This window comes from Aegilops tauschii, chromosome 4 (assembly GCF_002575655.3).
Source record: "Aegilops tauschii subsp. strangulata cultivar AL8/78 chromosome 4, Aet v6.0, whole genome shotgun sequence".
Lineage (NCBI taxonomy): Eukaryota > Viridiplantae > Streptophyta > Magnoliopsida > Poales > Poaceae > Aegilops > Aegilops tauschii.
Window position 1 is genome coordinate 41,367,566 of NC_053038.3, and position 72,089 is coordinate 41,439,654.

The following is a 72,089-nucleotide window of genomic DNA, read 5'->3' on the forward strand; positions in this document are numbered from 1 at the left end:
AATAAAAATGTCAAGGATAGCCTTTACCATGCTTATTTTGCAAGTATACATGTTGCTGTTTCAAAACAGAAAGTTTACCGTTGTTGCAAAAATTCCCTAGAAAATTCAGAATGTGATAAAACGTTGAAACATTTTGCATAATAAGATCTGATAAATTTAATACAGTGGGAATTTTCTTTCATAATTTTTGGAGCTAGGGAAGTATGAATCTTGCTGCATTCTTTACAGACTGTCCTGTTTAGGCAGATTGCTGTTATGTTTGCATTGTTTGCATATGTTTGCTTGTTTAATGATTCTATTTGAGGATAGGACTATTCAATATGCAGAGGCATTTAGTATGCAATTTTGAATAATAATTTTAGTGATTTGCTACAGTAGAGTATGATAAGGTTTTTGCATTGGTTTATACTAACTTATCTCACGAGTCCTTGTTGAGTTTTGTGTGGTTGAAGCTTTTGAGATTTAGGGAGACCGTGATATGAGAGGAATCAAGGAGACACAAAAGCTCAAGCTTGGGGATGCCCAAGGCATCCCAAGATAATATTTCAAGAAGTCTCAAGCATCTAAGCTTGGGGATGCCCCGGTTGGCATCCCACCTTTCTTCTTCAACAACTATCGGTTAGTATCGGTTGATCCTAAGTTTTTGCTTCTTCACGTGATGTTTGCTATTCTTAGAATGTCATTTTATTTTGTTTTGCTTGTTGTTTGAATAAAATATCAAGATCTGAAATTATTACATGGGAGAGTCTTCACATAGCTAAATAATTATGCAACTACCCATTGATCTTCACTTATATCTTTTTGGAGTAGTTTGTCATTTACTCATGTGCTTCACTTATATCCTATGAGTAAATGGTTGAATTATTTGAATGTCATAAATCTGAAATTATATATGTTTCATATGCCTTTCCCATGGGGAGTAATGCCTTCACATATAAGAAGTAGAGGTGGTAAATTTATTGAAGGTTAGCAAACATTGTATTGGTCACTTGAACAATTCATGAAAGAATATTGAAGGAAGAGAGATTTCACATATAAATACACTATCTTGGACATCTTCTATGATTGTGAGCCCCATTAATTATTTTCAAACCTGAGCAAATTAGTTGAAGTTGGACAAGGAAGACAACATAATGAGTTATGCTTGGATATATTTGTATAGAAGTTATATTGTTATGGATCCTCTAACATGTGGTGCTTGCTATTTAGAACCCTTTGCTAGCCAAAATATCTGTACAAAGCGGGAATACTGCTTGTGCATCCGAATTCCTTGAACCAAGTTTATTCCATGAGTGTCCACCATATCTACCTATATGCGGTATTTACCTGCCGTTCCAAATAAATTTGCATGTGCCAAACTCTAAACCTTCAAATAATAATCTGTTTTGTATGCCCGAATCGCTCATGTAGCGACTAGGCTGTCAGTATCTTCCATGCTAGGTGGGTTATTCTCACGATGAGTGGACTCCGCTCATCATTCACGAGAAAATGGCTGGTAACTGGGATGCCCAGTCCTATGATTAATAGATCAAAAACAAAATCGCAAATAATTTAAACAAAACTCCCCTAGGATTGTTGATAGTTGGACGGCACCCGTTGTTTTGGACAAGCCGTGGAGTGTGATTGTTGGTGGAGGGGGAGTAAAATCTTTACTTTCTGTTTGGGAACCGCCTATAATGTATCTAGTATGGAAGATATTGGGAACTCTTGGTCGTTATATTGACAATGAAAGCATAACTCCCAAAATTATTTTCATCTCTGTTTTAGCTTCGAGCTCTGGCACCTCTGCAAATCCCTGCTTCCCTCTGCGAAGGGCCTATCTTTTACTTTTATGCAAGAGTCAGCAGTATTCCTTCTCATTCCAACCTACTCTTTAGTTGGCAAGCATCATGTGATGGGAAAGATCTAAGCATATATGGCCATTCAAATATATTTGATCATGAATTATTATTGTTGACATTATCCTTGAGGTAAAAGGTTGGGAGGCGAAACATTAAGCCCCTATCTTTCTCTGTGTTCGATGAATGCTATTTGTTCCAAAAATATGCTTTGAGTGGTAGCAATCATGGAAGACTATATGATAGTTGAGTATGTGGGATTTGCTAAATCAAAGCTCTTACATTGACCCTTCCTGAAAATAAGATGAATTGCAATTGTTTGATGACTGAGAACATAGTTTGTTAGTTTTCAAGAAAGTTTATGGTCTATGCTTTAACATGTGAATAGCTTGTTACTTGATCATGAAAAGTTTTATGAGTTGAGCTACTGTTATGACATATAATGATGCTAGAAAAGGTGATTGAAATTATCATTGATCAAACTTGTGCACCTGCTAGCATTCACACTTCATAAATTATTTCTTTTATCATTTACCTACTCGAGGATGAGCAGGAATTAAGCTTGGAGATGCTGATACGTCTCCAACGTATCTACAATTTATGAAGTATTCATGCTATTATATTATCCTTCTAGGATGTTTTATATGCATTTATATGCTATTTTATATGATTTTTGGGACTAACCTATTAACCTAGAGCCCAGTGCCAGTTTCTGTTTTTTTCCTTGTTTTTGAGTTTTACAGAAAAGGAAACCAAACGGAGTCCAATTGACGTGCTAATTTTTGATGATTTTTTCTTGACCAAAAGAAGCCCCCGGAGTAAAAGAGTTGGGCCAGGAGAGTCCCGGGCTGGCCACGAGGGTGGGGGCGCGCCCACCCCCCTGGGCATGGGCCACTGCCTCGTGGACGGCTCGGAGACCCCCCTGACGTGAAACCTACGCCAAAAATTCCTATAAATACAGAAACCTCCAGAAAATAACCTAGATCGGGAGTTCCACCGCCGCAAGCCTCTGTAGCCACCAAAAACCAATCGGGACCCTGTTCCGGCACCCTGCCAGAGGGGGATCCCTCACCGGTGGCCATCTTCATCATCCCGGTGCTCTCAATGACGAGGAGGGAGTAGATCACCCTCGGGGCTGAGGGTATGTACCAGTAGCTATGTGTTTGATCTCTCTCTCTCTCTCTCTCTCGTGTTCTTGAGGTGGTACGATCTTGATGTATCGCGAGCTTTGCTACTATTGTTGGATCTTATGATGTTTCTTCCCCTCTACTCTCTTGTAATGGATTGAGTTTTCCCTTTGAAGTTATCTTATCGGATTGAGTCTTTAAGGATTTGAGAACACTTGATGTATGTTTTGCCGTGCTTATCTGTGGTGACAATGGGATATCACGTGATCCACTTGATGTATGTTTTGGTGATCAACTTGCGGGTTCCGCCCATGAACCTATGCATAGGGGTTGGCACACGTTTTCGTCTTGACTCTCCAGTAGAAACTTTGGGGCACTCTTTGAAGTTCTTTGTGTTGGTTGAATAGATTAATCTGAGATTGTGTGATGCATATCGTATAATCATACCCACGGATACTTGAGGTGACATTGGAGTATCTAGGTGACATTAGGGTTTTGGTTGATACGTGTCTTAAGGTGTTATTCTAGTACGAACTCTTGAATAGATCAATCCAAAAGAATAACTTTGAGGTGGTTTCGTACCCTACCATAATCTCTTCGTTTGTTCTCCGTTATTAGTGTCATTGGAGTGACTCTTTGTTGCATGTTGAGGGATAGTTATATGATCCAATTATGTTATTATTGTTGAGAGAACTTGCACTAGTGAAAGTATGAACCCTAGGCCTTGTTTCCTAGCATTGCAATACCGTTTGTGCTCACTTTTATCATTAGTTACCTTGCTATTTTTATATTTTCAGATTACAAAAACCTATATCTACCATCCATATTACACTTGTACCACCATCTCTTCGCCGAACTAGTGCGCCTATACAATTTACCATTGTATTGGGTGTGTTGGGGACACAAGAGACTCTTTGTTATTTGGTTGCAGGGTTGTTTGAGAGAGACCATCTTCAACCTACACCTCCCACGGAATGATAAACCTTAGGTCATCCACTTGAGGGAAATTTGCTACTGTCCTACAAACCTCTGCACTTGGAGGCCCAACAACGTCTACAAGAAGAAGGTTGTGTAGTAGACATCAAAGCTTATCAGACAATCAGTGCTCTTCATTAGTCATTAGGCACATAGTTGGTGGTTTTTGGTGTCCTATCCAGAAAGTGGTACTAAGTTGTTACCCTAGCCCCAGCTGTGGTGGTTTTGGGTAAATAACTCTATTTGAGTCCAACAATAGTCTTATCTCGGTATGGACTATTTGTTGGAAAAGGATATGATTGTGATGGTTTGTTCCGCCTTTTCCTGGAGAATTTCTGTAATAGAGTCGTCAACCAAATTCATTCTGATGTGAATGAAACTGAGGTTTGGCATTCACGTCTTTGTCACATAAATTTTGGTTGTATGACGCGGCTGGCTAAGATGAATTTAATCCCGAGTTCTAAGTGCCATGCGTGTGTGCAAGCAAAGTAACCTCGTAAGCTTCACAAGCCTGCGAAGGAGAGACACCTGGCACCACTAGAGCTCATACATTCAGATCTCTGTGAGATGAATGGTGTGTTGACTAAAGGTGGAAAGAAATACTTCATGACTCTGATTGATGATTCCACTAGATTTTGTTATGTGTATTTATTAAATACAAAGGATGAGGCTCTACACTACTTTAAAATATATAAGGCTGAAGTTGAGAACCAATTTGAGAAGAAAATAAAACGAGTCCGGTCTGATCGTGGTGGATGATACGTCTCCAACGTATCTATAATTTATGAAGTATTCATGCTGTTATATTATCATTCTTGGATGTTTTACAATAATTTTATAGCAACTTATATAATTTTCTGGGACTAACCTATTGACCCAGTGCCCAGTGCCAGTTGATTTTTTCTGCTTGTTTTTTACATCACAGGAAATCAATATCAAACGGAGTCCCATAAATTGTTTGCCATGTTTTGCCTTCCTATGCCAGTTGATTCTTGCTCCCATAAATTGTTTGCTCACAAAATCCCTATGCATAGGAAGTGGGTTAGGCTTAAATGTGCTTGCCATGTGTTTCATGACGCTCCCATTGTGTTTCAATTCTTTACTTTTATGCGAGCATCATTAAAATCATTATGCCTAGCTAGGGGCGTAAAACGATAGCACTCGTTGGGAGGCAACCCAACTTGTATCTTTTTGCTTTTTTTTCTTCTGTTTTCACTAAAATACCCAATTATGCCTCTGATTATATGTGTTTTTGTGGTTTAGATTAGTGTTTGTGCCAAGCAAAGCCTTTAGGATCATGTTGGGTGATAGTTGATTTGATCTTCCTGAAAAATAGAAACTTTTGCGCTCACGAATAATTTTCATTTTTTACAGAAGCGTGATAAAATCCTGATTCTTTTTGCATAAGATTGATATACAAATTGCACAGGCTTTCCTAATTTTTCAGAATTTTTGGAGTAGTAGAAATATGGTTGGAGTACAGATTACTACAGACTGTTCTGTTTTTGACAGATTCTGTTTTCAATGCATAGTTTGCTTGTTTCCTAGTTTCTATGGCTTATATTGCTCAATATAAATTGTGAAAATGATATGCTACAGTAGGAATTGTGTGGAAATAATTATGAATCTTGTCTTTGACATTACCAAAGTGAAATGGTTTGCTCTTTATCATACTAACCTATCTCACGAAGTTCCGTTAAGTTTTGTGTGATTGAAGTTTTGGGTGAGATATTGATATGAGGAGAATAAGGAGTGACAAGACCCTAAGCTTGGGGATGCCCAAGGCACCCCAAGTTAATATTCAAGGAAGATCCAAGCAACTAAGCTTGGGGATGCCCCGGAATGCATCCCCTCTTTCGTCTCCAACATTGTCGGTAACCTCACTTAGAGCTATATTTTCATTCATCACATGATATGAGTTTTGCTTGGAGTGTCATTTTATTTTGTTAGAATTTGCTTGCTGTTATTTATAATAATGTTTTGCATCTTCCTTTTCAAAAAAAAATCAAGTATAGCCTTTGCCATGCTTATTTTGCAATCTATATGTTGTGTTTCAAAACAGAAAGTTTATCGCTGTTGCAAAAAGTCCTAGAAAAGTCAGAATGTGATAAAATGCTGAAACTTTTTGCGCATAAGCTCTGATAAATTTTCTACACTATGGTAAATTTTCATAATTTTTGGAGTTAAAAAAGTATGGATGCTCTTGCATTCTTTACAGACTGTACTATTTTGGCCGATTGATGTTATGTTTGCATTGTTTGCATATGTTTGCTTGTTTAATGATTCTATTTGAGGATAGGAGTATTAAATATGAAGAGGCATTTAATATGCAATGTTGAATAATAAATTTAGTGATTTGCTACAGTAGAGAATGATAAGGTTTCGCATTGATTTATACTAATGTATCTCACGAGTTCTTGTTGAGTTTTGTGTGGATGAAGTTTTTAAGATTTAGGGAAACCGTGATATAAAAGGAATTAAGGAGACACAACACTCAAGCTTGGGGATGCCCAAGGCATCCCAATGATATTTCAAGAAGTCTCAAGCATCTAAGTGAATCATCACAAATCAAATTTGATCCCCATCAACTTATCTGAAGACAGATATGACATCATGATTAACACCTTGGGATGCAAAAGAGGTTATTTCCCACTCACATGTCTTGGATTGCCACTTGGTCTGGTTAAACCCTCTGTGGAGCAATGCCTTCCTATGGTGCAGAGAATTGCAAAAATGTGGGAAATATGCCCTAGAGGCAATAATAAAGTGGTTATTATTATATTTCCTTAGATAAAGGTTTATTATTCATGCTAGAATTGTATTGATCGATAACTTAAATACATGTGTGGATACATAAACAAATACTATGTCCCTAGTGAGCCCCTACTAGACTAGCTCGTTGATCAAAGATGGTTAAGGTTTCCTAACCATAGACATGAGCTGTCATTTGATAATGGGATCACATCATTGGTAGAATGATGTGATGGACAAGACCCATCCGTTAGCATAGCATATGATCGTTCAGTTTTTGCTACTGCTTTCTTAATGTCAAATACATATTCCTTCGACCATGAGATCATGCAACTCCTGGATACAGGAGGAATACCTTGTGTGCTATCAAACGTCACTTCGTAACTAGGTGATCATAAAGGTGCTCTACAGGTATCTCCGAAGGTGTCTGTTGAGTTGGTGTGAATCGAGATTGGGATTTGTCACTCCATATGATGGAGAGGTATCTTTCGGCCCTCTCAGTAATACAACATCACAAGTAGCTTGCAAGCAAAGTGACTAAGGAGTTAGTTACAAGATGATCTATCAAGGAACGAGTAAAGAGACTTGCCGATAACGAGATTGAACTAGGTATGGAGATACCGACGATCGAATCTCGGGCAAGTAACATACCGACAGACAAAGGGAACTATGTATGTTGTCATAAAGGTTTGACCGATAAGGATCTTCGTAGAATATGTAGGAACCAATATGGGCATCCAGGTCCCGCTATTGGTTATTGACCGGAGAAGCGTCTCGGTCATATCTACATCATACTCGAACCCGTAGGGTCCGCACGCTTAACGTTTGTTGGCGATATAATATAATATGAGTTATGTATGTTGGTGAACGAATGTTGTTCAGAGTCCCAGATGAGATCAGGGACATGACGAGGAGCTCCAGAATGGTCCGGAGGTAAAGATTGATATATCGGATGATAGTACTTGGTCTCCGGAAGGGTTTCGGAAAGCACCAGATAATTATCGGATCGCCGGAAGGGGTTCCGGGAGGCCACGGGAGCATATTGGGCTAAATGGGCCAACGAGGGGGAGCACACTAGCCCACATGGGGCTGGCACGCCCCACCTCATGGCAGCCGGCCCTAGGGAAGGAAGGAAGGAAGAGGGCCAGCCCCCTCTCTCCTTCTCTTCCACATGCTGGGAAAGGAAAGGGGAGGGGGTGCCTCCCCTCCCGCATTCCCCACAAGCGCCAAGAAGGAAAGGGGGCGGCCAGGGCAGGCGCCGGCCCCCTTGGGACGTGCCCTAGGCAGCCTCCCCTCCCCCTCCACCTATGTATATTAGAGGAGGGGAGGGGGCAAAACACACCACGTTTCCAAGCCCTGTGCGGCGCCCCCCTCTCCCTCTAGTTCCTCCTCCGTCCACATCCGTTGTGCTTGGCGAAGCCCTGCAGAAAAGTTTCACCACCACCGTCACCACACCGTCGTGCTGCCGGAACTCATCTACTACTTTGCCCCTCTTGCTGGATCGAGAAGGCGAGGACGTCATCGAACTGAACGTGTGCTGAACGCGGAGATGCCGTGCGTTTGGTGTTTGATCGGTACGGATCGTGAAGGTGTATGACTACATCAACCGCGTTGATACCGCTTAGCGATCTACAAGGGTATGTAGATGTTCTCCCCCTCTCGTAGCTATACATCTCTATAGATAGATCTTGCGTGTGCGTAGAATTTTTTTGTTTTCCATGCAACGTTTCCCAATAGTGTTATCAGAGCCAGGTCTATGCGTAGAAGATATGCACGAGTAGAACACAAAGGAGTTGTGGGCGGTGATGTTCATATTGCTTCCCACCAATGTCTTCTTTTGATTCGACGGTATTGTGGGATGAAGCGGCTCGGACCAACCTTACATGTCCACGCACATGAGACCGGTTCCACTGACTAACATGCAACTTGTTTTGCATAAAGGTGGCTAGCGGGTGTCTATCTCTCCCACTTTAGTTGAATCGGATTTGACTACAACGGTCCTTGCAGAAGGTTAAATAGCAACTAGATAATCACTGTTGTGGTTTTGCGTAGGTAAGAACGGTTCTTGCTAGTTGCCCGTAGTAGCCACGTAAAACTTGCAACAACAAAGTAGAGGACGTCTAACTTGTTTTTGCAGGGCATGTTGTGATGTGATATGGTCTAGATGTGATATGATATATGTTGATGTATGAGATGATCATGTTTTGTAATAAGTTCACGACTTGCATGTCGATGAGTACGACAACCAGCAGGAGCCTTAGGGTTGTCTTTAATTATTGTATGACCTATGTATCAATCACTTAAGCGCCATGTAATTGCTTTACTTTATCGCTATGCATTAGCAATAGTTGTTGAAACAATAGTTGGCGAGACGACTCCGACGCAACGATGGAGATCAAGGTGTCATGCCGGTGACGATGGAGATCATGCCAATGCTTTGGAGATGGAGATCAAACCACAAGATGATGATGGCCATATCATGTCACATATTTTGATTGCATGTGATGTTTATCCTTTATGCATCCTATTTTGCTTAGAGCGATGGTAGCATTATAAGATGATCCCTTCACTTAATTTCAAGATAAAAATGTTCTCCCTGAGTATGCACTGTTGCCAAAGTTCGTCGTTTCAAAGCACCTCGTGATGATCGGGTGTGATAGATTCTACGTTCACATACAACGGGTGTAAGCCAGTTTTGCACATGTAGAATACTTGGGTTAAACTTGACGAGCCTAGCATGTACAGACATGGTCTCGGAACACTAGAGACCGAAAGGTCGAACGTGAGTCATATAGTAGATATGATCAACATGAAGATGTTCACCATTGGAGACTACCCCATCTCACGTGATGATCGGACATGAGTTAGTTGATTTGGATCATGTATCACTTAGACAACTTGAGGGATGTTGATTTAAGTGGGAGTTCATTAGTAATTTGATTAATTGAACTAAAATTTATCATGAACTTAGTCCTAATAGTTTTTGCAAATCTGTGTTGTAGATCAATGGCCTGTGCTACCGTTCCCTTGAATTTTAATGCATTCCTAGAGAAAGCTAAGTTGAAAGATGATGATAGCAACTACACGGACTGAGTCCGTAACTTGAGGATTATCCTCATTGCTACACAGAAAATTATGTTCTTGATGCACCGCTAGGTGAGAAACCTGCTGCAGGAGCTGATGCAGATGTTATGAACGTCTGGCAGGCTCGATCTGATGACTACTCGATAGTTCAGTGTGCCATGCTTTACGGCTTGGAACTGGGACTTCAAAAGCGTTTTGAACGCCATGGAGCATATGAGATGTTCCAAGAATTGAAGTTAATATTTCAAGTAAATGCCTGGGTTGAGAGATATGAAGTCTCCAACAAGTTCTTTAGCTGTAAGATGGAGGAGAACAGTTCTGTCAGTGAACACATACTCAGAATGTCTGGGTACCACAACCACTTGACTCAGTTGGGAATTGATCTTCCAGCTGAGAGTGTTATTGATAGAGTTCTTCAGTCACTGCCACCAAGCTATAAAGGCTTCGTGATTTACTATAATATGCAAGCTCCAACAGCATCGACAGTCAGCTAATAACATACCCCCGTCTATAGGTCTGCTTGTCGTGCTTTCCCCCACGCGCATTTCCATCGTGACGACAAAGTCCACCTAGGTGACGTCTCGCCGCTGGGTCCACCAACGCCGCCAACCATGTTTCACGGTCTCCATTGGTTTCAAATCATGTTAGCTATTCTGTTGATCATATACAAGTATAAAACAAATAATTTTCTAGTGTACAATGTAAAAGGTACATGTTGGCATCACTGTGATGGCTTGTGAGATCCGTTATTTTTGTTAATGGATGTCTAAAAAGGCATCACATGTGTAAACTTGAGGATAAATCATTTTTCTCTGAAGAAAAAGGTTAAGCTTGAATCTACTTAGTGAAGAGATCTAAACATGTGTGGACATTTAAGAAAGTGCCTGTAATGCTTAAACCTTTTAAGTAACAAAGCGCCATTTTATTATTATTTTTAAGTAAGTGTGATTAATAATTTCACAGACGATAGAAGTAGAGAAACGATGTCTAGCCTGATGACATGATTCGGGGTGAGAGAAATAATGTCTAGCCTGATGACATGATTCAGGGTGAGCTTCTTCCGTGTTCCACTTCTTGCACTTGTTGGTGAGTTTCCTTGTTATAGCTATGATAAATATGACGAATTGTTTTTTTAGACCCCAAATCTCTTCCCTGGTTTTGTTGTTCATATAATATGATATTGAAATTTGGAGCAGGTGCTTGCGCATTGGTATGTCGGGGAAGGAATGGAGCAGAGGGAGTCCTCGAAGACGAGGGAGAATCTCAGCGTGAAGGAAAGGACTACGAGGGGGTGTGAGTCGAGGGTGAAGACGGCGAGAAGATCATAGTTTACACTAACTTTATTCTATGTTTACTTGATTTGACTGTATTGTCACCTCTAGAAGACATTTGGAACTAGTTATAAATTTGAAACCACGTACTAGCATGAAATAAAGTACTTCCCAAAACATCTAACATTATGGGACGGAGGGAATAAAATAGAGGAAAACAAGTACTACGAAAAACATATAAAGATGTTGGCACACGGTCGGCGTGGAACCCATCCGTTATCCATAACGACACACCGAGCAGGAAGAGTAGGCATGCATCCACCGGTTGGCCGCCCACACCATCATCAGAAGTTTGACTTATATGCACCAAAAACAGTCGACCCGATCGGTGGCCATCAAGCCCCCAGCCACCTCGGTGGATAAGGCGATCAAGTGGGCCACGTGAGCCCAACACAGATCTGGATCAAATGATCGTGCCGTTCAGCAGCACTACCTTTTTTTTTACTACAATAAAAAATTGCCCGGCCCTTTCCGCAAGCTGGGAGCCTCCTAGTGCTCGGCGCGTGGTAGCTGCTGCCTGCTGACGGCTTCCACCGTTGCGCCGGCGGCGCCCATTTGGCAGCGGTGGATTTGACGACGAGCGAGGCAGGAGTGGTTAGCCCGGCCCCGCTGACCCAATTAGTACGCTGGGGTTAGCTGAACCGCAGACCCAACCAGTAGCATCAGTAGTGCTTCGCGGCGCGTCAGCCCGTCCATTTGCGGAAGCAAAAGCGCAGATGAACGACCCAGACTCGACGACTCGTTGTCTCGTAGTAGGTGTCAGGAGGGCTGGTGACCGGTGAGCGGTGATTGCGCCGATGGCGAAGCGCATCGCGCGTCGCATCGTCGCTCTGCCGCAATGGAATAGGAATAATGCAAGTTCCTTTCCTTTCTTTTTCTGGAAGAGAAGAGAGGAGAGGAGCACCGAGCACGTAACGCAAAAGTGGCAGTACGCGTGTGTGTGGCGTACGTGCGACCCAGGAGAGAGCAAAACCTGAAGCAAAGCACACGGGTGCACGCACGCTAGCCTTGCTCGATTTCGAACTCGCTTAAATCTCGCGTTGTTTTTCACGGCAGGAAGTTGGTTAAGTTACGTTATTACGGTTCTCAGAAAAAAGTTACGTTATTACGGGCGAGCGCCCGACACCAACAGAAACGGAAGCCGTCAAAGGTGATTTTGATTTTTAAAAAGGCCACAACGGTACAAAAAATAAAAAGAAAACGATAAAAAAACCCGAAACGGCTCCGCGTCTCCGCCCCCAAAGCCCGGGTGCGCGGCTACCGAACCGAACCGCCCGATGGCACTTCAGCCGTAAATACCACCTTCTTTCCACCCCACACACGCACGCGCTGGCCGGCACGGGCGTGAAAAGGCCGTGGCCGTGGGGGGCCAGAAATTCCGAGACACGGAAAGGGGGACGAGAAAACCAAACGGAGACAGAGTTCGATAATTAGTAACCCGTTCGTTCGTTGGATCGAGCGACTGATTGATTCCCGTTATTAATCCGGTCTCTGTCTCTGTTGCCGTTCCCCTCCCCTCTCGTCTCGACAGTACTGCTGCCGCAACAACAACTAGGAAAGTAGTAGCCTTCACGACTAAATCCACCACTCACACCTCCCCCCACCCGCGTCGTCTCCTCCTTCCTGCTCCCTCGCCCTCTTCGGACGGAGCCCCGGGGTAGGGTAGGGCCTCCACCAAACCCTAATCATTCGGGGGCGGTGGCTCCCCCGCCCGCCCGCCCGCCCGCCGGCCGGCCTCGATCTGATTGATTGCTCCCGGTGGTTGCGCCCGCGCCCGCGCGGAGGCGCCGTGGTCAGGACCGGCGGAGGCTGCGCGCGGCGTGACGCGGAAGGAGGAGGAGGAACAGCAGGAGAAGGACGAGGAGGCGTTGATTCCGTGCGGGGCAGGGATGAGGTGGAGGCTGGCGGAGACGGGGAGGCGGCGGCGGTGAATGGGAGCGGCGGGACGCTGCGGGGCCCAGCTTACTACATGGATGCGAGCGGCCGCCGCGGGAGGGTGCTTTGGCTCGTCAGGCTCCAGGTGAGCTGCTGCCTCGATCCGGCTGGGGCGCCCGGGGCCAGCCCCCGGGTTTCGTGGATTTGGGGCGAAATGGTCCAGATATTCACTTTGCCTTGGAGGGATTTCGTATGAATTAATTCGCATTCTGGGTTTCTCGTGGCGATGTGGTAGATTTGGCCTGCCTTCTCTGGTGTAGGGTTTTACTGTTCCGCCGGGGAAGAAAGGGAATGTTTCTCCCGGAGAGCTATTTTTGGGCATCTGGGTCGCTGTTAAACCAGTGAAAGCAGATGAATCAAAACTTGCCGTTTTGGGGTGGATTCCTTGCTGTTTGCCTATTCAATTTGCTGATACAGTTCTTACCGGATGTGGTCCAGTACCATTACCAGGAGCTGCTGCATTTATATTGCTACACATAACTAATTCTTTCCTTTTTGCTTGTGCTGCAGATTGTGTTGATTCTAGTCTGCTCTGGAGGAGCTAGTGCAAATTCCGACGACGGCAAAGCATCATTGTTGCTGGAAGGCGCCGATGCTGGAGACAAGGATGTTTACCTTAGCCATTCCTGCATCCATGACGAAATACTACATCAGCGGCGCCGAGCTGGTCGGAAGGAGTATTCTGTTATGCCACAAGTCTACCATGTGCCTCGAGAGAAAGTGGAGCGCGTAAGAGGCAGGCAATTGTTGGGGGTGTCCTCTTGGCGTGCTCCACGGAGTAATGTCAAGAAGCCAATACGGATATACCTCAACTATGACGCTGTTGGGCACTCACCCGACCGGGATTGTAAAAATGTCGGTGACATTGTGAAGGTAGGTCTGGCGGAAGCTTATGATCGCGCCAGGAGCTGCTTTAATATCCTGGTTGTAATGCTCAGTTTGCTGTTTGGTTTTGCTAGCTCGGTGAACCGCCTGTACCATCAGCACCAGGAACACCTATCTGTTCTCCTCATGGAGACCCACCATTGGTGGGAGATTGCTGGTACAATTGCACCTTCGAGGATATAGCTGGGGAGGACAAGAAGCAACGGCTTCGAAAGGTGCAGTTCTTGTGCTTTTGGTGGTTCTGTCTGTCACGTGTCACTTCGATCTGAAATGTGTCATAGCTTAAAAAGAAGAGGATACGCTGTTGTCATGTTATTCTGTGTGCTAAATGCTGAGTTGGATTACTGGCAGGCACTGGGACAAACAGTAGAGTGGTTCAGAAAAGCTTTAGCTGTTGAACCAGTCAAGGGGAACCTGCGGCTCAGTGGGTACTCTGCTTGTGGCCAGGATGGAGGCGTACAGCTTCCCCATGCGTATATTGAAGGTAATTTGCCGTTATAATTAGGTCATCTTGTAGCCTTTTTGATCTGGTTCTCCATTGATTTCCCCCTGAATTGCAGATGGTGTTGCTAATGCTGATTTAGTACTCCTAGTAACAACTAGACCAACAACAGGCAACACCCTTGCATGGGCTGTAGCCTGTGAACGGGACCAATGGGGTCGTGCAATTGCAGGTTTGTAAACCCACTCACATTCGCATACAAATATTAGCAGGCGGGAGAGGTTGTAATGCTATTCTGAATTAACATATGCATGTTCTGAATTTAGGACATGTTAATGTGGCCCCTCGTCACTTGACGGCTGAAGCAGAAACATTACTTTCTGCTACTTTGATTCATGAGGTCATGCATGTTCTAGGCTTTGATCCTCATGCCTTCACACATTTTCGTGACGAAAGGAAAAGAAGGCGTGATCAGGTAATTGACGATGTCTTTCCTCTTATTGGTGTAGTATATTTCCATCTGCTGCTGTGGATCCCAGTGTTAAGTGCTGATGATTGCTTTGTTGTATTTGGGTTAGATGTAACAGTCAAAACTGCTTTTGCCTTTTATCTTTAAAGGGCTTATGACCGAAGCGCTCAACAATCCAGTGGGCACTACAGTTGTTAGGCAGCCTTACATGTTAGTTACCAACTTACCATATCAGCCTAGTATTATGACTTAGGTTTAAGCTGAGAAGTTACGAATAATCTCCAAGTTTACAAGTACTAATAAGTCAAGAGGTATTTGCACAACTTCTGGGGCTTATCTATTAAGAAATGAGCCTGTTGGAATGTTTGGCATATGTGCTGTAAACCCAGCTTATGAGATTATTATTATTAATCGCAATCCATTATAAGAAAAGCCAGAAAGGCCTGTACTCATATTATTAATTGCAATGATTAAGAAAAGGCAGAAAGGCCTGTACGCATATTGAGAAACAACCAATTGGCAAACCTCAGCACTTGTGGTTAAATAGTCCACTATGCAATGGAATATTTGTTGATGCTTTCAAATCTCTCCCAGCAGCCATTTGATATCCGTGCTAAAGCCTTTTTATGTGTAATGAGCATTAACTGGCTTGGTAGCTGATGCGTGCACGCCTTGCTAAGGAGTATACCCAAGTGGCTTGATATTCATTACATATGATTCATATAGAATGATAGACCATAATTTTCTTCCATGCCTTGGTGCAATAGGCAGCGCATCACTTCTCACTCAAGTAGTTGTTGGAAACGAACCTATACAAGAATGTCCCATAAGTGAGGACCATGATTGGGAGAACTGTGTATGTTCCATACAACAACAACAAAGCCTTAAGCCCCAAACAAGTTGGGGTAGGCTAGAGCTGAAACCCAAAAGATCTCGCAACAAACTCATGGTTCTGGCACATGGATAGCAAGCTTCCACGCATCCCTGTCCATGGCAAGTTCTTTGGTGATACTCCAACCCTTCAGATCTCTATTTACGGACTCCTCCCATGTCAAGTTCGGTCTACCCTGACCTCTCTTGACATTATCAACACGCTTTAGCCGTTGCTGTGCACCAGAGCTTCTGGAGGCCCCTGAATATGCCCAAACCATCTCAAACGATGTTGGACAAGCTTCCCTTCAATCGGTGCTACCCCAACTCTATCTCGTATATGTGGCCACACATCCATCTCAACATGCGCATCTTCGCCACACCTAACTGTTGAACATGTCGCCATTTAGTCGGCAAACACTTAGCGCCATACAACATTGCAGGTCGAATCGCCGTCCTATAGAACCTGCCTTTTAGCTTTTGTGGCACTCTTGTCACAGAGAACGCCAGAAGCTTGGTGGCAATCATCCATCCGGTCAATGGTTCACATCTTTACCGATATCCCCATCCTTCTGCAGCATCGACCCCAAATATCGAAAGGTGTCCTTCTGAGGCACCACCTACCCATCAAGGCTAACCTCCTCGTGCCTAGTAGTACTGAAACCGCACCTGATGTTACTCGGTTTTGGTTCTACTAAGTCTAAAATCTTTCTATTCCAAGGTTTGTCTCCATAGCTCTAACTTCCTATCAACCCCTGTCCGACTATCATCGATTAGCACCACATCATCCGCGAGCATACACCATGGGATATCTCCTTGTATATCCCTTGTGACCTCATCCATCACCAAAGCAAAAAGATAAGGGCTCAAAGCTAACCCTGGTGCAGTCCTATTTTAATTGGGAAGTCATTAGTGTCACCATCACTTGTTCGAACACTTGTCACAACATTATCGTACATGTCCTTGATGAGGGTAATGTACTTTGCTAGGACTTTGTGTTTTTCCAAGGCCCACCACATGATATTCTGCGGTATCTTATCGTACGCCTTCTCCAAGTCAATGAACACCATATGCAGGTCCTTTTGCTCCCTGTATCTCTCCATAAGTTGTACCAAGAAAATGGCTTCCATGGTCGACCTCCCAGGCATGAAACCAAACTGATTTTTGGTCATGCTTGTCATTCTTCTTAAGCAGTGTTCAATGACTCTCTCCCATAGCTTCATTCTATGGCTCATCAGCTTAATTCCATGGTAATTAGTACAACTTTGCACATCCCCCTTGTTCTTAAAGAGTGATACTAATATACTCCGTCTCCATTCTTCTGGCATCTTGTTTGCCTGAAAAATGTGGTCGAAAAGCTTAGTTAGCCATACTATCGTTATGTCTCCGAGGCTTCTCCACACCTCAATGGGGATACAATCAGGGTCCATCGCCTTGCCTCTTTTCATCCTTCTTAAAGCCTCCTTGACCTCAGACTCCTCGATTCGCCGCACAAAACACATGCTGGTACTCATCAAAGGAGTCATCCAGTTCAATGCTAGAATTCTCATTCTCCCCATTGAACCCGCCATCTATGCTTTATCTCCGCATCCTTCACCAGGAGCTGGTTTGCTCTGTCCTTGATGCATTTGACTTGGTTGACATCCCTTCTCTTCCTCTCTTCGATCTTGGCCATCTTATAGATGTCCCTTTTGCCTTCCTTCGTGTCTAAACCGTTGGTAGAGGTCCTCATACGCCCGGCCCCTTGCTTCACTCATAGCTCGCTTTGCGGCCTTCTTTGGCACCTTGTACTTCTCTATGTTGTCTACATTCTTATCTAGGTAAAGGCGTTTGAAACAATCCTTCTTCTTAATAGCCTTCTGGACATCATCGTTCCACCGCTAGGTATCTCTAGCTTCGCTTCTACTTCCCCTGGATACTCCAAACTCCTCTGAGGCCGCCTTACGGATGCAAGTCGCCATCTTCATCCACATATTGTTTGCATCACCTCCTTCCTCCCAAGGGCCCTTCTTAATGACCCTCTCCTTGAATGCCCGAGCTACCTCCCCCTTGAGCTTCCACCACTTTGTTCTAGCGACTTTGGCACGCTTATCCCGCTGGACACGAATCCGAAAGCGGAAGTCAACCACCACAAGCTTATGCTAAGGGACAACACTCTTTCCAGTATTATCTTACAATCTAGGCAAGCATGCTTGTCTTCTCTTCTCGAGAGGATGAAATCTGGCTAGAGTGTTGACCACTACTAAAAGTCACTAGATGTGATTCTCTCTTTTTCAAGAGGGTGTTAGCTATGATCATGTCGTAGGCTAGAGCAAAGCTTAAGACATCTTCTCCTTCTTGATTCTTGATGCCATATCCGAAGCCCCTATGCACCCCTTAAAAACCAGTGTTAGATGTACCCACGTGGCCATTGAGGTCTCCTCCTATGAAGAGCTTCTTGCCAATAGGTACACTCCTAACCATGTCCTCCCGGCCTTCCCAGAACTCCCTCTTGGTGTTCTCATTGGGGCCTACTTGCGGGGCATACGCATTGACTAAGTCCCCAACTACCACCTTGACCAGGATAACCCGGTCCCCACGCCTCTTGACGTCTACCGCTCCATACTTGAGGCTCTTGTTGATCAAGATGCCTACCCCATTTCTGTTTGCAGTCATCCCCATGTACACTTGAAGCCGGTATCCTCCACCTCGTTCGCCTTTTGTCCCCTCCATTTGGTTTCTTGGACACAAAGGATATCAACACCTCTCTTCACCGCTGTATTAACTAGCTCCCGAAGCTTACCTCTGTCAGGGACCCTACGTTCCAGCTACCTAAGCGGATCCTCCTAGGCTCGTCTAGCTTCCTTACCCTTCGTACTCGTCGAGTCAAATGCGAAGACCCTTGCTTATTTTTCACTACATCCGAGCGTCGATGTAGCGCGCCACTAAGGATGCGACGACTCGATCCTTGCTCACTTGCCACCGTATCCAGATCAAGATACGGCGGGCCACCAGGGGGTGACGGCCCGATCCCCATTTGATACCACACCCGGGTTCCGATATGGCGCGTCGCTGAGAGGGTTACGCCCCAATGATTTTCTTTTGGGTTTCATCTCCATAAGAGTGGCTGAGTTTTGACGTTGGCTCGCCAAGTCTATTACATCCCTCCTCCTTTACCTGGGCTACATGCTATGTTGAGACAACATAGGCGGAGTTAATCGTGTATGTTCTATGCAAGTGAATTTCTGGATTCTTAAAGAGACAATCTCAAGTCTTAACTCTATTCTCTATTTCTCTTCCTTATTTATAAAGGTTGGAGTTGGTGGTGAGTTCACATGTGGGATCAACAATCTTCACCAATAAAAAAATGCACCCTTACCCACATGTGGGACTAGCAACCTTCCAAGAGACATAAATAAACAAATGTACTTTTACTCACATGCGGGACCTAAAACTAATAAACAAGTACGCTACTATTTTCATGTGAGACCAACACTTGCAGAATGCACAAATAACAAATGCAAAAATGTGACTCCAACTCAAAATTATGCTCTTGTTTTCAGTTTCTCTTTCCAACCAAGCTCTTCCAATCCTATATCTGAGAATGAGTGAACAAATTGTAATTCCAAAGTGATGGTAGACACTGCCCTTCTACCCGATAATGACCTTGTGCAGTCAACTTACTAATGCCTATTCTCATATGTTTCAACATTCAAAATTTTATGTCTTGCAAAGAACCTACCCTGACCGCTTAAGATTCTCCAATGCCTGCAGCATGATCTTTTGATATATTTTCACTATTTTAAATCATGAATCACGTGCAAAGGCCGCAGGACACCAACGTATTTTTACGACTTCCTAAGCCAGTGACCTAACTCCTTGTATTTTATAGTTTTACAGTAGCAACACACGGGCATTGTGCTAGTAATATCTCTTATAAACATTTGAGTTGGTGGTGTTCACCTTCAAAGATTACCTCTTAGGTCGGCAAGAAATTTGTTACCGCAGTTATCATATATTCTATGTAGTGGACAGGTGTATCACGACCTTTGATTAGCTGGTCCGGTTGACGTATGTTTTGAGATATCTCTTTATTTGCACAAAGCTGGGGACTATGATGACACATGCGTTTAAACAACTCAAGCAATAAAAAGAACTTACATAACAATGCATGAGCATTTAACTTCAGTAGCAACACACAGGTATTTAGCTAGTTAGAATGAATTATCTTATCAGCCTGTGGGCCCATGATCCACACCCCACAGGATGATCAAGGGTGTGCACAACTGGACTTTGACATGTCCTGTCCAGCAGGCCCTTGTTGGCACTAACCCTTCGCCCTCTCCCTCTAACCTCTTTTTCTTGGCTGATTGCATTATAGCTTCAAAGGAAATGAATTATCCTCCAAAAGAAATCCAGTTTCTGCTGTCGTTCTCTTCACAAAATACCTTCTGGTGATTTGTTGCTAAGAGAATGCAAAACTCACTTGGATTTCGGCCAACCAACAGCCTGATTTCCGCGTGTGTAGCTCATGATGAATTTGCGCCTTGTGACCAGAGTAAACCGGGACCATGTTCTTGTAATCTTTGAGCCCTTCAGCACTAGGTTCTTTTTTTGAATGATTTAAAGATTCCTCACCACGCCTGCCATGTGGTCTTCAGCACTAGGTTCGAGTCCATTGGTTTGGCACAAGGACAGGCCATTGTTTGGTGCTCATCTTTTCGGTCTTCCGCTCTTGTGCACTGATGTTCAGAGATTCACAAAATCTCTCTCTCCTGTTAGGTAAAGGATTTAGTTGAGGCTTTATGTTGGAAATTATTGTCCCTTTCGCTAAAAAAATCCTCCTGTGCAGTCATATCGTTCAGTTGTTTGTGGGAAAAAAAAGGTTTTCTGCAAAGGAGCATACTTGGGGTACCTCTTAGAGTCTAAGGGAGAAGAGCTTTAGAAAGAATACACATCACCACATATATTCAGTTTCTCCAGTGCAAAACTTTTATTTCCATTGATTAGTAGTATAGCCTGAAAAACTATGTGGAAGTACTTTTGCCATATCTCTTTTTGATGATAGCTTATGCCCCTTGCCTAGTTTGCATTGCACACTGATCTCGATCTGTTAGGAGCTAGGGTTCTGCCGGTTCTAGGGCGGAGATTGTAGGGGAAAGATGGAGGAAGACGAGGTCGAGGGCGCAGCGGCCGGTGGCTGGGCACCGTCCTTGCGTGGTGGAGAAGAGGCGGCGGCGGCGCAAGAGGTGGCTACGGTTAGGTCTCCCGGCTCCCTAAGGGAAGCCGAGCAAATACTGATTGCTTCTTGCTTGATTAGATTGATACATCTCCTCTCCTTATATAGAGAGGTTTACTTGACTCCTAAGCAAACGACCCTAATACCGATAAGATAATTGGGCTACCCTAATAACGATAAGATAACTTGGGCCACAGCCCACCTAATATGCCAGTCATAACACGATCTCTCTCTTTTCAGGTTACTGTTCAGGCTTTGGACGAAAAGCTTGGAAGAATGGTTACCCGTGTTGTCCTTCCCCGAGTTGTAATGCACTCTAGGCATCATTATGGAGTAAGTAGTAACTGAAGATTTGTGAGCTATGTTGAATCTTTTGGATTGTTCATGTGATTGCCACTGTCAATCGCTTCTCCATTTTTATATGGCACTTACATAAAGAAAGCTGCTTTGTACTAATTGATACATTTCTTCATCGTGTTAGGCGTTTTCCCAGAACTTCAGTGGGCTGGAATTGGAAGATGGCGGAGGCAGGGGTACCTCAGGTACTGCCATAACATAAATCTCTACAGTTTGATGTTTGTATTTTCTGACATTTATGTATTATATGAGTTGAGAATACCCCCAGTTGTGTAGATTTCCTCCCTTCACTAACATTTGACACTCTTAACAGGTTCACATTGGGAGAAAAGACTCTTAATGAATGAGATCATGACTGGGTCGGTGGATACAAGATCAGTGGTTTCAAAGATGACACTAGCATTATTGGAGGACAGTGGATGGTATCAAGCTAATTATAGCATGGCTGAGCATTTAGACTGGGGTCGAAATCAGGGAACAGAGTTTGCGATCTCTCCCTGCAATTCATGGAAAGGGGCATACCGCTGCAACACAACTCAACTATCAGGATGCACATACAATAGGGAGGCAGAAGGTTACTGTCCTATAGTTAGCTATAGTGGGGACTTGCCCAAGTGGGCTCAATATTTCCCTCAAGCCAATAAAGGTGAGATAAATGGTCCTTTTTTCTGACATTATACGGGCTCAAATGACATCGAGAACTCTTAATGTGGATTTAAGTTTTCTGTTTAATCGCTGTTAGTTCTTACACCTCCTCTTAGTTGAGGGGTGGCACACAATTTTTTCTGTACTAAATGCAGAACTTTGGTTGGGTGCAATTAGTATATAGCTGTTGGTATGTTAGGACTTGGGAGTACCCCATCAATCCACTCTATCCTCTCTGAAAGTGTGCAAAGCTTTGCCTTCTGCTGCTGTTTCGCAATAATCTCCCATTGCAGAGTAAGTTGAATCACCTAATCCAAGAGGTGATCCTGATAAGCTATTGAGGGGATCAGTTTTAGAACTATCTCTGAGGTTAAAAAATCAATTATTCTTTCTGGAAGTCTCTTTTTTCATGTTCTATTCAATCTTAGGGTCTGTTATGCATTTTGGTTTCAGAAAGCACTTCATTTTCTTTGGCTGCTGTCGTGCTGTAACAGAGACATATTACTCGCACACCAGAAAATGAGTACGGATCACCTAGTAATTAGATTACGTCACAACACACAACAACAGAAGGACCCTCCATCCTTTTTTATCTTCTTTCCTTCTTAATCCTTCGATACTTGTATGTCAGCATGTTATGTTTTGAGTTTCTCATACACAATTTCACCTCTGTAGGTGGACAGTCATCATTAGCTGATTACTGCACATATTTTGTTGCTTATTCCGATGGCTCATGCACTGACGTAAATAGTGCACGAGCACCTGACAGAATGTTAGGTGAAGTACGAGGAAGTAACTCGAGGTGAGACTGCTGAAGATAATTTGGATGCATGCTCATTATAAAACACCCCGTTTCACAATTCTTACCGTTTTCTGAAAATTCGCCAACGTACAGGTGTATGGCTTCAACACTAGTGCGAACTGGGTTTGTCCGTGGATCTATGACCCAGGGAAATGGCTGTTATCAGCATCGCTGCACAAATAACTCCTTAGAGGTGACTATTGTTCCATTTATTAATTATTATATCACTTTGCACTAAGTTAAACTTTGCTTGGACCCTGTCTTTTTCCAAATATTCTCGTACAGTGTTATATTTTTATTCCAGGTGTGGTGTCCCTGTTATTTGTAATGTTCATCATAATAATTGCCAAAATATAATCTATGGCTATAGGAACTTATGTTCAGTTCTTCACTCCTAAAATTCTAGATGGCAGTGACAGTAAGTTCAGTCTACTTCACGACAGTTCATGTGCACCAATGGTAATCTTGTGTGCAGATTTTAAAATGTCGAATATGGTTATGGATTTAATCGACAACTCTTGTCACCATTGCATTTGTATGGAGATTGAGTGCCACGTGATTATGCTATTTTTGCTACCTACAATGCAGTCATTCAACTAGCTTTCTCAATTTTTTTGGTGATTATCTTCCATGTTTTGTGTTTTTTAACTGCATCATCATACTGTTTCCAATACTGGCCTCATCACATTTGATCAAGCAATGAATTATAAACCATGTTCCTAGTGTCAATTTTTAAATGCTGTCGAACAATGATAGGTTGCTGTTGACGGCGTCTGGAAGTCATGTCCAGAATCTGGTGGCCCAGTTCAGTTCCCAGGCTTCAATGGTGGGTTTTGTTGTCTATGGTGTATTAAATCAAGCTCCGTTCTTTAGTTCTCACTTCTTACTCAAGTTAATTTTGTGCTGAAGGGGACTTGATTTGCCCGGCATATCATGAATTATGCAACACTGTACCAGTCCAAATAAGTGGCCAGTGCCCCAAGTCGTGCAGTTTCAATGGGGATTGCATTGCTGGAACCTGCCACTGCTTCCCTGGGTTTCATGACCATGACTGCAGTAGAAGTGAGTATACAGCTGCACAGCCCTGGATTTGTCTTTTTTTTTCAGTTATCAACTTTTTCAGCACAAAATTCTTTAATTTTGTATCCTTGAAATGATGATGAATAACCTGGAGGTTCAAGTGAAACATTCTTGTTGTCCATTAACAGTTTTGGTCCCAAACGTGCCATGCAACTTTTGTCGTGTTCTGTTTCATGTGAATTGTCAATCAGGATGAGGCAAATAGCCAACATGTACAATCTGCAATTATTGGTTATACGAAGAATGTGCAGTCCTTGATTTCATGAGAAATTGGCATGATCGCCATCCTGATATATTGAAGTGCTCATTCTGTTTACTAACTAGTGTTGGTTTGGGTCAACAGGATCTTGCCCAGACAAGTGCAGTGGTCATGGTATATGCAAAGCTAATGGGATCTGTGAATGCGAAAGTGGCTGGACTGGAATTGACTGCTCAACAGGTAAAAGCTTAATAACTAAAAGTCTCTATAGATGCACACATCTATTACTGCGGGCTGTATTCATGAGGTTTAGGCCATGGTGAAGGCCTGAGGAATTTTGCATGCCAACTTCCATATATTGGAAATTTTTTGCATTGTGGGACGAAAGACATGGTTTGTGATATCTGTAAAGTTTACAATTTTAGAACGATCAAACATCGAAAACTCACAATGCGTTGATTAGCTTGGGCCCCTTATTTGCTCTGCTCTTAGTTGAACAAGCAATAGTAATGTCTTGTTTCCATTGTATGCAGCGGTTTGTGATGAGCAGTGTAGTTTGCATGGAGGGGTTTGTGACAATGGTAAATGTGAGTTTCGATGTTCAGATTATGCGGGCTACACTTGTCAAAAGGGTTCGACAATACTGCCCAGCCTGTCAATGTGTCATGATGTACTGGTTCGGGATTCTGATGGGCAGCATTGTGCACCAAGTGAACTCAGCATACTACAGCAACTCGAAGCAGTAGTTCTTGTGCCAAATTACAATAGATTGATGCCAAGTGGGCGGACCTTCCTTAACTTCTTCAACAATGCCAATTGTGCAGCAGCGGCGAAGCGGCTGGCTTGCTGGGTACTGCTCCCTCTGACCATTTCTCAAATGTTTATGTCATTAACTTCCTTCTGATATTTCAAATTATGTAGCCCCAGTTGCTTACCCATGAGATTATATTTTGCCATTAAGTGCTGCGTTAGAAGAACATATTGAGTACAGCTTGCATTAAGTGGGTGAATAATGGCACTTAGATTATCTTCCTATTTTTGGAATGTTTAACTTCAGCTGCATACTTACAAGAAGTTTAGTCTAGAGCTTCTAAAAACAAGCATAATAGATTAAGTTGCACAACTTACCTCAAATAGACCAATAAATGCCACTTTGAAGAAGCATATATACTTAAAGTAGTGGTGATGTTTAAGCTAATAGACAATTTTATTGGCCATGCGGCAATGCCCTCCTTGTATATGTGGCCTTATAGTTTTGTGCTGTTAAGAGGGAAAACTGTCTTCTCATCTCATTCTTATTACTCCATTGATCAGATCTCAATTCAAAGGTGCGACGAGGATGGGGACAACAGGCTTCGGGTATGCTACTCCGCTTGCGAGTTGTACAATACGGCATGTGGGGCGGGTCTTGATTGCTCGGACCAGACCCTTTTTAGCAAGAGGGAGGAAGAAGAGAAGGGCGTTCCATGCACAGGATACGGCGAGAAGAAGTCTTCCTGGATATGACAACTTCCTGGGGAGCGCTTCTTCCCCTTATTACTCTGGCTGAAGCTCAGAGGTGTAAAGTATAAGCCGCATTGCCCTATCCATATTCATTTTCGTTTTTAGCCAATGCTTTCCAATTGTAGGATACGGAAAGTAGAGGTCCATTTCGCCTGGGCACCCGAAGATGGGTGCCTGGTGTCAGTATCTGGGTCTTCTCTTTGTTTAGAAGGTTAGTCTGACTGGAGGAGGCATGGAGTGGGAAGCTGGGTGGTGGGTGGTAGGTTCCTTTTTCTTCTTCGTCAGAGAATAGTGGAGGGAAGAATGTAAATGTTAATGTGTGTTGTAATCCATGACTACATTCTTAACAGAGCATTTCAATGAGAGAAGAAGACCCTGTGCTTTGCCTTGCATGATCAATGTTAATCTGATGCTCATATCCACACACATTCATGACATACCTGCCTTTTCTTGTCGAACCTAAATTCGTCAAAAGAGTGAATGCTAGTGAGCTAATGATAAAATGTTACCAACACGACATCTCATCGTTGAATAATTTTCGTGAGTGACACTTCTATCAGATTTCGCCGTTTTGCATCATAGTTCATGTGCACCGTTAGGGCCTGGCGGCTCAACTTGGATTCTTCCATTTTACAGTACTGTTCATCATGAGCTCATCTCTGCGGTACAGATCAACTTTGCATACTAAAAATGAAACATAGCACATAATGATTGAAGAGATGACATGCTTATGTTTTTATTGACATTATTATTCCCTTCTGTTTCTAGACAACATATCAGCATTTGCACTAGTGTACAGTATCCTGGAACCAGCAAAGCTAATTTAGTGGCTTCATTTGACATGCAAGCAGCTAATTCAACCGTGTTGGTGCTCAAAGTACGGCTGTTCCAAAGGCGACATCATTGTTTCTGGCCGTGTTCTTTGTCGAGGGCATACCGGCAGTAACATCTCCTTCGATACCACATTCATTCTTGCCCCTTATGATCTTGAAGTATCCGTCCTACAATGCATTGCCATTTTTTTTTATTAATTCAGCCCAATACTATGTTAACAACATTCACTGGTATACTTTAATAATGCGAGGAATTTGTCGCAAACTTACATCACCCCAGCCTCTGTTCCACTGATTTGCAAGAAGCTGAAAAGCAGAACACAAAGAAAACATATCAGGACTTGATCATTGGTTAACAAATAGTGTGATATGGGGAATCAACAAGATACCCAGTAATCCTCGCCAGCATCACTGGTTCCCCAACCGATCAACTTGACGGCGTGACCTCCCATCACGCCACCTGTGATGTGCTTGTACACTCCTGACTTGTAGTGTGCGAAGTCCTTCACAATTTGGCAGTACTAAATCAGCAACCCGAGAAATAAGAAACATTATTGCATGTTTCATTTCTCACTAGAGTGCCTACGTTAGTTGTTTCTAAGGTTTTGCTAATAATTTAGAGCAGTAACTGCAACCCATGGTCCGCCACGACTTCTGCTAAATAGCATTTTTTAGAACCTTGGGTTAAAACTCAGAAATAGGAAAAATACTAAAAGTTTACCTCATAAACGGTGAAAGCAACTTCTACAGGGCCATTTTTGTAGACCTCTGCCATGATATCATGGGGATTGGAATGTACTCTGTACGCGTTAACACTGAAATGCTTATTTTCCTTCCACACTTGGTTCTCCACCTTGCATTTCCTTTGACATTTTGGTGTAGGATAAGCTGGCTCGCATCCAGGATGCTGGCAACCAGTCTGATCGAAGTATGGATCGCACTGCCAAAGAGTGGTTTTTCTTTTCCGGGTAAGTGGTATGCCAAGCAGAATTTTATACAGCAAACAGGGGAAAGCGCTACTTAAGTAAATATACATTAATATGAAACAGGAGAAAACCCAAAATGATGAAGCTAACAAAGCAGCCGCCAAGGATGGACATGATCTAACTTTCGGCCATTGTAGGCCAGGAAAGAGAAGCCATATATGTGCATCGGATCAATTTTCATGAAGAACAATGGAAATTTCGACAATGGTTCATGTATTTTATGTTTCGTGGTAAGCTGCATTGCTGCAAGAATTTTCCTAAGCTTTAAACAAAGACACTTGTATTTTTTTTTCTCAAAGCAACTTGGGATGAATTTATATAATCAGTAAAACTGTAGAATACAATATGCTCGTACTAACTACTACTCCCTCCGTCCACTATTATAAGATGTTTTGGATATTTCAATATGGACTACATACAGACTGAAATGAGTGAAAAAACACACTAAAGCATGTCTACATACATCATCTTATAATAGTGCACAGAGGAAGTAACTCCCTTATGGCCTTATGTTTTGATTCAAATATACACTGTTAGAATTTCGCACCACATAGCATCTATGCACTAATTCAACTGTAAGATTTACAGAAGAATTTCAGTATATCTCGCATTAACAACTGCCGAGACGTTGAGTTTACATTGCAATGTTTGACATATTCCACACACCAACCATTTTATTAGATAACAGAAACTTATCGCTCTTGGAGGATCGGAACATTCAAGTGGTACAAAGTGGAAAAGTATCATATATACCTCCTCAGTGACGACGCCACTGCGACGGAAGTAGCGCCATGCGCTGATAGGATATCCTCCATTACAACCGCTACCACATAGAAAACCACAGCAAGCCAGTAGGTCATTGACCGAAAGTGTGACGCTCTGCAAGGAGTACAAACAGCAACTTGGTTATGTAAGGATAAGGACCAAACGTGCCTGTTTGAAAGTAGTTTGAGAGCAGATACATCGTTCATATGCACTCACCATGTTGAGATGAATACAGAAACGATCCTGGAGAGCTTCCACGGCAGCAAAGGCCCAACAGGCACCACAGTGACCCTGCCATTGTTAACCAATACATACATAATACCTTGAGCACCTTGCATGATTCAGTAAGCATTCATGGAGCTAACAATTTAAGGTAGTGTGAATATTCTTACTTGATCTGCTCATGAGATTCCGCGTTTTTCCAGTGTATTGGAAAGGTGGAGAGGAAATGGAGTGAGTCAAAGTAATCAAAAGGATGCAGGTAACCAATTTCTGGATGAAACTTGAAAGTGGGTCAACATTGGGTTATCTTGTTGAACTTACCAAGTATGTTCCCAATTGTGCTGCAACTGGACCATTGAGTTCTAGCGTCAAACTCCTTGGGGAGACCCACTGATTCTGGATGGGTTTTGATCGGAACACCAGCGAGCAAACCCGGAGGCGTTGGCTTCACTCCCAGGATATGCTTGAATTGCTCAATCTGCATGGAAGAGGGTGATTTTCAGGTCAGAATACAAGGAAGAAAAAAAAATGTTGCCTTGGTGACAACAACAGGAGGGCATTGCTGTTTAGTTTTACAGTGTAGTTTGCGAAGTAGGGGTTGTGTCCAGCCGTCCACCCGGCATTGGGATGCTTGTTGACCGTCTGAATGATGTCTTTCTGCGACAGTACAATACAACACCATATCATGAAGAGTAATACAAACAATAGATTTAGAGATGGTGTCAATTTGAGTGGGACTAAAAGTCACCTGGATGATTCCTAGGGAATGCTCTGCCTTGGCTGCTCCGACTAGCTGCATGGACATAGAGATGTCAAGCAAATATGTACTACTACCTCCTATCCAAATTAATTGTCGCAGCTCTAGTACAACTTTAGTATAATTTGGATAGGAGGGAGTATGTGATTTGGCTAACTGCGTAACATCGTGATCCTATCCATTCGATGTTACTTGCTAGGATCAGGTTTTTGTTCTTACGCGCACACACAAAAACAGAATTTTGTTTCAGAGCTACTCTATTCTACTTTCAGTTTCAGTGTTGGCATAAGCTTATCAGGGAAAGGCGTGGCCTAAGCTGGCTCGCCATCGAGCTCCACCAGCACGGCGCGGGAGGCCCCTCCGCTGCGGGTCCTCCCGGCGAGGACGGTCGGGGCCCATTAAGCTTGCGATCCTCAAAGTTTCCCTAAACGGAAAACCGTACCCTGCTAAATTGCTAATCTCCGCAAGTTTGGTAACGAACCAGACCGGATCTGTGAGAGTTGACTCGAGCGGCGACGGGATCGATCGGGGGAGAAGAAGCGAACCTGCGGGGCAGCAGCGACGGCGGAGAGGACGACGGCGGCGAGCAGCGCAAGGGAGACGCCCGCGCCCCCCATCTTCCTTCTTCCTCGACGGGGAAGCAAAGCAAAGCAGGAGTAGCTGGCTAGCTGCTGCTGTCAGGAGAGTCGCTTTGATTCTCCTCTTCGCCCACGCAGCCTTTTTTATTGGACGGAGATGACGCGCGCGGTCCCTTTCCGTTCCTGGCCAATCTCGCTGCGTGGCGTGCGGCGTCAGCATCCGGCAACGGCGCGGGTGCTGCCACGCCAGAATCAACGGCTTGCTGTTTAAAACGTAGTACTAGTATATATCAGCTTTATTCTCTCTCTCTCTCTATTTTGCGAGAGTATATCATCAGCTTTATCTGCGTTGCTGTTGCTTCGGGGTCTCTTTGGTTGAAAATGATTTACAGGAGAGTTTTAGAGGATTCTAATTCTTATGATTTTTTCCCTGTGCGTGTTCTTTGGTTTGTAGGGTCATGTTTTTCTTCTTAAGACTCGTTTCATTTGTTCATACTAGATTTCAAAGGAAAATTCCCACACTCCAACCTTGAAGAATTTCATGTTTTCCCTGTGCACAATCATGCAGTGATGTGAAAGCAGCTCGGGCACCCAAACCCTCCTCAAATACCCAGGCGGCCCACTCGGTCACTGACTGGTCACGAAATTTCAACCCAGTCGAGCACCTCAAACGGACCCCAAACGCCCGGGCTGACTGGCACCTCTCATATCGAACCTAAATATGGGGCGGATAAGAGGGCGTTCGGGCGGGCCGGGCACGTCCATCACGTCGGACCCGGCCCACACTGGCCCACTCGACCCCACATATATTCCTTCCCATCCACTCGCCGGACCAAACCCTATCCACTTCACTCCACTCCCCTTTGCCCCCCTCCGCCACCCAAGCTCATCTCCAGCGCCGTTCGACCGTCTCCGGCACGACGGGCAGCGGATCCGAGTCCTTCACCTCTAGATCCGTCGACCCCGAGCTCATCCCACGCGGCCCAGAGGAGCAAGATGGCCATCCGGCTTGCGCTCCGCCGCTCCCGGGAGGAGGCCCGTGCACGGCAGCGCTCGGACTCCTTCCGTTGGAAATCCATTGCGTCCGCCCAAATGATGCATGGATCCGGCGCTAGGGCAGCCGTCGCTGCCTCGCCGGAGGCGGTGCGATATGTATGGCGTCTGAACGCGAAGGCGGACGCGCAACCCCTCCGTTGGCGCCGAGCATCGGGACGCATCATAGGCCTCGTTCGACGAGAACATGGCATGGCGTGCCCTCGTGCAAGGCAGAGTGAATAGTATAAAACTACCACAATTCGCGTTAGGGTTCCAAAAAACTACCAAATTTTTGTTCGTGACTAATAACTACCAGAATCGATGTCGGCTGTTTCAAAAAACCCAAATCAACCGCTGCTAAGAAACTAAGCCGGTTTATGACAGGTCGGGCCCGCACCTAAACAAGCCGTCCGTTTGACTGTTTGTGTTGACCGTTAACTGATATGTGGGGCCCACATGTCAGTGTCCCTTCAAAAAAATTCGCATGTAAATTTTTTCTTGAACCCCTTGGTTCTTTTACATATTTAAAAATATGCCCTTATTTTTACAGAATAACCCCTATAAACATTTTTTAAAAAGCAATCGAGTCCCTCAATCATTTTGAAAAAGCAATTTGGGCCAGAAAATCCCGTCGGCCATGCCGCCGCCGCGCGCCTCCTTGGCCATGTCGCCGCCGCGTGCCAAGTCAACGCCGGAGACCTGCGGGACCGGCCAGATCAGGCACAGGCCGCGCCGCCTGAGACCAGCGGGGCCGGCGCTCCACCGTCGTGCGGGAGGCCATGCTCCGGCAAGAGCCGCGCCGCCACGTGCCATGGAGGGGCGCACTGCCCACCTCCGATGCCCGCCTCCGCAGAGAGGCCGGCGACCTCCGCTGCCCGTCTCCGCGGCGAGGCCGGCTACCTCCGCTGCCCGCCTTCGCGGCGAGGCCGGCCACACCGCCACCACCTGCCGGCGCCGCCATGGATCGATCCCGTCGCCCATGTGGAGGCCCGCCTCCGCACTGAGGCCGGCCACACCGCCACCACCTCGAGGCTACGTCGCCATGGACCGGCGCATCGAGTTGCTCCCTGCGCCGCCCGTTCCAGCAACCTGGCCGGCGCTGTTCCTCAGGGTGGGCGCGGCCTCACCTCAGGGACCTGATTGCTTTAAGTACAAGGGGATTTAAGAGTTGTTTGTAAATGAGACACTGACATGTGGGCCCCACATGTCAGTTAACGGTCAAACAAACAGTCAAACAGACGGCTTGTTTAGGTGCGGGCCCGACCTCTTATAAAGCGGCTTAGTTTCTTAGCAATGGACGATTTGGGTTTTTTGAAACAACCGACGACGATTCTGATAATTATCAGTCACAAACAAAAATTTGATAGTTTTTTAGAACCCTAACGCGAATTGTGGTAGTTTTATGCTATTCACTCTGCAAGGCAGCGTAGCGTGCGACATCGTCATCCGGCAACGGCGCGGGTGCTGCCACGCCACAATCAACGGCTTGCTGATTAAAACGTAGTAGTATATCAGCTTTATTCTCTCTCTTTATTTTGCGGGAGTATATATCAGCTTTATTTGCGTTGCCGTTGCTTCGGGGCCTCTTTGGTTCAAATGGTTGGCAGGAGAGTTTTAGAGGATTCTACTAGTTCTTATGATTTTGTTTCCCTACGCGTGTTCTTTGATTTGTAGGGTCACGTTTTTTTTTCTTAAGACTTGTTTCATCTGTTCATACTAGATTTCAAAGGAAATTTCCCACGCGTCAACCTTCCGTGAAGAATCTCATGTTTTTCTTGTGCCAATCATGTAGTGACGTGACTCTCCATTCCCGTGTTTTTTTACTATCACGCTTTTAAAATCTTACAAATAGGCCCTCGATGTTTCTGTTTGAGGGAATCCTTTTGCAATTTTGTACATTTGCTCTGTTGCGTGAAACACAAAACCATCCCATGCATTTCTTTCGGGGGATTTGTCAGAAGCCACCGACATGACATGACTAGCGTATATTTGCTCTGTTTAGTGAAACACAACACCATTCTATGGATTTCCTTCGGGGCATTTATTAGAAGGCATCGACATGACATGACTAGCCGAACACAATTAACTTATTAAAACTGGACATTCTGCGAGACTTCTCATGCATCTACCCTCGGGCCATGCTCCCTCTGATTGGGTTTATTGGGCCAACAATCCACAAAATGCAAGAAATACATGCCCGATTTAATTCTTAATAAATGTATGATGTCGCTCAACCAGGGTTAGTTTATAGGCCATTTTGAGCAATATTTTTCTTCTTCTCCCGGCTTTGTGCAAACAACTTGCCTTCTCATGCTCTCTCTGTCTCTCACGCAAATGCATGCACCAAACCTTACTCACAGTGAAGGCAACAATGTTTAGCACAAACACTTGAATGTGGATAATACCCCGCAAAGGCACACAAGATCAACATCTTCCATTAATCCAATCAAGGAACCGACTACCCAAAAACCAAATAAATGGCGGAGAGTATGCGGAAAACCCTCCACACACACACCCAGACATGGAGTTGAAAAGAAGAAGGTACATCCTCAATTTCGTATTGACCTAATTCCAGAACGACACAATGCAATTTTAGAGGGCAATAAAGTTAGCCACCTTGCAAAAATCTTCATGTAACAAAAGACCAAAAATATGTTGCTACCATGTTGTATTTCTTTCCACTCGCACCAAGATTGCACTAGGGGGGGGGGGGGGGTCGTAGAGGTGTTCAATTTTCATGAGTTGGAGGTGGATTTGAGGAGAAAACGAAAACATGAGGAAAACAAAGAGATAACTAAGTGATGCCGAGGCAACATCCTCTTGTAATAGTAAACCATACTACATAGTCAACGCAACTTCTTACAGTCCAATTAAAACCAAAGGTGGTATGACAATGAGGGATTCCAAGAAAAATCTTCTCCATAAGAGGTGGTCTTGATACTCTTTCGAGTCTTCTACACATGAGACAGTCTTGATACTCCAATGGAATCTTCACTACCAAGGTGGCCTCGTTCTCCACAAGGAGCCATCTCCACGATGGAGGCATCCCATTATGGGAGGTAGATGAGCTAAGCTCTATCAATGACTTTCATTCTTTGTTAACCCTAGAGAGGAGGTGGGGTGGAGTATATATAGTATCCCATAAAAGGGTAAGTGGGGGAAGAGAAAGATACTTGCACTACAAAAAAATACACTTCCGTGATGATACGTGTTTGTCACAGTAGGTCGCATTTTCTGTCATGCATGTACATCCATGATGATTTTATGACAGAGTCAAGATAGTCATACCTGTGCTGTCGTAGAAGTGTTCCATGACATTACCAAAATTATCATCACGGAAGTGTCCACTTCCATGACGATAAATCCCGCGTCACAGAAGTGCTTTCGTCAAGGGTGACCGATACGTGGCATCCACCGTAACAGAACGCCGTTAAGCTATCGGGTCGGGTTTTGGATCCGATAACCCATTAACAGCCCCGACCAATGGGGATTTTCCACGTGTAAAATCATCATTGGCTGAAGGAAACACGTGTCGGCTCATCGTTGGGACAGATGTCATCCACTCATTGGACAGAAGGCGCCTATAATACGTCGACACGTGGCACGGCCCAACAGAGGCCCATTCCTGTGAAAAGGCCGGCCCGTTTGACTTGGTCAAAAGGTGGCGGGCCGGCCCATGTAAAGCCTGTTAACGGCCTGTTCGCATATAGCCCATTTACAGCCCGCTAACCCAAGGCCCGTTACGCCCTATCCGAATTAGGCCCAGTAGCGTCATCTGGGCCACCCAATATGATTCCAGCCCGTTTTCACTTCTGGCCCATGTATGGCCCATGACGTCTTTCGGCCCATATGAGGCCCTATGTAACTCTTGGCCTATTAACGGCCCGTGGTGAAACTGGCCCGTAATGAACAGTGTATCACTTTACACCCATTAACGGCCCGTGGTGAAACTGGCCCGTAATGAACAGTGTATCACTTTATACCCATTAACGGCCCGTTATTCCGTTGGGCCGTTTCCAGCCCATGTTATCTTTCGGCCTTCTCAGAGCCCATTTATTCTTGGGCTCATTTCCAGCATTCGTTTACTTACGGCCCGTTACTGTCATTTTCTGCTTGTGGGCCAAATTCAGCCCGTGGTTACAGTCGGCCCGTTTGTGGTCCGTTAATACGTTGGGCCATTTTCATAGCGTCATCAAATACGGCCTATTAACGATGGTCCGTTATGGTCGGCCCATGAACGGACGATTCCAACTCTAGCCCGTTTACGGCCATAATGCGGCCTGTTATTGGCCCATGTTTGGCCAATCGATCATACTGCCCGTATAAGGCCCATTGATGATACAGCCCGTAGAAGGCCCATTGTTTCTACGGCCCGTAGAAGGCCCACTGTTTCTATGGCCCGTAGAAGGCCCACTGTTTTTACGGCCCGTAGGAGGCCCAGTGTCACTACAGTAAATATTAGCCCATGGTTATTGTGGCCTAGTTTTAAAAAATAGGTTATTGCAGCCACTAGCAAACCGCGGAAAAAGAATTGCAATGACTACAAGCAAACAAATAAACAAGACAACAAGGAAATAAATAAGCAAGCAACTTACGCTAGGCTATCACGGCTACCACACATATTACATCCACTGGGCATCAAAGTTCGCCACCAGTGCAAATAAACGCGCCGACAAAAGAATATACAAAACTGAGAGCACTTCAGAAGGCACTAGGCCTGGCCATGTCGGGCCCCCAAACAGCTGAAGAAGCTGAGTAGACCTCAGTTGTGTCAACGATAGATGCATCAACACTAGATTTAAGGCATGATGATGCGCACGGCAGTCCTCTGACATCTTCATTGCATCTTTGACTTCAAGTCGGAGCTGAGCTGAAGCAAGCCTTTCCGCTTTAAGTTGAGACTGAAGAAGTCGAACTGATTGAGGCAGTGACTGCACATAGGTTGTCTCACACCTGCTGGTGAGTAGCTTCAACTCACTGTCTTCATCAAGACAGGACCTTAGGGTCATCTCGCTGTCCTCAAGATGGTTTGGCTCACTATCTTCCCTAAAGTTCTGCCTGGCGTAAGAGATACGAGTCTGAAAGAGAAACAAGGAGACACGTAACAGGTTTCACAATTATATAAGCAAATAAATGGATCTGTTCTGCATAAGGAACATGTTTTTACAACTACAATTTGAAACTGGTAGTTGTTGCAAACATCCAATCAGATGTAAACAGCAAAGCAAACAACAGTGGAGGAAATGATGCCTATCCAAATCTATACTAGAACAAAGTTTGAAGGCTTGAGAAGGATGAACTTACATTACATGTTAACACGGACTGGACAAAGCCCTTCTCCATGTTGATGGAAGGATAATTCAATAAATTCCCCAAAGAAAATTCTTTATAAGCGTTGCCATTATTCTACATTTTGCAAAGAGTAAATATAGATCAAATAATATTGGAAGAAACAAAGGATAATGAAGCTCAGGTGCAGACTGATGATACATAATCAAATAGCAATTAATTAAGTACAGCGTTACAAGGCAAAAGGGAGAGAGGTACTGACAAGAGCAATGCAGAGCCCATTATTGTTTTGAGATCGTATGATCCTTTGAGCAAGGAGATTCATCTGAAATTAGTTTTCATACAAGAGAGAAGGTAAGGCACAAGCAGAAATTTAGGAGTTCAAATTTTGAATTGATATCATAGAAAGTACCTGACGCTGGTGTAACGCCCACGATGCGGCTATATCTCCCACGTGTCGAGACACGACTTAGAGGCATAACCGCATAGTGGTTTAGTCGCAAGAAGGGTCATCTTCACACAATCCCATGTAATGAACAAGAATGGGATAAAGAGTTGGCTTACAATCGCCACTTCACACAATACATAAACATCATCATACATCATCCAAAATACAATCATAAAGACCGACTACGGTCAAAATCCAGATGAAAATAAGACAACCCCAAATGCTAGATCCCCGATCGTCCCAACTGGGCTCCACTACTGATCATCAGGAAAAGACACATAGTAACGACCACGTTCCTCGTCGAACTCCCACTTGAGATCGACGCCATCATCTGCACTGGCATCGTCGGCACCTGCAACTGTTTAGGTAGAATCTGTGAGTCACGGGGACTCAGCAATATCACACCCGCGAGATCAAGACTATTTAAGCTTGTAGGGGAGAATGGTGAAATAAGGCGAAGCTGCAGCGGCAAAAGCATATATGGTGGCTAGCTTGCGCAAATGAGAGCGAGAAGAGAAGCAACGGAACGGACGTCATCTAGCAATGATCAAGAAGTGATCCTGAACACCTACTTACGTCATTCATAACACAGACCGTGTTCACTTCCCGGACTCCGCCGAGAAGAGACCATCACGGCTACACACGCAGTTGATGTGTTTTAATTGGGTCAAGTGACAAGTTATCTACAACCGGACATTAACAAATTCCCATCTGCCTCATAACCGCGGGCACGGCTTTCGAAAGATAATACCCTGCAGGGGTGTCCCAACTTAGCCCATCATAAGCTCTCACGGTCAACGAAGGATAAACCTTCTCCCGGAAAGACCCGATCAGTCTCGGAATCCCGGTTTACAAGACATCTCGACAATGGTAAAACAAGACCAGCAAAGCCACCCGAATGTGCCGACAAATCCCGATAGGAGCTGCACATTTCTCGTTCTCAGGGCACACCGGATGAGACATCCTACGAGTAAAACCAGACCTCGAGTTTCCAGGAGGGGGCCCCGCAGTCTGCTCAGTTCGGACCAACACTCGAAGGAGCACTGGCCGGGGGGGGGGGGTTAAAATAAGATGACCCTCGGGCTCGCGAAAACCCGGGGGAAAAAGGTTTAGGTAGCAAATGGTAAAACCAAGGTTGGGCCTTGCTGGAGGAGTTTTATTCAAGGCGAACTGTCAAGGGGGTCCCATAAATCACCCGACCGTGTAAGGAACGCAAACTCAAGGAACATAATCCCGGTATAACAGTAACTAGGGCGGCAAGAGTGGAACAAAACACCAGGCATAAGGCCGAGCCTTCCACCCTTTACCAAATATATATAGATGCATTAATTAAATAAGAGGTATTGTGATATCCCAACATATCCATGTTCCGACATGGAACAAACTTCAACTTCACCTGCAACTAGCAACGCTATAAGAGGGGCTGAGCAAAAGCGGTAACATAGCCAAACAACGGTTTGCTAGGAAAGGATGGTTAGGGCTGACATGGCTAAAATGGGAGACATGATATAGCAAGTGATAGGTAGCGAGCATGGCAATAGAGCGAACAACTAGCATAGCAAAGATAGAAGTGATTTCGAGGGGTGGTCATCTTGCCTGCAAGATTCTCAGAGTTGTCGAAAGCTTGATCCTCGTAAGCGTACTCGACAGGTTCCTCGTTCACGAACTCGTATCCCGGCTCTACCCAAGACAAGAACACAAACAAACGGAACCACAATCAAGAACGAGAAATGCGCAAGCAACATGATGCAAAACATGTATGATATGCAAGATATGATATGCGATGCATATGCGTGCTCCGGAAGGAAAATGATGAACATGGCAGTAACTTAGCAAACCAAGCATTCCACTGGAAAGATGAGATGATTTAGGTCGAAATCGATATAAAGATCACCGGAATCGGATGCACGGTTTGCAAATGGCAAGCAAAACAAGAATGACACTAATCTGCGATAAACAGCAAGATAGCACTTAAAATGCAACAAGTAACAATGCTACAGCACCCCAACATAGCAACAAAGCACATGGCAGTAATCTACAGGAGATGCTTGACAAAAGATGAACACTGAGCTACGGCTAGTTCTCAACATATCAAGCTCAAACAAGCATGGAAAAAGTGCAAAAGATTACAGGTTCACAGACTTGGTGAAAAACTGGACATGGCAGAAATCAGCATCAGGTAGCAATGTTTAGAGCACGAAATCAACATGCTACAGGTACTTCACATAGCAAAACAAGGCATGGTAGTGTTCTACTAAATGCACGTGACAAAAGTGCCTTATTGACCATAAGCCAAAAAGGACCAGAAGATATGATGGCAAGCATGTAAACATAGCAAGTTTCGTTATCAGGTTTCAGACTTAGCAGAAAACAGAGCATGGCAGAAATATTAATATGTAGGCCTCTTTGTGAGCTTGATGCACTCACTACAGAGAAATGCACTACAAACGAAGCATACCTACAGCAATATGGCATGTTTATGAAGCTAACCATGGCAAGAACAATTGCATAGCATGAATGGATCAACTACAATAAGCTTGACAAAAATGAATATCATGTTAAGAATCTGCCAGAAATATTTTATAGCAAAAGTAGAGCAAGATTGAGTCATGCTATGGCACTCCATAATTGCAAACAATTGCAGGAATGGATCAATTACAACTATATCTACAAAACATCCTTAATGAACATCTCCAAAATATGTATGGATCTCTCTGTAGCATCAAGTTTACATGGCAACAAAATTATAGCAGACAAAGACTTGGAGAAAACACTAAGTCCCTGAAATCAGAAATATTACGGGGCCTACTTTGCATGCTTGTGCTAGACACCACAGAGATCACAAAAATACATGGACTACACCACTGGAAAGATGGAATGGCATACTTCAAAACACATGTAGAGCTCATGCTCAAAAGATGCACATAATAAATGATACAAAAATGACAAATCTCCAAGTTCTGCTAAGAACCAGAGATTAACAGCAACTAGCCCTCTTCCAATGAAGATTTGGGCATCAAGATGACCTCTAATGAACATGGTGCAATTGAACAAAATGAAGAGCATCACGAGATGAACAATTTGACATATTACACGTGCGAATCGGAGCTACATGCAAGGAGTTATGGCATCGGGAACAGAGGAACATGCTGAAGAATTTTCAGGACTTGGAGAAAAAAAGGGGGGCGAGAAAGTCAACGGGCACGTACTGGATCGATCGGATCTGGATCTCGAGCTCGAGCTCGGGCAGCTCGCCGGCGGGAGGAAGAGGAGCGACGGGGAGGCGGCCGGAGGAGGGGAGGCGCGTCCGCCGGCGGGCACGGGCGGCGGGGCCGCGGGTGGCCGGAGGAGGAGCGCCGGCGGCGCCTCGGGAGGCGCGTCGGGCGGCGGCGGAGATGGCGGGGCCGGCCGGCGGCGATGGCGGCGGCGGCGGGGCCGGCCGGCGGTGGCGCGGGCGGGCGGCGCGCTGGGCGCGGAGGCGGCGGCGAACGGGCCGGCGGGCCCGCGGCGGGCTTCGTGGGCCGGCGCGGTGGAGAGGGCGGCGGCGGGCGGACGTTGTCCGGCCGGAGCGGGCGCGTCCGGCGCGGCGCGGAGGGAGAGGGTTAGGGTTCGTCTGCAGTTTCTTTTTCGGGATGCCCACTTATAAATAGGTAGAGGGAGCTAGGAGACTCCAAATGAGGTGCGGTTTTCGCCCACACGATCGTGATCGAACGACCTAGAGCATGGAAGAGAGTTTGGTGGGTTTTGGGCTGGTTTTGGAGGGGTTTTTTGCTGGACACTCAAATGGACTTTGCGGATGCCCGGTTAACCGTTGGAGTACCAAACGACCTCCGAATGGAACGAAACTTGACCGGTAGTCTCCGGGTGGTATAAGAAGACCACTTGACAAGCCTCGCTCCATTCCGAGAAAGTTTGACACACGCACACGAAAGAAAACTAGAGGGGTGCACCGGAGGAGATAGGAGCGCCGGATTGGAAAACAGACAACGGGGAAAATGCTCGGATGCATGAGACGAACACGTATGCAAATGCAATGCGCATGATGACATGACATGAAAATGGATGACATGACAAAATACAAAACGAAAGACAAAACCCGAAAACGGAGGGAAAAACATAACACATAGCCGGAAATGGCAAGAGTCGGAGTTACAAATATGGCAAGTTACATGCGGGGTGTTACAGCTGGGCTCCCAGCAGTTCTAATAGGGGTTTGGCCACTGGAGTAGGGGTAAAGTGTGGTACAGTTGGGCCTATGTTTTCTGTGGCTGCTGATCTCTCTGTTTTGACAGGTATCACTACCTTTTCCAAATACCTAGTTTGTACTCCTTGAGGATCTGCACTCACCCTCTTCCTTTTGGACCTCTATTACGAAAGAACAACATTTGACTGAAAAAACATAGTGTGACGACACATGGAATAGGTACAGAAAATGGATAGGTATGGCATATACTCATATATGATGCTTAAACTAAGCAGATGGTGTAACAAAGTAGAAGTAACGCAAGAGGTCAGATGCAAAATATGTGCGACCAATACAACTTTGCAAAGTTAGAGCAAGCACCTTGATGGGTGAATAAGATAGGCCATCCTCCACCATGCCAAGTTTGTTAGCCAGTGGATCGTTCCGCAATATTCCTCTTGTGCGCCCATTCTCATATTCATTTTGATAATGTTCAATATCTGACATGCATGAAAACATAAAAACAAGTGAGATTTTCTTTGTAATGCAGAAGTGATTCTAATCCAATACTGCCTCCCTGTAAACCCCTTTGTGCTATCTCTGCAATTCTTTTAAAAGATGCCATGCATGCTGTAATTTGTTGTGTGCATTAATATAATGTGGCCTACTACTCAAAATATGAGAGCTCCAGAAGTGATGACACTTCGCAGATGATAGCTTCAACATATAGTAAAGAAGAACAAGTTGACCTGACCTGACAGATTCAAAATATACTAAGGGACAACAACTTGACCTGACCAGTCGACCGCAAGAGAAGAGTATCATCTTAAAGAAGAGCAGAAGATCAAGAAGATTGAAGATATTACAAGTCTTTCAATACAATGTCGGTTGGCCACCCATGATGAACCAGAGCGCACAGAGAAATACTATTCTTTCCGGTCTCTCCATATGTGTCTCACATGCATTTCGAAACTAAAGTAGGAACATTTAGCTAACCAATTAAACATCTCTCAGTTTTACTAATATAAGCAATAATATCAGATATGAATTTGTACAACTAAGCTTGTTTAGCTCGATGGGTGGAGCAGTACTATTACGACACGAACCACGTAGGCTGATTGTGGTCATCATAAAATGGGGAAAACATAAGCATGATGAGCACAATGTTGACCGTGGCAGTGGGATGGCAGTCTGAAGCTGCAAACCACGCAAAGGGTAGTTAGCAACCGATGTTTGCTTTAAAATAACAACTAAGATTTGGTATGGACAAGAAAGTACGGTCAACAAGTGACAAAGAAATGCAATTATGCTGTCTCTCTATATGTCGCGACATGCATTTGGAAACTCAAGTGGGACCTTTAGCTAACCAATTAAATGTGTCGGTTAACTAATATCAGTATCATATCACAATCATATTTGAACAACTAAGCTTTCGAATTCTGAGTGTTGTGTTGTTTAGCTTGAAGGGTGGAGTAATGCTAGTACGACAGAAAGCACCTACGTAGATCATAGTAGAGTAGATAAAAGGGGAAACCCTAAGCATCAAGAGAAAAATCAGGAAAGTGGAACTAGCTGGACCAGTGGGTGGCGCACATGCTTTTCGAAACGAATATAGGAACATTAGGTGACCAATTAAACGTTCACTGTTTTAGTGATATGAGCATCATATCAGATTCGTATTTCAACACGTAAGCTTTGGGTTGAGGTCTTGAGGAGCAGTGCTAGCACGACACGAAGCACCTACGATGATGGTAGTGAATATAAAGGGGGGAAACCATAAGCTTTACGAGTATAGTGCCCGTGCCATGGCGGATCTGAAGGTGCAAACCGGGCAAAGCTACTTCGCAACCAATGTTTGCTTTCAACTAGCCACTACGATTTGGTACGGACAAGAAAAGTACAGTAAACAAATTACGATCTATTTTCCGGGTGAGATCAATAACTTAAGCACATATGGAAGAGTACCACCTCTCTTGCAATGCCGTGTAGGCCTATGCTGATACGTTGAGGGTGCTGCGGGTGCGATGGCTGTCGGCGGCGGGGAAGAAGACTTTAGACGGCAGACGGCCGGGTCGGGGGATATATCCTGTTGCCGTGGACGAGGCGGTCGTAGGAGCGACAACGTCAAGGTGGACGACGGCGCCGATGAAGCGAGAGGAGGCGATGAAAGGATCCTGGTCCAGCGCCATGGATGAGAGACGTCCATCTCTTGCAGTGGACGACGGAGTAGGGGTAGCGGCTCCGGCAAGGTGGAGGATGGGGTGGCGGACGGAGGAGGCTGGCCGCAGTGCGGAGGTTGTCGTGCCGCCGACGGTGTATGAATGGGGAAATGGAGGGGAGGGGGATCTCAAACTTTGGGACGCGCTTCTCTGAAATGGGGGAAAGTTACGAACTTATCCCCCGTTTAAAATTTCGGACATCGCGTCGGTTGGGGATAGGACGGTAATCTCGCATCTCCCAAATATTTGCCGGTAACTATTTCGGGCGAGGAGAGGGTGTTTTGCCGCCCACGGTGTATGAACGGGGCTGACAGGTAGGGCGGTTGTGTCACGTCTGATGGAAGTTACACATCTGCCCCTATTTAAAATATTAGCCTACATTGATTTCGGACGAGGAGAGTTTGTTTTGCCGCCCACCGTGTATGAATGAGGAAATGGAGGAAGAGACACATGTCTTTCGGACGAGCTTGAATCAAATGTGTTTTGCCACCCACGTTTGGCGCCCGCCGTGTCTAAATGGGCTCAGAGGCCGTCGTGTCACGTCTGATTGAAGTTACTAGTCTACCCCTATCGACAGCAGTGTAAATCCGGTCGATAAGGATGTCAAGTGTCAGGGGTAGACAGTAATTTCCATCTCGCAAACACTTGCTTCGGGCAGCCCACAAATTATAGTGGGTGTTTAGCCGCTTCGTTCAAAACTTGGGAGAATTAGCATTCACGTTTGCCCTGGGACCTGGCAAACTAAATTCAAATCCAATTTGTATTCGATTACGAATATCCACAGATATATACGTTTTGTTATTTATTTCTTCAAAACCACAACAAAGATTTATTCCACCTTTATATATGATTATGATTTAGAAATGCCGTGATCTTCGAATTCAGTAGGTTGGATACACTCCGAGTCAAACAGTTATTTCATCCAATACAATATGCTCACACAAAAAACAGTTCACCTATGTCAATCATACAAGTACTGAGGATTACCTCGCCTAAAAAATTCGGATCATTACAACACATGGACAACATAGGGGGTCTTGCAACATAATCCATTCAGAGACATGACACAACATGCAAGTACAATAATCTAATGACAATTTCAACTGGTATCTAAAGAAGAACCGGGATTACCTTGGGCTTCAGATAGCAGAAACAGCAGGACCTCCTCCGTCTTCAAATGCAACATTCTTACTTCCTCCAATTCTTGGGTTGCTTGCATAATGCGTGCCGCTAATTCCGTAATTTCCAGCCTCAAGATAAAGGTTACCTCATTCATGGCAGCCACACCATCTCTTTCTGCCTCTAGTAGAGCCTCAAGCACTATAATATCTGTGCTCAGACTGCTCTCCGGCGGTGTTGCCTCTGAACTGCTACCATCTGGTAACATGGATGGCGCACTGCTTCCACAAATAGATTCTGGGGTTGTACATTATGTCCTAGTGTGAACGGCAGCCTGGAAGGTTTCCGCTGGACATCAGTAAGAGATAGTTATCGTATGATCCAGGCAGTAAGCTTACATGGTAAACGACAGACGAATTATTGCCGAGCATGGCAAACTATATTTAAATGGTTCGAAGCAGCATCAGCCGAAAAGAAATTAAAACGGTAAGATGAAACTAGGGATGTAAGTGGCAAAACGACATCCGCCAGTCCCATCTAGTTAGTTTTTGCTACCTCCCTAGTTCATTTCCTCAAAAAACAAAAACTCTTTTGAACTATCATACCACTAGTGGACTTTAATCGGGATTAAACGGGACCCAGTTGACATCCCTAGTTGAAAGGGAGTGTACAACCGCTATATTTGAGTTGCCAAGGCATCTAAGCAGTTGAAATAATCTGAGAAAGCACTTAACAGTGTGGCCTCATATAAACTACGAAGACAGTCTTGTGATGAAGTTGAGAGGAAAAGTTAAGGACTCAAATGAAATAGGCATGCATTTCTTTACGACAGTACAACAGGCACTGCTGACATATTGGCCAAATTAGGTATAGCGTAACAACAAATAAGCATTCGAATCAAGCAATACAGCAAAGCAGACAACTGAACTATTTGTAATTCGGTAGGATTACACGTTGAGGGCACAAGCCAAGAAAGCAGCCCACTCGCATTACATTGCACATGTACTAAAACACACTGGCTTACCATATGTTGCTGTGAAGCCTAGCTGCTGTTGCAATGTTCTTTCAAGATATCGTCAGCATCCCGTGGTTGCAAATCTAGTTGTTGTAGTTTATTCTGCACCATCTATTTAGGTAAAATTAATTTTAATCGCATGCACTGGTCCGAATTGATCATCAATGGTTCATCTAAACTAATGAAAGAAGGGTGTGTGCATACACGACAATATATCTGCTTCCCTCTATTTTTATGCTTGTTCGAGGTGCCAGCCCCAAAAGAACAAATATTTTGCTTGATGGGGTTGGCAGCTCCATAATTAATAGAAGCATCAAATTAGTCATGCAACTTGGGAACATCAAGAACACACAAACAAGTAATGAACAGAGGCTCGGAGCAGTGATGTAATAGCTAGCATCAGAAAATGTAGGGTAAAATGAACAAAAAGCAGCGGAACCACATGCTAGTTTGCTGATGTGTAATTAAGCATAGGGAACATTAAGCAGTCTGATGGAACCAACAGGTGGCATCAGAACAAAACTAAAGCATATTAACTATATGTGCACTAGTATGTAATTTAGCACATGTAACATGTTCACTGCCAGAAGTATAGCCCTACAGGTGCAAGCAGAATAACGCGTCTCATGAAAAACTGAATGATGACCTGAAGAAATTCAAAGGTGCGGTGCTTATGCTAGGAAAGTGAACGTAGGCGCCGGCCGTTGGATAATAGTACCTGATTCTCGGCGGCGTATGGGTATCGTTGTCATACTTGATAGCTAAGGATCGTCGATGGTGCTCGTGTTGCGGTTGAGTTTGGGCCGGCTGTCGCCATCGCTGAAGCGGCTCCGGTGCTACGGTTGCGGCGCCTGTCGACATACAAGAAAGCTCATCTGTGGTAAGTGAACAGTTGCACGATAAAGAGAAAAACCGAAGGAGTACAAATCGAAATAACCTGATGAGGCTGCGGCGTCGGTAAAGCAGGGCCGGTGGAGTTGAATATGGCGTCCGTGGAGCGGGTCCGGTGCAGTGGACGAAGGCTTCGGCGGGCGCGTTGTACAGTGCTTTCGGTGAGACGGATCTGTTGCGGCGGACGAGGGCTTGTATGAAGGGCCAGCGAAGGTTTGGACGAGGGAGTCAGTGAAGGGCCTACGCTGTGGTGGATGAGGGCGCCGGTTAAGCAGATCCGGTGCGGTGGACCATGATGGCGGTCAAGGAGATCTGGAGCGGTGGACAAGCCAGTCGCTGAAGCGGCTCCGGTGAAGTGGTGAGTTGGCAGTTGGGGGTTCCAAGGTGCGGAAGGTAGATCCGGCGGGGTGTGAGGTCCACCGCTGCGGCGGAGGACTAGATTCGGCAGCTTGCCGTGGTTGGGGGGTCGGGGAGGGGAAGGGGAGGGGCTCTGGGGAAGAATGTTGGGGGCAAAGAGGGGAAAACAATGGAGTTACCAAAGCAGCCCTTTTCCGTTCATGTGGCAGGGGTAAAACAGGAATATCGCAGGGCTAAACTTTCGGGCGCGTGATAGTTCGATGTGAGCGGGAAGTTTGAAAGCTTTTGGCGCCTAAAATTATAAGTATTCTGCTCTCGTACGGCCGACTATGATATCATGGCCGACAATTTGTTTGTTTTGCACGCAAAAAAAATGTAGAAGTTTTGAAAATCAATGTCTCCAACTCGAAACTTAGATTGTCCATTCAATTCAAATATGGATCATTGAGCTACTACAAGCAAATACCATCATACGGTCCAATTCAAATGAAATTCCAAATGTGTTTATCCTAAATATGATGACAAAAGCAAAAATGTGTATGTGTATGAATAAAGTGGATGATTATAAAGTTTGAACATGCTCGTATGTGTATATCTCTAGGTTTGATATATGAATTTGAAATCATGAAACCCCGGCTTAAAAAATGTACCTCCGTTTAAATGAATTACAAAAGCTAATGATGGAGTCGAATTCCAAAATTCCAATCTTAGGTTTGTAATTCTGGTACATCAAGGTATATCACGCATGTTCAAAAGTATCGTTATCTCATAATACAAACTATGAAACAAATTGATCAACCATGAGTGCACAATATCTCAATTACGCTAAAGTCCCTCAAATATAGACACCTCACTCTTTATCTGAAGTCAACCCCCCCACCACCACCACACACACATACACACATAGAGAAGTCGTTCTCTCCCCCAAACACCAACACACGAGCACATTAACACCCCTCTCTCTTGTAAAGTCCGGACCCCAACATAGGTCTCTATCACTTTGTCTCTCGGGCATGCACACATCTCTTCCCTCACTCTCTAGGTCTCCCGCTATCTCTCTTACCCAAGCACACGCACTATGTAGAGTGTATATTTCCCATACACACAAAACGTCGCCCCCAAACGTCTATCTCCCTAGTTATGTGGTTCTCGCGCACTCACCTCACACACCACCCCCACTGCAAACAAGCACACTTTGTCTCCTTGTGCACCACTCTCCTCTTTCTATCTCTCCCACATGCGGACCCGCCCCAGCTCCTTCCCTGTATACATATATGTCGTGACTCTTTGCATAGCTCCCTAATGTATAATCGTTCTCGATTTTGCACATTGTTCTCTACACCATCTATTCTAGATCTCTCATGAAGTCCCTATCACACACACGATGACTCGCTTCCCTTGTCTCCGTTCATAGGCCAATTTCGGACAACATCAACATTGTCTCCCTATCTATACGGCATTTATGGACACAAACGACCCCTCTCGCCCCCTCTCTTCCTCTCTCTCTCTCCGTCGCTAGCTCTCTCTTTCTCTCGCTCTCACACCCCTCTCCCACACACACACTCGATGTCTCTTCCAAATAGTCTGCCCCCCCCCCCCCGCCCGCACCCGTGCTATCTCGCTACTACACATGTCACACCATTCCCCCTTCCCTTATACTAGGTTTACATCATCAGTGGTCTCTCTACTCCACATACACTCTCTCCCTCTCACACACAAACGCGTGCACAAACACACACAGACACGCACAAACACCCATTTATCTGGATCCTCATCTCTCCTCATGTCCGCATGTGTATCTCACACACTCACTCTCTAATTATGTATATGTGTCTCCACGTTACACAACACAAAGCCCCATGTACATGCCTCTCTCTATCCTCCACACACATAGACACAAAGAATCTGTTATCATTGCCTCAGTCTCTAACATATCACACACGCACACTGTCTCTCTCTCTCTCGCAAACACGCTCAACAAGGGTTTCCCCGTGAATAACTTACCGTCTATTCATCAACAGTCGTGGCAGTACGGCAAACACGAGACGTGAAAAAGAATAAATCTACACGTGCTTAGACCACCTAGTATGACTACTAGGACTAGAGCAAGCCAAAAAGCGCGCCGCCGTCACCCCCTTCTTGTCGGCGATGGGAAAATCTTTGTTTTACACAGTCGAGAAGTCATTGTGCTAAGGCCCCACATGCCGAGGCGTTGAATAGAATGTAGATGCTAGTTTACGGAAGCAAGTATCGATAATACGTTTGTATCTCCATACTTATATTTCTTCTCTTATAAAAAACCGAGTTGGTGATGATGGTACGTGTGCCATCTTGCAATATAGACCGTCCGATCTATATCTGACGGATGGAAATTAAACTAAAAGATACCCGCACCCCTCTCCACATTTGCAGACAAGGCCTTCCCTCGTTCATCCTTATCTCCAACAAACCTCATTGTTGAGCAATTAAGAAAGGAAGCCTCTGGAACAAACTGGCCTGGTGGCCGCTGCCGGCGTCGTCAATCCCCATGCCTCCGCTCAGTCCGACCACCAACCACCACCACACCCCACTCCTCTTCACCTTATCTCATATTTCTTGAGATATCATTAGTTTTTACACATGGGATTACTCCCACAAGGGTCAATCACAACAAGTGTTTAATAAAAAAATGCATCTTGATGTTCCGTGCAATGCACGGATCTTGCTAGTACTCCTACACAAGACTAAGTTGGTGATGCTGGTGTGTCTGCCATTCATCGTTTCTGACCATTAGATCTACATCTAACGATTGTGAGGTAAGTTGTTGCCTTTTCTCACCAACATCCCACTTGTCTACCAATTTGCAGAAAAACCCATAATTAGTATCTTAAAACCAACCACATCCCTCCCCGACCTCACCAAAACAGCCCACGGAATATATTCTAATTGAAACATAATATATCTCTAGTGACATATGTATATCAAAATTAGAGTGTTTTGTACCAAGTTTGTGAATACGTATTATTCTAATTATGATTCGTTGCAACGGACATGAACATTGCTAGTATTTCCAACCATGCATGTTTTTCCTAGTATTCCATAGTTTCGAGTTTTCCATCAAGATATTAGTTACTCATGGTTGATATTTACTTTCAATCATGTACACATATGCACTATGTAACTAGCCTTGCTTATTGGCTTCCAAAGCTTAACTTTCACTCCTACTACAATATGTAGAGTATTTAACAAAAAACTACCACTTTCAACCAGCCCTAGGAAGAATCTATTGTACAAAAAATAGCAAAAACATACCCAAAATTTCTTAATCCGCACCAAAAAGTACCTAGTACTCCTACCGATTAGGTTCGTTTAAACCCATTTATGACAGGGTTGGCCCACACGTCCGTGCTGACGAGGCAGCTTAAACCAACACATTTTGTTTGACCGTTGACACGAGGGACCCACATTTGACCTTCTATCCTGTTATTCCCCCTCAAATCATTATTTTTCCTGAACATTACTTCAAACAGTACTGATGCGTGTTCGTCGGTGGCGCGGTGATGGGCGATTTGGCCGCCGCTCCGCCGGACGGGCCGGACGCCGCGCTGGCCTCCGCACGGGTTGGCAGGCTGGCCCGAGCGTGACTCACGAGCGAGCAAGCCGCCGCGCTGCCGTGCCAATCTAGCTAGCAAACCTCGCAGACAAGCAGCTGGACGGAGCTATCTTGGCAAGCTAGCGGTCGCGAGCGCCGGACGAAGCTGGCATCCGGGCTGCCGCAACATGGGCTCCGCACCGCCGGCGGTTTGACCTCGCCTTCTGCCGGCGGCGGTAGCTGCGTCCCATGGCCGAGGATGACTAGGTGGACGGGCCGGAGGTAGGAGGTCACTCGAGGATTTTTGTTGGTAAGAGCATGTACAATGGTTGATAAGGTAGTCTTATCTTAAGTCTGCCACATATGCAAGTGGTAGTAGTTTCTTGGCATTTTAGTGGTTTCTTGCATTATTAGAGCAAGTACAATAGAGCTGAGTCAGCGGGCTATAAGAAATAAACTAGTATATTTCTGCTTAGTTGGAGGAAAGAGAAGAGGAGAGAGAAGGTAAGCGGGCTCTTCGTGAAGAGCCAGCTCTAGCACGTGCTCCTGGGCACTTTGTGAGAATGAGAAGTGGGCCACATAATAAAAAAGTAGTACACTCTTTTGATCTATTATTGTACATGTTGGCTATAAGATGGGCTGTACATGACATGGCACTGGCTTATAGCCAGCAGCTGGCTATACTATTAACCATGCTCTTAGGGGTTTCTTGTAAGGAACAATGTACGTACTACTAGCGACAAAAGGCGATTCTAGGTTGCGTTGTACTCCAACGAGTACTACTAGTGGTCGTGGGAGTGTATACCTCGTTTTGTGGGTTCGATCCCGGCCGAACGCACGGCGGCCTTTTAAAAAAAAATAGTGCTACTACACTTCGCTGCGAGCCAATATTTTACACGGGTAGTTTGAGTTTTGAAGTCAAACGGACGTGCGGCCCCACAATCTGGGTGCACTGGACAGCCTAGCCACGTGAATGGGTTTTCCTTCCCAGCATCCCGTGGCTCGCGTGCTCGCCCTAGCCGCACCTCGCTTGCAGCTTCCAGCTAGTAGCATATTTAAACTAGCGCCTCCCAATTAAGACCGAGGAGCCGGAAAAGCCTGGCGGGGCATTGGGAACTGTGCAATATGGCTCTGTACGTAAAGTGCTCTACTACTACTCTGTAGCTTGTGGCGTTGCACGCATGGACTTCACTCCATTATCGGCTCTACTATAAAAGAAATTCCTCTTGACGTGTTTTTTTGAAACGGAGGCAAAAGCTTTGCTTCATCTCATTCATAAAGAAGGAACTACTAACAAAGTTCGACGAGATCCATTACACCTCCACAAATGGAAGCGAAAAGCCTAGTCTCGCTGTATCAAATAACTCAAATGTTCTGCCCCCGCAGTAACCGTCGCTGATAAACAGGCTGCTAGTGTGTGCGTGAGAGGAGCGGCTGAGTAGGCCAGCTACGTGAGAGGAGCGGCTGAATAGAGCACCGAGAGTACCCACTAGGCCACTACGCAGGTGTACTTCCCCTGCATTGATAGTACAACGATGGTTCTAGAGAACAATAGTACCCTCCACTTCCAACTGTAGCTCCTTGGCCTTGAGATTTAAGAGTTCAAAACTGGTGCACTATACTAGACTAGACTAGAAGTACAGTACATCGCACTACTAGTTGAGAAAAGTAGTACTAGTACTGCTACAGTACGAGTACGTACTCCTCCGTCACATAATGTAAGACGTTTTTTGACACTAGTTGGCGTGTACAAAAAATGGCAAAAACATACCCAAAATTTCTTAATCCACGCCAAAAACTACTACCTAGTGCCAAAAATTTCTTACTAGTGCTATTATTTACAGTATAATGCAATCCCATAACGTTCCATAATGCTAGTACTAGTAGTAAATAATAGCCTCACCCCTTCGCTGAGGAACGATCTACAGTTGGAAGGGACGAGGCCCTGCGGTTACTACGCTCTTATCTCCTCCTCGCCAGTTCCCCTCCCCCTGAAGAGAAGGCAGTTCGTCGCTGCTCCCATGGATTCGCCAGGCGGTTCTCCTCCTCGTCGGGGCTGGGAGACCTTGGACGACGATCCTCTGGGAGAAATCACACGCCGCTCCGACGTCCTCACTGCCGCAAGACTCAGTGCTTCCTGCACCAACTTTTTCAAGACGCTGCTTAAACAGGCTTGGGAAAAGGCCATGCTTGTTGGTCTTCCATGCGTCCTCGAGGAGAAGGTTCTTCTATGGGACAATCCTTCGAACAGTCCACCGCTCCCTGGCCATGGTTGCACGTTGACTCCGCTAGAGTTGCCGACGTTGAGAGGTAGTCGGATTTTGTCCGATGAGCAGGTCAGTAATGGAGTTTGATCATGTAGTACTTAGTTATTCCATTTCCATCCCATAATTTCTCCGCTGCCCACCATCTTATATATAGGTCTGGGTTGGTGCCAACGAAGATTGGCTTGCATACCTCCGGCCGGATACCACCATCATTTTGCACAACATCCACAGTAGTGCGGCCGTTCCGGTAGACCCCTTCTCCACCATTGGGATCGGCCTTCCGGACTGGCTGGGCTTGAATACGTATGATGATGCCTACATGAGATTGAAGAAGATAGCAATTGCGGACCCGCCGACAAAGCGACGCGGCTACGACGATTACTATCTCATCGCGGTGTTCGACATAAGGATTGCCATCAATGCAAGATGCAGTAACGGTAGAGGCTGGCGCATGTTGGCGGCGGCAGATTTGTACCCCTACACGTTCGAAGACGCCGTGCGCCATCTAGGCCGCATCTTCGCGGTGACAAGCCAGGGGACTTGTTTCATCTTGTTGCCATCCTACGGTATGGGAGATTACAAACGGAATGCACAAACCATCATTTGCATCCCTAATGGTACTCCATTATTTTGCAGGGACCAGTCATCCCCCGATCAAAATAAGATCGCCGATCCTGGATGTGCATTTGCATCCGCGATTCGGTCTAACCTGGAACCTTGTAGCTGACTTTGGCATATCGGGATCAACTATCTTAGCAGTCGTTACCCATGGTACCACTGATGTGCAACATGGTCACACAATCTACCACGATCGGACCGTCACCATCTACCCAGGTATTCCATTTTTTAACCCTCTCGCCTTCTCTTTCATTGTTGTACTAGTAGTATACTTTGTAGTACTAGTAGGAGTACTTTTTACCTTGGAGGATGCATATAGCTAGCTAGGCCCTTGAAGACTTGAACCCACTAGCTGCCACCATTTTTGTTTTTCCATGTCTTACTATCTCATCCATGTAGCCAAGAGTGGCTATATATGATAAGCCGGTTATTTTACTTCCTCTATACCGGAGTAGTACTATTTGCTGCACAGTATTACTGACCGCCATATTTGAGCACAACATTATTATGCATGGACCTTGATTATGTACGTCACCATGTGTCCAGATCTGGGATGCCGCGTGTACCAGATGAACGGCGCCGAGTTCGACCCCCGTGATGCTACGTGGGTGCCGAGGAACACTCTTGGAGAGTACTCGTTTTTCATCGGGGACAGCTACCCCATTATGAAGCGGATGCCACCTTCCGTGCACGACACGGAAGGCCTGCCGTTCATGAAGCATGGTTGTGTCTTCAGTGCGCACCGCCGGATGAACGACATGCTGGGACACACTATCCCTGATTTATGCCGCTTGAGCTTGGATAAGTCTCCATCGTGTGGAACCGGACTAGAAAGCTGCGACAATGATTCCCGTTGCCCACCGCTATGGATCGTGCCATCCATGAAGAACACCTGGGACTGGAACCTAGAGGAGGACATGTAGCCCATCTATAACGTGTAAGTGGAGTACGGTAATTGTGAACGGTAGCGCTGTGAATATATGTAGACTAGTCGTGCACAAATTTATCACATGAATTGGAGATGAACTTGTGTGGCATACTGGCATTTGTCCTTTAGAATTTATTACTAGTAAATGTGTTATGTGTACGTGCAACTTGTGTGGTTGTTGCACGGGCTCCAACACGCTCTTTGAGAAAAAAAGGTGGCACAGCTTTGGATATACGTGACGTGGCGGCATCATACAGTAGCATCGTTCGCTATAGTTGTAGTACACTCCTACTAGGACGACAACTCCTATAAACCTTGCACTTGGCTCTTTGCCTCTTCGGGAGGTTCAACAGTTCGTACTCGTGTGAACCTTGCACTTGGCTCTTCGCCTCTTCGGAAGGTTCAACAATGATGATACTACAGTACAATATGCTTCTGGCAATCTGACACCGATTGAACTGCTGCACATCCACCACGAGGGCGAGGGCGAGGGCGAGGGAGAGGGAGAGGGAGAGGGAGAGGGAGAGGGAGAGGGAGAGGGAGAGGGAGAGGGCGCTGTAGTCAAAACCCTCTCCTCGTCCCGCGAACCACCGCGCGCGTGGGCGAGGGAGAGGCGTAGTAAGCAAGCTTCTCCTCGTTCGGCGAGTTGACGGGACACATCAAAGCAGTACTAGTAGTAGTAGTCCATACTGCGTCCTTTCCGATTAATATGGCTTAATTTGAAACGAGAAAAATACACTGGCGGTCAACGTATGTAACAATACGCTCTTTACGGTCACTATATATAGTTTTGTGGCGATTATACGATCACTAGCTCATCGTAGATCACCGTATTGCACCCTACTGACCGGCCACATAGTCGACGTGGCACTTTGTTGACTGGTTAAATTGTCACCTGGTTTCTGGGTCCCACTTGTCAGTTGGCAGAGCAAAGAAATCAGTTAAACAAAACTTTACGCAGGCGCGACACGAGTCCAACCCTTGCGCGCGAACCACCCTGGCTGTGTATGTGAGTGCATGCACGTGTCCTCCCTCGGTCTTCCAACAAAGAGTGTACATCGGCTATAAAACAAAGAGTGTAGTACATGATGTACATCTACACTTCCAATGCATTTAGCCTTTAATCTAAATCAATATTGATTGACTAATGCACCAACTTGTGCTGTAGGTATAGGCTACATGTCTATCCTTAATTACAGCATGCAACGGCCTTCATTTAATCTTCTTATCTCAATGGTTTCATGCACACATAAGTCTGCTACTTTTGGGCGTTAATTATGCCCTGGTCAATGTGTAAATCTCTAAATGTACACTCTTTCACGGACTTAGGGAGTAGGTTGAGCACTTGAGCGTGAGCGTGTGTGTTGCGTCGTGTGCTGTGTGCCGCATGGGTGCGTGAGTGTTGCGTGCGTCCATGTGTACGTGTGAGTGTTGCATGTTGCATGCATGCATGCATGGGGCTTACTCCCTCCCATTAACATGTTCATATTTCAAGCTTCCTTTGTTCCCTTCATATGGTGATACTCCCTCTGTTTCCAAATAGTACGGAGTAAAAGCCTCCCTCTGTTCCCAAATACGGAGTATTTGTCTTTCTACAGATTTCAACAAGTGAAGTACGGAGCAAAATGAGTGAAGTGAGCGTAGAGGCATAGGGATACTGTAGAAAGGAAGTCCTCACGATCCATTATTCCCCATCTCGGTCAGAGAGAACTATTCAACTAGTCTTCGCAGTGAAGTGACAATACACGCTGCAGCAGATGGGACACGTAATTAATAAGCTGAACCAGCGTGTTGGTGTTACTAAATCAGCCTTACCCAGTACTGCCATCATGTTTGCCAGTAGAGCACGCTTCCGCAAATACGCCTACGCACCTCTGTCCTCCATTAACTGACATATCGGCCCTGTTGTGGTAGACCCACATGTCATCGGTGTAACTATTTACACTCCGAAGGACGATATATCCTGGTAGTAGTACTAGTAGAATTGAGATTGAATGCACTTTCTTCCCCGTCTTCCACTCTTCTTCCTCCTCTCTTCTTCTTCCTCCTCTCTTTTTCTTCCTCCTCTCTTCCCCATTGTCGGCCGCACACCATTTACCCCCGCTCACTGCTCGCCCGCCTGCGCCATCTTCCTTGGTAGCTCGCGCGTACCATATCCCCCCGCTCACTGCTCGGCCACACGAGGAGAAGCTTCTTCGCTCGCCCGCCCGAATCCACTTCCCCGCTGGCTCGCAGGCACCGAAAACCCCAATGGCAGAACCGACTGACACGCAGAGGCGCGATTGGAATTCCCTCCCCGATGTTCTCTTGGAGCAGATCTGTAGTCGTATGGACCTACTCAGCACCGTCCGTCTGGCCGCATGCTCGGTGTCTTTGTACCATCTACTCGTGTGCAACCGGCCGGCTCTTTTCAAGACACCCTGCTTGCTGATGCCTGATCCTCGCAGGTGGCCCAGACACCGACTTGACGATCCTACGGAGGTTGCCGTGGTGCCCCTCGACATGCTACCACTACCCGTCCACCTGTCCTTCATGCGCGGCCACTACTGGGCGGGCATGAAGGCCAACTGGATCGTCCTCATCCACCACACCGGTAGTCCGTGGCGTCTCGTGGATATCTACACCCAGCGAGAGATCACCCTTCCATTGTTGGATACCGCCGCCATTGAGCCTCGCGGCCCGCCGGACACTCCTGCCTACTACGCACGAGACGCGTCAAGCTTTTGGCTCGACCTCTGTTTGCAGAAAGTTGTAATCTGCGAAGTGCCCACACCATCAGAAGACTACATGGATTACAAGCTCATTGCCTTGTTCAACATGGGATTATTCTATCTGGAATCCGGTCGCCATACATGGTTATGGCTCATCATCAATCCTGTTGAGGCAACATTTCTGTCTGATGCTATAGTGCACGATGGCATCGTTTACGCGGTCGACGCACATATTGGCTGCCTATACTGGTGGAATCTATCGTCGTGTAATTGTTCTATCTCATCTCATCTTTACCTTATGAATACGACTGCCTGTTCATTTGTTACAAATTTAGAATGCATAGCATGTCTATAACCACATCATTGCTATATGTTCCTCTCATTTCCTAGATTTTTATGACCACACATGTTATTGTTAGAGTTGATATGAGAACAATTGGCATCTAATGATTGTTAGAATACATATTATGAGCATAACATCATGATTGCTATATGTTACTCTCGTTTACAAGATTTTTATAACAACGCATGTTATTGCTTAGAGTTGATATGAGAACAGTAGTAGTAAGTGCTATGGTAGAATATGAGTAGGCGCTGTCATAGCTGTTTTCCTCTCATTGTTACATGATGTTTGAACCATGACATATTGCTAGAATATGAAAGCCATTGGCTTATTTTTTTAACTTGGGGTATGATTATGACCACGGCATTGCAATTCTCTGTCTATGATATGTGTCACTGTTATAATAATCTTAATTCCACACATACTCTGAACATGATTGTTTATTTTTGTCCTTTTGGTCTCCAATTTGAATTGTTGCAGTAGACGCAAATGCGCTGGCCTTTTATGATTCCAGGACCTGGAATCATACCAGCCGATGGGTGGTGGTTTATCGCTCGTTCAGCTGACGGCGGTCATTTGATGCTCATTCGCACGTACCAAATTGACCAAACCATTACATCAAAACACATGCAGTACAATGCGTGGGGCGTTCGTGACATTGATGACTATGGCTGCTTCGTGTTCGAGAAAGATCCCAGCTCCGTTGGGCCAGGCGTATTCAACTGGAGGCGGGTTTACAGCCTCGGCAACCACTCCTTGTTCCTCGGGCTCAATTATCCGATCACCAACCAATCATCGATCATATCACCGGCGATGATTACTATGCTATGCAACTTCCATTCGCAAGGGGGGACTGTGTTTACACGTCATACCATGGGTTTCATGAATCACCATATCCAGAGATTCGTCGACACAGCTTGTTGCCAGATAATCTTCAGTGTGTGAAAGGCATCAAGCTTCCATGCGATGGATGGCTTTTGCAAACCCGACATGCGGCGACGTGGTTCATGCCAACAGCAAATATGCACAACTTGATTTGTGCTGATATCTAGACTGAGCCATGTATTCTGCTGCTGTAGCACGACCCTCTTTTGTTGGATATTATGTACTGTTGTTAGTTTGAAGCACTCCTCTGGTTTGAAGGATAGATACCTTCCTGGGATCAAGTGCATCCTAACTCACCTGCATAGGATGTACTGATAATGATGATGGAGATGCTGTGCAGAAGCCATATATATCAGTTAGGCTTCAAGTGCGTACTTGTTAGTTAAACCTATGTGTAAATTGTGACACTGAATACGACTAGTAAGTAGTACAGTAGCAGTACTAGTATACGTCGGTCAAATTATTCATCATGTCCACACATTGAATTGACGTGACAACACGCTGCGCGTGAGGTGACACAAGAATCCCGGCGGCGTGTTTGGGTATTCTAGACTTCAGATTTGGAGTACCACTTATCTGTCGAAATCTTTCATCATTCACTTAAAACAGTTGATTGATCATACATTGAGTACCATATAACTGGAATTACCGATGCAAGTCGAAGAAGGATTGGCCGGTGCTGCCGGCTGGCGTCAAGTTTGATCCCACAGATCAGGAGCTGATCAAGCACCTTGAGGCCAAAGTGAGTGCTGACAGCGCGAGATTTCAGTCTCTCATCAATTTGTTCATACCAACCATCGACAGCGAGCACGACATATGCTACACCCAACCTGAGAAACTTCCAGGTAAGACACCGATCGGCCGTCTACTTGCACAAACATATTCCTTTGTTTATAGCTCTATTTTTCTTTTTAGACGCAGACCTGGTGAAGCAATTACAATTTGACAGTTAATAAAAAGTGAAACAAGTGACTGCAACATGCCAAAGATGTTATGAAAATGCCAACTAGGTACACTAAAACCTGTATTCCACAATACTGCAGGTATCACACTGAGTGGCCTAAGGAAGCATTTCTTCCAGCGCAATTCCAGGGCATTCAAAAGGGGCACATGGACGCGTCGCAAGATACAGTCGGAGTGCAGCATGCACACGATGTGGCACAAGACCGGCAATACCTTGCCGGTGATGGTCAACGGCCGGCAGACGGGCAGCAAAAAAGGTTGCACACCAACAAGAACTTCGACCAGCAGAGGACCAACTGGGCGATGCACCAGTACCACCTCGGGGACCTGGAGCAAGAGAAGGAGCGGGAGCTGGTCCTCTGCAAGATTTTCTACCAGACGAACACTAGGGCCAGGAGTAAAAAGATTATAAGTTAGTTTGGTATTGGTAGTTGTACTACCTTGTCGTCCGCAAGTTGGTATTGTTGTTAACGATCTTTTGGTATGAACTTACATTTGCTTCCAACCATCATGCCGAGGGTCGACGTGGATATAAAGCTGAATCATTTGTTTCGAAACGAATTTTCAGGCACCTGATTTTTATTTGATGGGTAGCATAAGCACCCCCCGTTCGAATTCCCAGTTCTCCAATTTTTTGAAACAAGTGCATGCACTTATTATCACGATAAAAAAAAATATCCGTGCTGCATCCCAGTTATCAGTCTGTACTTGTAGAATTCTCTCGTTTATTGAGCACGTATATTGTTTTTTCAGGTCGAGCAAGTTTCAACTGGGCTGTAGACTGCCCAGGTTGGTTTTGTTTTTAACAGGCCCAGCCCATGAAGACAACGGGGCACAAAGATCCAGCAGGTATCTACTGGCCTCTGGCCCGCCAGCGTTAGGTATATTTTGTCTTACAACATCCGCAGGCAGTTTTTTTACTGAATCAAACACATAGCCCAGTTCTATTTTCCTCTTGAAACGCATGTCCTACATCCGTTTTCTAATCTCTACCTATAGTTTTACTAGTTCATATACACGTATCAGTATATTGAAAACACATAAAATTCCCTTTTCATATTTACATCCTTATTTTTGTTGTTTTTTCCCACCCAACGCTGATTTTTTTACCACTGGTTTTCCCTTAAACCAACTCAATTGTCCCACGTCTTATTTGCTTACAAAAACAAAACGATTTTTTTGGCAAATCAATAAGTTCTTAGAAAATGTTTATCATTTCGGGATTACAACAGTTCGGACTCCACCGAAATATGCAAAATAAGGTTGAACTTTTTGACCGTGGTCCTGGGCAGAAAATGGGATGTAATAAATTACTTAAGAATTAGCAAATGGGCTGCAAATTATAAAAAATAGCAAATGGGCTTTATGTTGTCTGCCACAGATTTGGAGGCTGACTTGTGGGCCTACTAAGTTCATGCGTACACAAGGTTTCCCAAAAAAGAAACTTAGTCAACAATCGACTCTACCAGCGTCAGACCGTTAGATGTCAATCTAACGGCAATCGTGCTTCTTCAGTCTCTGATCTTCCTGCCCCAGCCGCCCAAACCAGCGCCGTCGGAACCGCCTGCTCCCGCCTCCCGTGGCCGACAGTGCTGCCGGGCAGGCCTCACGGCCCCATCATACTTGCATCCCTGGCCTATCTATCCCTCTACTCACCCACACCTCCTGTTATTTTTCGGCGACGGTAGCTGAACCAGTCAACCCTCGTACTCTCCACCGCGTGGGCAGCCACTGCCGTGCCTTCCCCAGCTCCATGTCGTTCCCTTCGTAGGCCTCGCCGTCGTCCACCGCCCTAGTGCTCTCGGTGCGGCGTGGTCAACGATATCCATCCAACGACCGTAGTGCTTCTTCAACCTCTGGTATTCTTGCCCCAGCCGCCCAAAGCAGCGCCGGTCGTGCCGCATGCTCCTGCCTCCCGTGGCCGGCTGTGCTGCCGCGGAGGCCTCACCGTTCCCATACTACTCTCACCGCTGGCCAGGCCATCCCTCCACTCACCCACTCCCCCTGTTATTCTGCGGCGACGGCAGCCTCACACCGCAGCCGAACCAGTGAACCCTCGTACTCCTCTCCACGTGGGCATCCACTGTCGCGTCTTCCCTGGCTCCGCGTCGTCCCCTTCCTAGGCCTCACCGTCGTCCACCGCCGTGGTGCTCTCGGCGCGGCGTGGTCAATGTGTTCAACGACCGACTTCCATCGGAAGAGTACTGTACATGGAGAGGCTGACAGCTGGGTCCACGACAGTCGCAAGGAAGTGCCTCCTTATTACGCGCAAAATAACTATTCCTCCACCTGACAGTAGGGACCCACCGTACGGGCCACTAGTATTTCGCGGAAAAAACGTTTCCCCCCTGACTGCTGGGACCCACCGGACGGGCCACCGTATTTCGCGAAAAAAACGTTTGCCCCTGACTGCTGGGACCCACCGGACGGACCACCGTATTTCACGAAAAAAACGTTCCCCCCGCTGTCAGCTCGGACCCACCGGAAGTGCCTCCTTATTATGCACAGAAAAATGAATACTCCCCCTGCTAGCTGGGACCCACCATGGTGGGAGGCTGACTTGTGGGCCTACTAAGTTGACGGGGACGGAGGGCTTTGTCAACTTAGTCAATATGAACGATTCTAGCTCCAGTGACCGTACGATGTCCATCCAACGGCCGTCGTGCTTCTTCAATCTCTGCTCTTCCTGCTCCAGCCGCTCAAACAAGCGCCGGCGGGACTGCCTGCTCCCTCCTCCCCGCGGCCGGTTCTGCTGCTGCGCAGGCCTCACCGCCCCATCGTACTCCCATTGCTGGCCTAGCCATCCCTCTACTCACCCACACCTGCTGTTATTCTCCAGCGACGACAGACGAACCAGTAAACCCTCGTATGTGGGAAACAACTGCCAAGTCTTCCCTGCCTCCGTGTCATTCCTTCCTAGGCCTCGCCATCATCCACCACCCTGGTGCTCTCGGCGCGGCCTGGTCAATGTGGTCAACGACCAACATGCATCTGAAGTGGACTGTACGTGGAGAGGCCGACAGCTGGGTCCAAGGCCGCACGCAAGGAAATGCCTCCTTATTACGCGCAAAATAATGATTCCTCCACCTGACATCAGGGACCCACCGAAAGGGCCTCTGTATTTCGCGAAAAAAGTTACAACCACTGACAGCTCGGACCCACCAGCTATATCTTCGCACGCAAGGAAGTGCCTCCTTATTACGCACAAAAAAATGAATACTCCCCCTGTTAGCTGGGACCCAGTATAGTGGCAGGCTGACTTGTGGGCCTACTAAGTTGACGGGGACGGAGGGCTTTGTCAACTTAGTCAATATGCACGATTCTAGCTCCAGTGACCGTATGATGTCCATCCAATGGCCGTAGTGCTTCTTCAACCTCTGGTCTTCTTGCTCCAGCCGCCCAAACCAGTGCCGGTCGTGCCTCGTGCTCCTGCCTCCCGTGGCCGGCTGCGATGCGGCGGAGGCCTCACCGCCCCTACTACTCCCATTGTTGGCCAGGTCATCCCTCTACTCATCCACACCCCCTGTTATTCTATGGCGATGGCAGCCTCACACCGCAGCGAACCAGTGAACCCTCGTACTCCTCTACGCGTGGGCATCCACTGCCGCGTCTTCCCCGGCTCCGCGTCGTCCCCTTCCTAGGCCTCGCCGTCGTCCACCGCCCTGGTGCTCTCGGCGCGGCGTGGTCAACGTGGTCAAGGAACGGCTTCCATCGGACGTGGACAGTACGTGGAGAGGCTGACAGCTGGGTCCACGGCCGTGGCAAGGAAGTGCCTCCTTATTACGTGCAAAATAATTATTCCTCCACCTGACAGCAGGGACCCACCGGACGGGCCAACGTATTTCACGAAAAAAACGTTTCCCCCTGACTGCTGGGACCCACCAGCTACACCTTCGCACGCAAGGAAGTGCGTCCGGGCAAAAAAAAAACAAAACGATTCGCCCCCTGACTGCTGGGACCCACCAGCTACATCTTCGCACGCAAGGAAGTGCCTGACAGTCGGGACCCACCTGGTCGAAGCGTACGTAGCGTTGTCATTCTGGTCGCGAACGTGTACGTACATATATACTGGTGGATGTAGAGGCGCGTACGTGTCGTAGTAGAGGCGTGCACATAGCACGCACACGTACGTACAGCGGCCAGGGTGCAAGAAAGAAAATACGGCCACATATGTGAACATACGGGCGGGGTCTCGAACGCCTACTCGCGCATACGTACGGCCAGGGCTCGTGTACATGGCTGGGTCGGAATGGAGAAACAGCGTCGTCGTCGTGTTCATGGGGAGGCAACGGAATGCGCCGTGTTCATGGGGAGGCAACGGAATGCATCGTGTTCATCGGGAGGCAACGGAACGCGTGGGAGCCAACCGGCTGGGTCTGAACGGAATGCGTGGTCGTGTTCATCGGGAGGGCTTGGACGGAACAGGCGATGGAAACGAGGCCTGGCGTACCGCAGAACGGAGGAAACAGACCTCCTACGGTCGAAACGGGGGTCCTGTTGATCGGGAGGGGTGTGGCGTACCGCAAAACGGAGGAAACGGACCTCCTACAGTCGAAACGGGGGTCCTGTTGATCGGGAGGGGTGCGGCGTACCGCAAAACGGACGAAACGGACCTCCTACGGTCGAAACGGGGGTCCTGTTCATCGGGAGGGGTGTGGCGTACCGCAAAACGGGACTCCACGGGATACTGTTCATCTCCACCGTCGACCTCCTCCAGCCTCCACGGGCTACCGTCGACCTCCTCCAGCCTCCACGGGCTCCTGTTCATCCAGCCTCCACCGCGCGCTACTCCACCGGCTACTGTTTAACCACCCCTCCACGGGCACCCCTCCACCGTCTACTGTTCATCCAGCCCTCCACACCACAGGGTCCTGTTCAACCACCCCTCCACGGGCACCCCTCCACCGTCTACTGTTCATCCAGCCCTCCACACCACGGGGTCCTGTTCAACCACCCCTCCACGGGCACCCCTCCACCGTCTACTGTTCATCCAGCCCTCCACCACACCACGGGGTCCTGTTCATCCAGAGGCAACGCCACCGCTCACTGTTCATCCAAACCCCCCCGCAACGCTCACTGTTCATCCCAGAGGCAGCATCGATCGGCTTCAGTTAGCCGCAGTAGCAAAGGAATCGCTTGATCGGGTTCAGTTAACAGCCATCGATCGATCGCTCGGGTTCAGTAACGCGTAGCCTGCAGTGCAATCGCTCGGGTTCAGTTAGAGCCCAACGCCTTGCTCGGGTTCAGTTAGAGCCAACGCCTCGCACACACGCGCGTACGTGTACGAGAGAAACGCGCATCGCTCGGCCCCCGACCTCCCACCGTAACCGGGAACTCCCCGAAATTTTCCTCGCCCTCGCTTCTACCACGGTTTTTTTCCGTCATGGACGGCCCAAAGAATGTCATGCAGCTGCGTCTCCGGCCCGCCCAGGACGAAAAGCCCATTTTCTGTCATGATTTTTTGTCATAGAAGTAGGAGCCCACCACATCTATGATGATACCGGGTTTTGTCACAATTATCGTCATAGAAGTGTCATATGTATGACAGATTTTTTTTTCGTTCGGCCCAAAATGTCACGGATGTGTCTTTTTTTGTAGTGTTGTGCATGGCACAGATCTACCAGAATCTCGGGGACGAGATTCTTTGTAAGGGGGGAAGATTTGTAACATCTTGTAGACAAATTACTGAGTTTATGTGGTTGAAAATTTGGACCAACTAAAATTGTTGGATCGTCATTTGCTTCTTATTGGATTTATTTGCATTGCTTGTTGCGAGTTCCCTAAATTCATAAAAAATCCCCTACTCTTATACTTTCTACCTTGAGCTAAAACTTTGCCCAATGATCATGGCATGTGGTTAGGTCCTAAAACTATTTTTATTGCAATATTCACTATTCAAAATGTACTTGATATATTTTCATTTTCAAAAACCCCAAAATGCAGATTTGAACTATTAAGTATTTATTTCTACAAATGAGTTGGTTATTAAAATCATATTTGAGGTCTACTATATATAGGGCCACTATTTATACGAAGAATGGACATTTGAAAAGCATTTAAGATTCTTTTTGACATATTTTTGGAAAGTCCAGAAATGATAAAAAAGTACTTTTCTGTTTGAAAAATACATGAGGAAATTTAGAGAAGCTCATAGGACATATATGTTCCATATATATGAGTTCCACCACATGGTTATGTTCATGATCTTTACGAGAACCTCAAAAGAGAACTTTATGGACATTTCAAGTATTTGAAAATTTTCCATTGGAAATATTCTCAAATAAATTCAGGAAAATTCCAGCAAGTCACATTTGTCACCAATGCTGATTTGCCATGTTTCATCAACTTCAAAATAGTCTAGGTTGATCATATAATCCTAAACTTAGTTCTCCCCTATTTAATCTTTCCAAACTTTTTCAAATCAAATCGAACCCTCTTTGGTTCAAACTTTGTCCAGAGCATATTCTATGCATCCCTATCATTCCATCAAGGTTCGGAAGAAAATGTTTAGCCTAAGTAGATCATTCCTTCTCAAAACTAATTATGCTCAAATCTAGTTTTGAATGAAATTCAAATCGAACTTGATCCATTTGCTATCAATTTTTCTACCTCAACTCTTTCTACCATTGCTTCTTACTCCAGCAACTTGATTTGATCCATTTGACCTATGTAAAAATTCATTTACCACTTAAACCATCCCATGGCAGCAACTGATCTCTCTCTCTCTTCTCTCATTGGCCACCCCGGCTCTCTCTTTGACTTTTCTCTGTCCACCCATCCCAGAAACTAGCTACTATAGCTGCTAGACAAATCCTTTCTCTTCATTTTCCCTAGGGCCCCTGCCCGAGCTCAAATGGCCATCATGGCCACTGCCTACACTCACCTCTCTTTCTCTCTACAGCACGCGAGCCCCTGCATGCCTAGATGCTAGCCAGCAACCCCGATGTGCTCTCTCTGTCTCGCTCTGAGCCGTCTGGCAAGCACACACGCTCCGAGCCATTTCGCATGCACACACACAGCTAGAAAGGCCCCACACGTGAGCAAAGCAACCTGATAGGGTGACAACGACGCTGACAGGCCGATCTGGGCTCATCAACAACGCGTGAGGCAACATGCAAGAGGGCACGACCAAAGCATTCCAGGAAGGTGCCCCAACCATGCCCATTGCCCACACATCATGGAACCCTGAGGAAAACCGGCCGAGTGCGGCGCAACCACGTAGGTCGGATGGTCGTAAGCATGCTAGGGAGCCATCAAAGCGAGGCGCGGGTGAAACAGATGATGTGGAAGGCACTCTCGCGAGGCAAAGCCCCCAAGAGGTGGGTACTCCAGCATCCTTTATAGGAGTAATGATTGTACTCTGTGTTGCGAAGAACCTGCTCCCTCTATATTTCGTACCGCGAAGACTTTGACGCAACCCTTTCTATTATGTTGCATGTGATATGTTTAGTTTGTCTTTGTTGCATTTACTTATATCATGTTTCTGCTTCTATCTTTGACATGTTAGTTAATATTTTCGCTTAGTCCTTTGTTGCTTGTGTAGTTTATATACAGTACAACAATCTCCTCTATTAGTTATCCTAGATTGTCTTCAGTTAGTTCCTTATATTTGAAGAATTTCTTAAATCTCCCATTTACCCCTCTATATTTTCCCTTACAACCTCCCCATCGGCGGTCCAAATACCTCCACCTCTTCTTGCAGCTCCTACACTGCCATTGGAGGAGTCGATTCCACCAAAGAAGAAAGTGTGCTTCCACCTCGGCCTAACGACATCTGCCATGTCAGTGCCCACCGTTGCCACTACTTCGTCGGTCGCTGCAATAGTTGGCCCAGTTCCGATGTTGAAAGGATCAAGATGGACCTAGAGGGGGTGAATAAGTACGAATACAAATTTCAATCATTACTTAGAAATTTTAGGCTAATATGTGGAATATGAAAGTGAGACTAGAAAGCAATCAATGAGAAGCTAATGGCATTAGACCTAAAGGTAGCATGCAAACTAGGTAGCAGTAAATGTAGAACATGCGAACATATAAGCAAACAACCTTAAGTACTACAAACTGGAAGACATAAAAGAGTATCATGAACAATGTATTGAAGCAATGTCTTCACAAAGAGAGGATCAAGCAAAGGCTTCACAATACATAACAGAAAATAAAGTAGTGAAGCGATAGAACCAATTGCTTGGTGAAGACAAAGGATTTGTTTGACCAGTTCCAGTTGTTGTGGAAATTGTACGTCTGGTTGGAGAGGCTGAGATTTAACTCAGAAGACCATGTCTTTACCTTATTCTCCCTGAGTTAAGATCACTTAGATCTTTCCCAGCCACTCTAGTAAGTCTTCAAGGTAGACTTCCAAAACTTTCACAAAATCGTTCACCTGCCATCGACAATGACTCTTGGATGCTGAGAACATGACGCCTAACTATCTGGAAGATCACAGTCTTCAAGTGTACAAGTTTTGGTTCACCCAGAACATAATGTCTTCAGTGATGCTCAATCACTTTGGGCTCTGGGTGTTTAGATGTTTCCTCCCAATAAATCTCTCTCAAAAACTTCGGAGGTGGGTTGTGCTACTCCCTAGGAGTTGTTGGATTTCCCCAAAGAGGAGCGGCGATGTAGCACAGTAGTAGAAAGTATTTCCCACAGTTAAGAACCAAGGTTTAATCGAACCAGTAGGAGTCTACAAGCTAGCAATATAAGCAACACCTGCACACACAAAAAAAAATGCTTGCACCCAACTTGGTAAGGGGGTTGTCAATCCCCTTGTCTTGCTAGTTGCAAGGTTGAAATCAAATAATAATAGATAGTGATATGGCAAATGAAAAAATAGTAAAAGAGCAATGAGCAACGCAAGTATTAATAGAGCATGGACCCGTGGCCGGGCCATATGTTCACTAGTGAGTTCTGTCTCACAAGCAGGTAATGACATGGTAAACAAATTACTGTTGGGCAATTAACAGAAAAGCAACATTCATAACTATGATCATTCATGGCATAATCCTGTATAGGCATCACGTCCATGACAAGTAGAGTGAAATCCAACTGCATCCACTACTATTACTCCACCCTGAAACCACTATCCCGCATGAATCCCAAGGTATTAAGTTTAATGAAAAATAGAGTAACGCAATAAGCAAGATGACATGATGTAGACAGAAAGAAACCTAGCAATAAGATCAATCCCCATCATTTTATCCTTAGTAGCAACAACACATCATGTGCCTTCTCCCTATTCAGTTACTGGGATATAGATGATCGTGAGGTTGAACCCACTAGTATGCACCACTCCCTCTGAAGAATTACCCATCAATCTTTTCCAGAGAAGAAAAATAACTCGAAAAGCATACATAGCTACTTAATGATACAACAAACAAACTTCAAAAGATTCGATTATATTCAATGAACAATATGATGAGAAATCCACAAATCATCAGATCCCAACAAACACGCCATAAGAATTACATCAGATTGATCTCAGAGGTGATCATTGTATTGAAGATCCAAAAGAGAGAGAGAGAGAGATAAGAAGAAGCCATCTAGCTACTACTATGGACCCGCGGGTCCTAAAGAAACTACTCACACATCATCATGGAGGCAGCAAGGTTGATGAAGAGGCCTCCCATGGTGCCCCCTCCGGCAAACCACCGAAACAGGGCTACAGATAGGATCACTTTAGAACAGAGGCTTGCCGCGGCGAATAAAATTCTCTCATCTTTTTCTTTGAGGGTTTCAGGAATTATGGAATTTATAGGCGGAGGAATTCCTTGTGGCTAGATGGTGGGTCCTCTTGTGGTCTACCGAAGCTTCTAGGGTCTCTTATACTCCAGAAAAAAATCATCAAAAATTGGCATCGTATTTGGAACTTCTTAGATAGGGGTTTTCTGCGAAAACCAAAAATAAGCAAAAAACAGGAACTAACACTGGGCACTGAATTAATAAGTTAGTCCAGAAAAATAATATAAAATGATATAAAAACATACAAAAGTGATAATATAATAGCATTTAATAATAAAAAATTATAGATACGTTTGAGACATATTAGGTTGCTCAAAAATGACAAAAGTCATGCAATAACTCTAAGCAGCCACCAACTTATGGTGGAGGGGGCGGCTATTTATAGCGAGGGGGTAACAAACATGATATGAACGAAATGACGCTAGGTCAATGGCCAACCGACACGTGTACCAATGGTTGGATTCAAACACACACGACAACATTGCTTGGGCTATAAGCAAAGCTGACTCAACCAAGTTGGAAGAGATTTTCACAAAGTCTTCATTGGAAGACATATGATTTTGGATTGAGCATCATGTCAGTTTCCGAATTCATATCACCTTGACCCCCAATTAATAGTGCGGTGGTTCCTGTGACTCAAGAAAGAAGAAAATGTAACTGCCAAAAGACTATGTCTTCACGGTCCATTATCTTCAAGCGAAAGTCTTCGCGTTCCACCATTATCTTCAATGTCTTCAGATACTTTTAGGGGTCGCCTTCAATGGTTAAATCAAATCTCCTAGGACTTCTATCTGTGTTATCCTATGTACGCTCACAAACACATTAGATCCTTAACCAAGTTTGCCATCAACACTCCAAAACCAACAAGGGGTACCCTAGGCGCACTTACAGTTGGTCATTGGCTAGTTGTCATGTCCAAAATGGTCTTCCCCCCTTGGGAAGGCCACAACTATAAATAGCCACCCCACTCCAACGTGAATCGTTGGCTGCTCCGTGTAATTTTGACAAGTTTGTCTAAGCACCCACTCTCTAAAAGATTGAAGTTTAAAATCCATCAAGAGAAAATCCAAAGCCGTAAAACTATATAGTGGTTTAGCATCACAAAGATCTAAATTTAGTATGCTCCACCTATTACTCTTGAGAGCTTCCAAGTCTCAACATAGTGAGGTGTCAAGTTCTTTAGTAACCAAGAGTAATTGTGGTTCACGAAGACAAAGTCTGTGAAGGTTATGGAGATCGTCTCAAGTATCTACCCCAAGTGATCAACACAAGTTGACAAACTTGTTGTCGAGGAGAACATGACGAAGAGAGTTTATCTTTTGTGTTAAATCACAAGTCCCTCCAACTAGACGTAGATCTTTTGCAGAAGAGTGAACTGGTCTACCAAATCCCTTGTCGCCATTGAGCATCACTGGTTTCATCTTAATTCTGATTACCCTCGGTTGTTTATCCTCGGTTAAGTTTTAGTCATGTGATTTCTCTTAGGCACTCATACTTAATTTGCTTCGGCAGTTTTCTATCATAGTCTTGTATCTGTTTATTTTTTTGCTGCTGTGTTCTGAGAGATCTGAAGTTTCCCAAAAGAAATTTTAAATCTCCCATTCGCCCCCACGGGTCGGCATACTTCATTCCTACACGAAACCCTATTGTGTATGATAGTAACATTTATCCTAGGCCTTTTTGTAGGTGCAAATGTGGATCACATGAGTATGATGAGAGCGATGTATGTTGTGACGGTGATGATGTGAGTGGAGAATATTTGCAAGGAGATGTGAGCTTAAGAAAATCTATCATGTATCCTAGTGATCCCCTCTTAATGGTGTGGGATCCCTATAGTCAAGAACAAACCAAAAAGCCTATGCTTCATATCCTTGTTTCTTCATTCTTGAGCATTTCCACACCGAGTGGGTCCATGATCCACACACACACACACACACACACACATATATATATATATGTTTCCACGAGGATTAAAACCTATGACATACTTAACAAACATGATCAGTCCCCTAATCCCTATATGTATATTGTCATCAACATCAAAAAAGGATCAAGGGCATGATTGCACTTTCGGGCGTGTGTGGAGCAAGTGAAGCGTCTTTACCCTAATGGGACCACTGATAGTGATGATATGATGAATTGTTTGCTTACTCAATTATTTTCTCAACTCTTGCATTAAGTAGGATATCATTGCTCAACTATTTTACAAGAACTTGAACATGAAGAAAGGGAGCAAGCTGGGAGCAAAGTTCTTTGTCTTGATGCATTATTAGGTGTTGCTTCAGTACGATGACAAGTGGAAATAAAGATCAATGAGGTGCCCAATAAGAAAGGAAAAGCTCCAACTAACTACAACTCTCCCAATACCGTGGATGATTATTCCGAAGATAGTAAGTCCAATGATGATGGTGGTCTAAAGAGGAGTCCCACTCCTAGCATGGACACACCATCAAAAAGAGGCCACTAGGGAGGAAGAGTGAAGAAAAGAGGTTGAAGAAAAGGGAAGATGGTGCATACTTGGTGTAAGTGCATCTAGTGCCACCCCTAGTTGGTTTTGGAGTATTGACGACAAACTTGGTTGAGGGACTAATGTGTTTGTGAGAATTGTAGGATAACACAGGTTGTAGTCCCATATTGATTCGGTTTACCTACCAGAGTTGACCCCTAAAAATGTGTGAAGACATTGAAGAAAATGGTGGTATGTGAAGATATTCACATTGAAAACTATGACATGAGAAGACATGGCATGAAGACTATGGAGTGCGAAGACATAGTTGTTTCGTAGTTTCCTTTTCTTCTTTGTTGAGTCATAGGAACCACCGTACTGTTAAGTGGGGTCCAAGTGAACAAAGTCAGAGTGATTAATGTGATGCTCAACCAAATCCTATGTCTTTGAGCAAAGACAATGAGAGCAAATCTTATCCAGAGCTGGATGAGTCAGCTTTACTTGTAGCCCAAGTCAAGCTACCGCGTGTATTTGAAATATGACCGTTGGACACGTGTCGGTTCCTTAGTGACCCAGGGTCATTTTGGACAAATCAGGTCGGGTTGCCTGCTGGCTATAAATAGCCCACCACCTACACCATAAATTGGTGGCTTCTCAGAGTTAGTGCACGGCTTTTGTCGTTTGAGAGAAACCCACCTCCGAAGCATTTGAGAGAGAGATCCTTGCGAGGACAAAGCCCAAAACACCCAGAGCCAAAGAGTGTTAGGCATCACTGAAGTCTTTCTGTCTGCGTGATCTGAAGACTTGTTACACTTGAGGAATGTGAATCCTCCAGCTGGTTAGGCATCACGTTCTGAGCATCCAAGAGTCATTGTGGATTGCCGGTGAACGAAGTCTGTGAAGGTTTGGAAGTCTACCTTGAAGACTTACCAGAGTGTTTGGGCGAGGACTAAGTGTCCTTAGCTCAAGGGGAATAAGGTGAAGACGCGGTCTTCTAAGTTCAATCTCAGCCTCCCTAACCAGACGTATAGTTGTCACAGCAACTGGAACTGGTCCAACAAATCCTTGTCCTCTCCAAGCAACTGGTTCTATCTCATACCTCTCTTTACTTACAGTTTGTCTTCGTGAAGTCATTGCCTGCTTGCATGATCTGATTGACTTCACTGTGTGAAGAATGTTGTTGTTTGGCTTCATTCTATCTTCCATTTTGATCCATACTACCTAGCTGCTAATAGTCTTCGTGCTTTCACTTCATTGCTTACTTGACTATGGCTTGTCTAGTGTAGTCTACCTTCCGCTGCATATCAATAGATTCATTTCTACTGTTTGTCTTCAAAGCCTCCGTGTTTTGAAGACTTTCATAAAAATCGCCTATTCACCCCCTCTAGTCGATAACCAGCTCTTTCAATTG

At 45.4% G+C, this 72,089-nt stretch overlaps 2 protein-coding genes across 2 annotated transcripts; one reads left to right on the top strand and one right to left on the bottom strand.

Moving 5' to 3' along the window:
• The first annotated feature begins 12,486 nt into the window (after positions 1–12,486).
• Positions 12,487–25,903, top strand: LOC109780249 (uncharacterized). The gene is made up of 16 exons (XM_020338839.4): positions 12,487–13,126; positions 13,552–13,914; positions 14,001–14,141; positions 14,278–14,410; positions 14,487–14,600; positions 14,695–14,843; positions 21,166–21,258; positions 21,407–21,467; positions 21,596–21,928; positions 22,603–22,729; positions 22,823–22,922; positions 23,486–23,555; positions 23,639–23,791; positions 24,153–24,248; positions 24,542–24,858; positions 25,323–25,903. Exons 1-16 carry the CDS (start codon positions 13,076–13,078, stop codon positions 25,512–25,514), a joined length of 2,493 nt encoding a protein of 830 aa, XP_020194428.1. The 5' UTR covers positions 12,487–13,075; the 3' UTR covers positions 25,515–25,903.
• A 319-nt stretch (positions 25,904–26,222) lies between these two features.
• Positions 26,223–29,914, bottom strand: LOC109780250 (cathepsin B-like protease 2). Its single transcript, XM_020338840.4, has 11 exons — positions 29,620–29,914; positions 29,066–29,110; positions 28,894–28,974; positions 28,639–28,795; positions 28,488–28,492; positions 28,312–28,386; positions 28,084–28,209; positions 27,066–27,284; positions 26,734–26,847; positions 26,615–26,650; positions 26,223–26,512 (listed from the first exon to the last, which is right to left on the bottom strand). Exons 1-11 carry the CDS (start codon positions 29,689–29,691, stop codon positions 26,384–26,386), a joined length of 1,059 nt encoding a protein of 352 aa, XP_020194429.1. The 5' UTR covers positions 29,692–29,914; the 3' UTR covers positions 26,223–26,383.
• Positions 29,915–72,089: the final 42,175 nt, after the last annotated feature.

Coding starts and splice junctions, on each gene's coding strand:
- LOC109780250 (XM_020338840.4), bottom strand. CDS start 29,691: ATGGGGGGCGCGGGCGTCTCCCTTGCGCTGCTCGCCGCCGTCGTCCTC. Junction 27,285..28,083: donor GTGGCGTCGTCACTGAGGAG/GTATATATGATA, acceptor ACTCTTTGGCAG/TGCGATCCATACTTCGATCA. Junction 26,513..26,614: donor GGAACAGAGGCTGGGGTGAT/GTAAGTTTGCGA, acceptor AATGCATTGTAG/GACGGATACTTCAAGATCAT.
- LOC109780249 (XM_020338839.4), top strand. CDS start 13,076: ATGGATGCGAGCGGCCGCCGCGGGAGGGTGCTTTGGCTCGTCAGGCTC. Junction 24,249..24,541: donor TGGAATTGACTGCTCAACAG/GTAAAAGCTTAA, acceptor CATTGTATGCAG/CGGTTTGTGATGAGCAGTGT. Junction 24,859..25,322: donor CGAAGCGGCTGGCTTGCTGG/GTACTGCTCCCT, acceptor TCCATTGATCAG/ATCTCAATTCAAAGGTGCGA.